The sequence below is a fragment of the Hetaerina americana genome, unplaced genomic scaffold (genome assembly GCF_022747635.1).
Source record: "Hetaerina americana unplaced genomic scaffold, ioHetAmer1.1.p SCAF_7, whole genome shotgun sequence".
Taxonomy (NCBI): Eukaryota; Metazoa; Arthropoda; class Insecta; order Odonata; family Calopterygidae; genus Hetaerina; species Hetaerina americana.
The window spans coordinates 84,043,185-84,115,273 of NW_027287316.1; positions in this window are offsets into that span (position 1 = coordinate 84,043,185).

Below are 72,089 nucleotides of genomic sequence, written 5' to 3' on the forward strand. Positions count from 1 at the left end.
CGGGATTTGCTTACAAATTAGCTGAAGGTGACCTAGCAGTAGTTGATACGGTAAAATACCTAGGTGTCACATTCACAAAAGACTTAACTTGGGGGACTCACATACGTAAAGTCTGCGGTCAAGCATATAAAAGATTGGGATTCATTAGACGCATTGTCGGCAAAAGTGACTCGAAGGTCAAGGAACGTTGTTACCACGCTCTTGTAAGGCCTCATTTAGAATACGCATGCAGCGTGTGGGATCCGAGTGAAAAAGGTCTCATTCGGGAAATTGAGAAGGTTCAACGACGGGCAGCCCGTTTTGTAAAAAAATCCTACGATAAAACGCAAAGCGTCACCGAAATGCTCATGGATTTGGGGTGGGAATCATTGGCTGAGAGACGATTCAATGCAAGATTGAAATTATTAAATAAATTTAGATCCGCATGTTTCAGCACCGAGGTCTCGCAAATTATTCGTACTCCTACATACATTGGTCGCTCGGATCATGCATATAAAATTCGGGAAATAGATGCCAGAACTAGCCGACTCAAGGACTCCTTCTTCCCACGGACAATACGGGATAGCAACTGCAGGGTTATAGATAGCAAAAATTCCACTTGCCTCCCTCAGCGTGTAAAGAATAATTAGTTGTATTTAAATGCATGCTCTTCCACTAACCTCGTGTGTTTTGTTATGATATCCCATTCTTTCCGAATGACCTCATTCGTGTTCTGTTCATCTGTTTTTAAGTTTCCCTTTCAGTCCCTCGTCCCTCTCCGCGGGGGGAAATTCCTGCTACCTGCAACGTTGGGTCGCATTCCCTGCCTTTTAGAGACTCTTTGGGGGTAGAGTGTTTCTTGGTGCATTTTCATGTGGTGTTTCAATTTCTTGCTTGTTGTGTCCTGGCTTGCGTGTTGTAGGATGGCTTTCGTGCTGCATCATGGGGTGGAATTTTTTAGTTGTTTTGCGGTATATGTGTTTGCATGAGTATTGGATGAAGGGATTTTTGCATGAGTGTGTGCGCTGCTGTGGGTGTAATCTTCCGTGTTGTTTTTTTGCATGTGGTGTTTTTCCTTTTTACGGTTGTTGACCTAACACCCCCCGCCACACGCCCTTGCGGCGGCTTGCGGGGTATTATGTAGATGTAGATGAGACGAAAATTGCTGAATTACGTCAGGAGTTGCCATTTAAGAATCTAATTTAACTTAAAATTGAAAGCAAGACTAATATTACGGCCTTTAACTGAAACACAACCATTTCTTTACTATCCATATGGAATGATTACTCATTTTAACAGACTTTATAAAAATGTATTAAACTACATGCATTTTCAGAATCAGCGCACTCGGCAAAACAAAATCACATGCTCACAATAATGTGGTCCAGTTTTGTCTTCATCTGAAATAGATGTTATGAAATCTTTGCGAAAAGATTGTATTACTGCAATTACGAAAGAAAGATTAGCGTTCATATATTCCTGATTGAATCAAACGTGGGATATCGGAGTTTAGCGAGCCACCGACGGAATTAAGGAGATACCCCCTGTGATGCGGAATGGCTGAGAGATTGCCTGAGGTGGAGGAGAAAGGCGAACGCGGGCGGAAATTGGAAGCCCGTCCGTCTCTGAGGAGGAGTCGCCCGCAGGTGGACTCGCCCCTCTCACGCACCCCACCCACCGACCTTTCCTCTCTATCGGAAGGAAGGGAGAGAATGGAAGTTGGTTCCGAGCAACTGGCGACCCTGGTGCTGGCCACACTATTCCCAATTTGCGCCTAATTGACTTGGAAGCATTTCCGGTTCCCTCGTTGGCGATTTTCAGTGTTGGTGTTTGCTTTTGCCGGAGACCATCTCCGTTGATGTTTGGGTCGGTGATTCTTACCCGTAAGGACGGCAACTACATGCTCATGGATTTGGGGTGGGAATCATTAGAAGAGAGACGATTCAATGCAAGATTGAAATTATTAAATAAATTCAGATCCGCATGTTTCAGCACCGAGGTCTCGCAAATTATTCGTACTCCTACATTCATTGGTCGCTTGGATCATGCATATAAAATTCGGGAAATAGATGCCAGAACTAGCCGACTCAAGGACTCCTTCTTCCCACGGACAATACGAGATAGCAACTGCAGGGTTATAGATAGCAAAAATTCCACTTGCCACCCTCAGCGTGTAAAGAATAATTAGTTGTATTTAAATGCATGCTCTTCCACTAACCTTATGTGTTTTGTTATGATATCCCATTCTTTCCGAATGACCTCATTCGTGTTCTGTTCATCTGTTTTTAAGTTTCCCTTTCAGTCCCTCGTCCCTCTCCGCGGAGGAAATTCCTGCTACCTGCAACGTTGGGTCGCATTCCCTGCCTTTTACAGACTCTTTGGGGGGTAGAGTGTTTTGTGGTGCATTTTCATGTGGTGGTTATGTTTCAATTTCTTGCTTGTTGTGTCCTGGCTTCCGTGATGTAGGATGGCTTTCGTGCTGCATCCTGGGGTGCAGTTTTTAGTTGTTTTGCGGTATATGTGTTTGCATGAGTGTTGGATGAAGGGATTTTTGCATGAGTGTGTGCGCTGCTGTGGGCGTAATTTTCCACGTTGTTGTTTTGCATGTGGTATTGTTTCTTTTTACGGTTGGTGACCTAACACCCCCCGCCACACGCCCTTGCGGTGGCTTGCGGGGTATTATGTAGATGTAGATGTACATAGTACTCCTCAAGCTGCCGTAGGGGCGGGTGGCAGGGGGAGTTTAGTCGCCAGCCATTAAAGAGAATAATACCGCATGGAAAACCAACAAATTTATGCCAATCTGCTCCCGTGAAGTCTCATATATTCCGTCCAAAACATTTATAACTTACACGAATGGAAAATCTGCATACATTAAACTCACATACACATTCGCCCACGAATATATCTTATATTAACAGAGAGACGAAGACTATTGCAATTTTACGCTTAATAATTATTTCCACAGTTCCACCAAATCACGCCTGAATCGGTAATTTATAATATACCTTATGTCTACACAACGTTTCATCATGTCCTGTAAATTAAGTTTCTTTACGTACTATTTCTATAGTGATTCTCCTTTCTTACCATTATAATTCCTCATTGTCCGGGAAAAATAAGGAGTATTTGTATCTATTTATACTGGAATCTTACCTTATTTTTATGGCCTGATCTACTTAAATGGTGGGGGGCCATAATGATTCCTTTAGTGTCAATTTTTAACTCGCTTGATCTGAACCTTTTTAAAAGTCTAAGTCTCGCTTGTTCTCCTCGCATCACAAGTGGCTCCCAGCCTGATTTACCTAAAAGGTCTGTCACACTCATCTTGTTACGACAGTTTTTCTCGAATCTAGTGGATATTCTCTGGACCTTATCTAATTCATTTTGCGAAAATCTCTCCCAAGGATCCCAAATACTTGCGGCATATTCCAAATGAGACCTAGCTAGAGCGTAATAGAGTTCTCTTTAACTTTCTCAGTACATTTCCCCACTACCCGTTTAATGAAGCCGAGTTTCTTTAAAGCGGATTCCCGTATATGTGCTCCCCATGAAAGGCGTGGTGTTAGAACTACACCCAAATACTTAACTCGATTGGTCGTAGTTACCACTGAACCCTGTATTTCGTCATTTATATCCTGTTCGCCACTTCCTGTGTTCCAAAATTTCAAAAGTGGAGAGAGACCCAGAATCAAGCGAAATTAGCCTAATCAGCGTATGGCCGGCAAGGAGTCCCTCAAAAGTTTAACATCCCATCCGACGGGCGTTATACTCCACTTGAAGTGTTCTCCACATGGCATCCAAGAGGGGATCGGGAAAAATTTGAAATATTTTGCCACCGCTGGGATTCGAATCACGACCCTCTGGATGCCTGTTTAGTCTCTGCACCGACCCAATCCCCCAATGCTCTCTTTATTCCCTTCAGAAGGCAGATCAAAGGTTTGCTTCACTAACTGGTGCTAGGAGGAAGTGATAGAGGCACCTACATGCGGAATCAGAAAAGCCAACGAAAAAGGATTCAAGTCAGCAAATGATGACGGACGGGGAAAACAATTCCATCCTCTCCTTTGAACGACGATTCGTAATGTATAAATTTAAAGTCAATAAATTGCTAGGTCGAGTACGTTTTTGTGGAAAAACATAAAAAATGCATTAAAACTATGATTTTTTAAGATAATCTACCGGTTTAGGTAGGTTTTTGGGTGGACACAACTACCAAATAAATATTTTATTACTCATAACAAAACACAGAATCCCGCATCCTACTCTACATCAGTATGATACTATGATACATCTATACTAAACTATGATATCTGTGAACAAAAATATTTCTATTCAATTCAATATGGGACCATCGCGTGGTCAGAAAAGATAAAAAAAATACAATATTTATTTGTATTCACCCCTGAAATTCATCCAATGATAGGCGACTTGCAAGCTGTACATTCTATCCCGGATGGGAGAGGGTCTTGAAATGCTTTTTAAGCTTTAAGACTTAAAAAGTAGAGAGAAAATAGAATCGCAAAATTATCTGTGCCTATATAAAACCCCGCAAGCCGCCGCGGGGGCGTGTGTGGGGTGGGTGGGTTGTGTGGGGTGGGTGGTAGGTCACCACCCGTAAAATAATAGAATAAAACCGCATGCGAAACCAACAAACCAACTAAATTACGGGTGGTGTCCTAACACCCCCCGCCACACGCCCTTGCGGCGGCTTGTGGGGTATTAAGTAGATGTAGATAAAGATGAACAAATGCATGCAATTGTACACCCACAGATGCGCACACTTTCCTGCGAAAACTTTTTTATCTTATACGCATGCAAATACATACAGTATACATACTGTTTGTTACATACTGTACGTTACATACATACATACTGTACATACATACTACTGTACATACATACGTACTGTATGTACATACATACTGTATGTTACAGTATACATACTGCAGGGTTATAGATAGCAAAAATTCCACTTGCCACCCTCAGCGTCTAAAAAATAATTAGTTCTACTTAAATGCATGATCTTCCACTAACCTTGTGTGTTTTGTTATAATAACCCATTCTTTCGAAATGACCTCATTAGTGTTCTGTTCATCTGTTTTTAAGTCTCCCTTTCAATCCCTCGTCCCTCTGAATGAGTGTTTTGTGGTGCATGTTCATGTGGTATTGATGTTTCACATTCTTGCTTTGTTGTGTCCTGGCTTCCGTGTTGTAGGATGGCTTTCGTGCTGCATCCTGGGGTGCAGTTTTTTAGTTGTTTTGCGGTATAAGTATGTGTTTGCACGAGTGTTGGATGAAGGGATTTTTGCATGAGTGTGTGCGCTGCTGTGGGTGTAATTTTCCACGTTGTTGTTTTGCGTGTGGTATTGTTCCTTTTTACGGTTGGTGAACTAACACCCCCCGCCACACGCCCTTGCGGCGGCTTGCGGGGTATTTTGTAGATGTAGATGTATGTTATTAACTAAAATGCACATGAACCGAAAAATGTAGAAAAAATCTATCATAGAACTTGCATGTTTTCATGCACGCTGGAGGAAGATTCAATTCGAAACAATGTTTTATTCTCCTAATAAATTGGTTATTTGTTACATGAAAAAAGGGAATGGAAATGAATCACTTCCATTCATACGACAGACAACTCTGATGCAAGAGTTGTTGGTGTCCATCGCATCACAATACTTGGCGGCCGTGGCCCGATGCTCCGGCCTCCGTCCTCGGAGAACGAACGCTCTTTGCATGGTAGGAGTGCCCTCCGAATCCCGGGCGAAGCCTCAGAGGACGTGGGCGATGAATAAAAGAAGCCGAGGTTGTAGATCTGAGTTCTCGTTTGCTGCCGTAGCGATGTTCACCCGACGTCCCAAGCATCTCGATGGAGGAGTTTGGACACTTGGGTGCGATAAAAGGATAAATGAAGACATTTATCATGTTAATATAACGATAAAGTTTGACATTCAACAGCAAAACCAATTGAATTGCATTCACATTTTTAAAATATTTTCTGGAAAAATTGATATCTGCTGTAAAAGACAATTGCAGCACTCGGAAGAGACCGTATTGACACCAAAGGGTTCATCATTTTACGCTCCATGGGAGTCAAATGGACGCATTCATTTCTGCCACACTGACACACAATGGGTCAATGTATTTTAAATACATGCCCCGTATATTTTAACTATTACACTTCCTGGAACCAGTGAATCTCGCTACGATGCGAATGGACTTGAATGAATCTCTCTTGCGACTGTTGTTCAAAATTATAATATTAAACAATAGGTTGTTAACATAGAAACATATATATGAGTTAATTAAAAATAATGAACTGGATCTTAAAAATATTTTTCTTTACCATAATGGCAATGTAGTAATTAATTATGAGGCCGTGGTGGGAAAATAATGGGCGCGTAATAAAAAACGTAAAAATTAATGAATTTCTATAAAAAAGAAAAATGACTCTTCGCTGATGACGCCATTATTAACGGAGAAATAACGAGCCAAAGAAATTATGGAATTTGTGGAATGCGAGGCGGAGGAAAAATTAATTGACCAATCCAAAGTGGAGTTTGTTTCGATATCAGTGAGGTAAATCAGCCTTTTTCTCAACAAACGAGACCGGAACATCGATGCTCGCTGCTTCCGCAGTTCCTCCTGAGAGTGTTCCCGGCCGCCACATTGCCGGGTGGGATCGGACTAGATCCCACCCGGCAAACTCCCGCCGACGGACAGGGGTGGCACAAGGGGATCGATTCCGGCGACTAAAAGGGTGGGCCCGCGTCAACACAAGTATCGAACGATAGCATGGTAAGTTAAGTTTCGGGAAATGTCACGACATCCATTATCTTTTCAATTTTTCAATTATGCGGGACCTCTCTTGTTATGGTGGGGGCCCGTCGTATAGCCGTCGTAGTCTTGGTTCATTTTTATTCCATTTAATATTGTTTAACAAATAACTAATTTATTAAGTGAATAAACCTTTGTTTTGAATTAAGTCTTCCTACAGCATATGCTAGTTTTACGCTGCACGCGATCCAATTCGGTAATTAATCCAACTTCATGAGGATTCCATGTAATACTTGCCACATATACTATATAAGAGGACTAACCCACCAGAGATAACATTTCTCTTTGACTTTTTCATCACATTTACCAAGTACTCTTCTGATAAATCCTAAATTTTTTTTAGTTTGCCCACATATTCCCCGTACGTGTTTCGCCCAGGAGACATCGTGAGTGAGGCTAACGCCAAGGTATTCAATGCAACAATTTCAGAGCGTAAAAATCATTCGCCTTGACTGGGACTCGAACCCAGATACCTCAATATCCGGTCAAGTGCTTTAGCCACTTAAGCTACCGAGGCGTCCTCTTAAACTCTGAAATTTTGGGGCTTTTAAAGGAACTAGATGTTAATTAGCGGATGACTCCATTAAAAGTTACTGTTGCGGCATCTCCCGCAGTGTTTCTTTAGAATTTGTCAAAGTGAAAACACCATAAGTGTTTAAAGTTGGCTTTAACCTCGTGGACTGTGGCGCCTCGCGCACGACTACGAATGCCTGTGACATTGTATGTACGGTATTTCGTCATAACATCTAGTTCCTTTAAAAGCCCCAAAATTTCAGAGTTTAAGAGGACGCCTCGGTAGCTTAAGTGGCTAAAGCACTCGACCGGATATTGAGGGATCTGGGTTCGAGTCCCAGTCAAGGCGAATGATTTTTACGCTCTGAAATTGTTGCATTGAAATGCACATTAGCGGATGACTCCGTTAAAAGTTACTGTTGCGGCATCTCCCGCAGTTTTTTTGGAATTTGCCAAGGTATTCAATTGAGTCAGCCACACATTACTCAACGACCCATTCATCCCTCACCCAGTTTCATTCCCCCACTCAGTATTTCAATTTTTTATCAAATAGTTAATAAAATGTTAATGTTTAAAAATTTTCAACGAGAACTTTTAAGCATTGAAGGCTATATTCTGAATAAATATTACCCTCAATGTAATGTAGATGACTGAAGCAGTTTTGATTTTTATGAAAATCTTTTATTCTGTTAAAAATACCGCTGAAAAAATTTCATTTTTTTCTTTTATGGTATTAGATATCAATTCCTGACTTGTGCTTATTGGCCATCAATTCGTGCACAGTAGTCGTACTCGGAGGGGGACTCCATTTCCACCCCACCCCCGACCCCGAGGTGAGGTGGGCATGAGGACGGACGTGATTACCTATCGGGGAATCACTCTCCCCTATCAATACTCTATTTTATCTCCCAACCTCACGTGATGGGAATAATTAAGCATAAAAATAATTTCTTCTTAACAATTTGGTACTATTGTCATCCATATCCTGAAGTTTTTTCTTTGGTTTGATTGCAATTTTGGCAGTCTGACCATTTGACCACGGATTACGCCGCCGTCACTCTTCCGAGTGCCGAGTTCACGCCCCTACTCCCCCACCAATGGGGGTTCTAAGCGTGGTTTAATGGGCCGGCTTGCCCCGTTCCGTTTTTGCAAAATGGAATGGCCAAATCATCGTAAATAGCGACCAATTTGCTGGATCCAAATGGCATGTTGAAACATTTACTCTTCTATTTAGAAGTAATTCAATCCTTAGTTCAACCTATAACGAAGAGACTCGATTTAATGATTTATTTAATCATTTTTCGATTTATATTGGAGAATGTTTGACAGGGAATTCGACGTTTTTGCTGCGATGAAAAACGTTCCATAATCATTTCCCATCTCGAAATGGCAACTGGTGTTGGCTGGAGCTCTGTGCAGTGTCGTGGAATATTTGCTCATTAGCATTCAAACGTGCGATATCTTTGATTTATGCGTACCGGAATGAACCAATCCAACCAATCTCAGTGACCTCCAGGGCCTCCATGGCCCCTAAAGTTCTCGTACAGGTACGTATCCATAAAATTTCGAGGCATTTGAGGTCAAACCTGAGATGGATTCCAGCAAAGCCTCGCAGAATGTTTTGTGAACTGCAAACATGTTATTTTTACGCAACGCTTTCAGATGACCTCAATGTTATACAACGCCGGTGGACCCCATGACAATTAGAATTAAACTTAAAAAAGTGCGTGGTCATAAATGCTTGGAAAAAGAGCAAATCCCTCCCGAACGTCTACTGCATTGGGAATACCGAAATGGAACGTGTAGACTCAATGAAATAGTTGAGCATTGCCCTCACTCACGATCTCTCCTGGGTGAAACACATACGGGGAATTTGTGGACAAGCTAACAAAAAATGATGATTTATTAGAAGAGTATTAAGTGAATGTGATGAAAAGATCCAAGAGAAATGTTATCTGTCGCTGGTTAGGCCTCATTCAGAATATGCTGCAAGTATATGGGATCCTCACGAAGCTGGATTGATTGCCGAATAGGATCGCGTGCAGTCCATAGGAGCTAGATTTGTAAAACGCTGTTATGATAAACTTAGTGGCGTATCCAAAATATTAGAGGAAATAGGCTAGGGAATCACTCACGGAGCGAAGGTTAAATCACATAAAAAATATCAAACATAAATTGGAAGGACGTCTCTATAGCAATCATGTAGAAAATGTATTATTACTCCCATCGTGCTATGGTAGGAGAGATCATGTCATTAAAATTAGACAGATTAAGTGTAGAACAGATGGATATAAGAGGTAATTTTTTACACGAACGATAGGGGATCATAACAACATTTTTTCAAGAAGTTTTCTCGGGTTTCCCACCGGGTCAGGTTGCAGTACACCGACGTTTCGATAGCTGAGTCTGCCATCGTCTTCAGGGTGAACTGCCATCGTCTTCACCCTGAAGACGATGGCAGAGTCAGCTATCGAAACGTCGGTGTACTGCAACCTGACCCCGTGGGAAACCCTAGAGAACTTCTTGAATACCATGCACCGGGAAAACCTGAAATCGTTCATAACAACATTGTTCGACCGCGAGTAGGGTCATGTTCGGGTAAAATTATTCTGGTGTGCATTCACCCCCTGCCACACACCCTGGTGGTGACTTTGAGGGTTTTTATAAATAAAATAAATATAAATTGATCGCAAGCGCCATACTAATCAACCGCCAATAGTGCCTGAATTCCACGCAAGAAGGGAAAACAACATTTAATTCTTTTCTCGTCATTATGAGAGAAAGAAAATTTTTAACCAGTTAAACATTATGTAATCGCTCTTTTTGTTCATCTCAAGGAAAACATTTAAATATTCAACATTCCTTCTTGTAATGCAAAGATTCGACCATCAATTGGTAACCCCTATGTCTAAATCTAACATATTTTCCTAAAAATCTTCTCAATGCTCAGTTTTCTCGTACGTTAAAAATATTTTTGATTATAATCCTCGATAAGTAAAAGTGTGAATAGTCACATATTTTTAAATTATTAGTATATTCTTTGTTTCTTTCACAATGATGATCAGCGTGGGAAGCCGTGAAGGGAAATTCCTGGATTTAGCATTTGATCAAAACGGACTCAAAGAGAGTCAGTGAGCTCCGAGAGAACAGTTCAATGAGTCTTTTCAAAGAGCAGACAGCTTAATCGCTTTCTCGTTCTCGGAAACGATGGATTTACCCCATTGCATCGAAATCCTTTTGGTCCGTTTATAATATTAGTTTCAAGAATTACTCGCTCTACCGAAGGAATTAGACAGCAGTAAATCCGACTATGGGATCACACAAAATTCTCGTCATGCACCGTGTTATATGACTGGGGTTTTCCCAGAATTTCGAGAGTTATGAAGTTGAAAAAAACATCCCGATGGATCTCTCCCGAGCTGGGGGATGTTTACTTTGTTCCCGACGCGGTCTCTCTTTGCCTCTCTCCATTGAGAGAGATAGATAGATGATGATCGTTGCTGTTGTTCTCAACGGCGGTCCTCGCGGAGGGGGCGGGGGCGGGAGGGGAGTGGGACCGTGCGGCCCCCGGGGACCGGACAGCTACATGCGCGGATTTCTGCTCGACTGGTCCCAAGGCGTTTTATATCGATTGCCGACGCTGGCACCTTTGGTGCCCGCGGCGCGGAGGGGGCCTTCCCGGGGGAAGGAGGGCCGTCGGAGACCCTTCCACCGGTGGCCACCTCACCTTCGCTAGACTTATTCGCGACGTGCTCTTCCCCGGACAAGAGAAGGTGGGATGATGACGAAAGGAATGGGACGGCGATTGTTTCCGCGCCGAGTGCCTTGTGATATTCTTCGCCAGACCCCGCCCCCGTCCTAACTCTTCCGCACGAGCGTGTCTCCCTTCATCCGCGGGGGGAATGCGGGGGTGGGGGCGGGCGGGCGTCTCGCCAATCCGCTTTCTCTCTCCTCCCCCGAGATAAGGAAGATGCCTTCCTAAAGCCCTTTCGCACCCTTGTCCAGCTGTAGTCTATTTTCACACGGTCCGGCGGCGTTGCAATACGACTCCCATCTTTCCCTGCATGAGAAGTTACATCAGAATAAAAAAAATAAGATTTGCTCCTTGAAATGAACGTGGGACAAGGATATATCCTTTACGACGAAGAGTTTCTGGACTGGCCGAAATAAATATCTTCCTCGGAGTTATCTGGTAGGCAATTTTTCCAAGAAAACTTTCATGTAATTGCATGCCCAGAGAGATTTCGAGTATGAGCCCATTGGCTGAAACTACAAGTCCTCTATCAAGTCTAATTTTATTTTTATTTTACTTTATTTATATATAACCTAGGAATACAACGGATTATTTTAATAATTTACCCTTATACAACCCGCTGGTTGCTCTTATCATTTTTGAATGAACGGACAGTTGGCTTATTTCTGTCCTTCTGCTGCCGGTTTTCCCTTGCAAGAGTTTCGTGGGATGAGGACCGCGGAAGCCTTGCCTCCCCCGCTGCCGGGCACGACACACGGCCTATTGGGCCGAGCCCCGTAGTTGCCAGGACACAAAATCTCTGTTTTGTCCATCATTTAAATCTTGGGAATGATAATTCAGGTGGTTACCGGTTGCCTTCCTAAATAGTGTTTTTAACGTGACACCATCAGTTACTGGCCGCCCCACTGGGGTCAGACGCCATTGCAGCCGCCTCACTGAGGAACAGACGCTGCGTGGACTACCTTTCGTCTGGCTCCTAACCTTCGACCTATCTGGCATGGGTAACCCTACCAGGAGCAACTATTATTACTCCTAATTATTACTCAAAGAAACTAAACGCAGTTATGATTAATAAAAATTATACCTCTGTTTACTTTTCGCATTCTTCAAGCTACTGCTTGAGATTTTATTTGAATAGTTTTGACGGGAAAAAACTGGTTATATAAGCATACTCACATACTTCAAGTATTTTTCTTTCCATAGGACTGCAAGATAGTTCCATGAAGGCATTAAAAGGTTTAAATTTAATCACATAACTTGGGAGCAATGTGGCCCATAAACCTCGTCTTAATGACCAATTCTTTTAGTTTTTCTCATTTTCCTCTTTCGTCCTGCTGCTGATGATTCCACAAAAACGAACCATAAAACAAAGCCCTCTGTCGTTTTTGCTCTCTACTTTTGTATTCCATGGGCGAGAGGACTTCAAATCCCACACTGTTCCATTCAGAACAGCGTTTCGGCGCTCTCAAGGCCTAATGAACTGGCGGTGTGTTTATTTCGCCGAGAAAGGGATTATGGGGGCGCCTTTGACATTCCTCCTTCGGGCCTCTCCTTCCCCCGCCCCGCTAATCTTGTCATACGCCCCTGGTTAGCGGGCAGGGGTAATTTTTTGCCCGTCTCTGCTTCTTCCAGATTCCTACGGGCTTTTCAAAGAGCATTCGTGTCCAGTTTTTTCCCTTCCAAGATGCCTGCTCAGAGCTTTAACAGCAGGCAATGGTAATCTCCACGATAAAAAACTTTATTTCAATAGTTTAACGTGCCCGATGCGTTTTGCAATTGTTATATTACGTGAGAAAATGATAGAGGGCAAGTGAATGGAAATGTTTCTACAAAGAAGGTATTTTATTTTGAGGTCGTTCTTTATGCAAACATATTGCGAAAACCATTTCTTCTTTGGCTACTCTTTGTCTTGGCGCTTTGCCATTGGTCACTCTAAATGAAAGCCCAGGAGAAAAGGTTTGTTAAGCAGAATGTTTTTCCCCAGTATTTCCTCGTTGGTTAGCGTCCATGCCGTACGCGGTAAAATAATGGTAAAACTTTTAAGGTTAGAATAAATGTAAATAGGCATAACTAATTGGTCAGATTAGCATAATTTTTTTTAATTCCAAGAAACTGCGGACGATGCCGCAACAGTAACTTTTGACGGAGTCATCCGCTAACGTGCATTACAATGCAAATATTTCAGCTTGAAAATCATTCGCCAATATCATCCCGGTCAAGGCGAATGATTTCTACCCTATGAAGTTATTGGATTGTATTAATTGTTTAGCTATAAACTCGGATGATAAAATACTGGCATTATTATTGACATCGAAATAAATACAGGTGCAATCCTTTATCACTACAAAATACTAGTGACGAAATGCGAATTTTGATTAGTTGGAATTTTTTATCGTTTTATTTAGTAGACTGTGAACCACATCTAGGGTGCGTGGCAGGGGGTGATTACAAATACATAAGTAGGTAGGATGATTAGGTAAGAAGGAAGTGGAGCAGGAAAGGTAACAGGGGCTGAGGGAGGAGCCTGGAATAAAGAAGAATGGAGGGCTGCGGGAAATTTATCTTTGGACTGAAATACTGATGATGATCAATCTCGTGATATTAGCGGCGTAATTCAGCAAGCCGCGGTGTACTAGACCTGTTTCTTGAAGAATATCAAGTAAACTATCCCGATCTGAAATTTATTTACATCTAAAGTTAATCGGCAATAGGTTACTGGAATGTAGTCCCAGGAAAATGAAACCAATATTATGAAAAAAAAGGAATCTGCTGTTTCAATAAAATGTTATAATCGGACAAAACATTTACAGTGGCGCGGACAATTATCGTTTCTGTCGCATCACAATTTAGTTACTCTCATCGATCAAGAGGGAACCTGAAAATCACTCACATGCAAAAGTAAATCACTTCCAAGTGAAATCACTTTTGACGAAATGACAAATATATAAGTTGAACATAAAACTTCCAAAATAAGACGGCTATAAAATAAAAATATTCCGAATTAAATCGATATCGATATAAAAAATTTATTCGATCCTTATTTTCGCAATAAGCATGAAGCATTGCTTCGTTATGCACGTGGGCCCGAATTATTGGTGTTTCTGGAAGACATATCAAAATGAGTGATTCGACGAAATATGAATCAAATACTGATTTTTCCAAAATATTCGCCAAAATCTGCGATTTTTCCTGTAGAATGAAATTTTTGGAGTTTTCCAGGTCAGGGAACATCATGCAGAAGGCCTCTAGTTAGGACAAGCGATGATCTTTCCATCTAGGCAACACTGAGGTTCATACAGGGTCACACCCAAAAGTGGTAGGACTGATTTTTTTACAAGAATTTTATTGACGATATACTTACATCGACTTAATAATCTTCAAAGTATGCTCCTTGAGCTGCTACACACTTAGTATAACGTTGCTCCCATTCCCCGTACGCCCGCTGGAAATTTTCTTTGGGGATGCTGTTGATGACCCACGTCAAAACCTCTTGAACGGCCTTTATCGAGTCAAAAAGTCGTCCCTTGAGCTGTCTTTTCATCAGGGGGAAGAAGAAGAAGTCCGGTGGTGCCAGATCGGGAGAACAGGGCGGTTGCGGCAACGTGGCAACGCCGTATTTGGCCAGGAGCTGTCTGATGACGAGCGCGCCATGGCACGGAGCGTTGTCATGATGAAGCACCCAGCAGTTTGCGATGGCCAAATCCTGTGAAATAATGCGTTGGACGTTGGATGCAGACAGACCCAACTGGTCTGCAATTTCTTCACTGGTTAAGCGTCGGTCTGTGTTCAGCAGTGTCCTCACTCTGTCCACATTCGTGTCGGTTCTTGCCGTCGACGGCCGTCCGGAGCGATGGTCGTCTTCAACGAGCCCCCTACCCTCTTTAAACAACTTGTGCCACCCAAACACTGTGGAACGGCTTAAGGCAGTGTCCCCATAAGCCTAATTGATCATATCGAGGGTCTCAGTTTCCGTCTTCCCGAGTTTCGCAAAATATTTCACGGAATAACGTTGCTCTAAATTCAGATTCATTTTGTTTTTCGACGCGGACAAAAAACTTGCTTCACTAAAAACGGTGTCCTCACTCAACGACAGCCCGCAGGTGACTGAGGTTAGTGTCGGTCTGTTGCTAAGAGCCCCTCCACCTTACTCTGCCAGGCAGACCCCCCTCCACCGCTCCGTTCGCGCCAGAGAAAATCAGTCCTACCTCTTTTGGGTGCGTTCCTGTAATTACGACTGCCTTCGAAATGCTCTAGTCTAATGGCAGGGATGTTTTGGTCTGATGCAATCCACTCCATAAGGTTTTCCCTCGGTCGTGTAAAAGGTCTGGAGTGACCTCATCCGCCGAAGTGACTGAAAACCAATCACGATTACTATTTATGTACTGGTTCCCTCAATCGCGGCAAAACAGTTGCCCTTCGAAAAAACTCGCGAATTTCTCCTTGATTCTTTACCGTTCCAAATTCAGTGTTCCCAAGGATTTGGAAACCTTGGAAAATTCAAAAGAAATTCATTTACACGTGGGTACGCGTGAAGAACTACGGGCGACGCGGAATAACATCGCGACTGCCAAAATGAAATTGCATTTGAACATCTCTAATGGTACACAAATTCGATACAACTTAAACATTTCCGATTTCGCGTCGTTGTGTAAGTACATGCATTCAATATACGCACAAATACTCAATATTAATGACTAAAGAGTGGGTTTTAAAAATTTTCAAACTTTGCGGTTCGTGTTTTGGCATGATTCGATGTGATGAATGAGCCGATTCACCAGAGGTCATTGCATTTGCAACCAGGTGTCGCCATCCGGGGCCGTGGTAGTCCGGTGGGTAGAGTGCTGGTCACCTGATCAGATTCGATTCCGCGTGACGTCTCTCGCCACCCTCAGCATCATTCGAATATGAATGTAAATTTCCTGGGTGGCATGTCTACCTGGGAAACCACCATAGGGGGCACTGGGAAAGGGGCACCATAGGGGGCACTCTCTCCCTCATGGCATAGCGTGTACATTTCACACAGCGTGTAAGACTTACTGGGTGAGCTCTAGCCTCACATGTTATGCTAACTATAGGGTGAACTACAGCGATTTTTCGCGACACACTTACATCATCGTCTTGAAGAACAATCTGAGCCTTCATTTTACGATTGTATTTTTTGGTATTTTTTTGTAACATGTAAAACACCACTAGGGTGTGTGGCAGGGGGTGAGTGAACACAAGACTAATTTTGACCCGAATATTTCCACCCCTACCGCTATGGGACAATGTTAATTTGATCCCTTTTCGTTCGTGAGAAAAATGACATGTTAAATCTTTTCTACACTTAATCTCTCTATTTATGTGATGTCGACTACCGTAGAACGATGTGGGTTATGATACTTATTTGAAATTCTAGAAATTCAGCAAAAACGTAAAATAGTTTTATAGGAACTAAAATATTTGGCGAGAATCGTTTGACTGCCGGTTGAAATGCAATTTGGTGTACAATCCACGTCTACATCTACATCTACATAACATCCCGCAAGCAGCCGCAAGGGCGCGTGGCGGGGGGTGTTAGGTCACCAACCGTAAAAAGGAACAATACCACACGCAAAACAACAACATGGAAAATTACACCCACAGCAGCGCACACACTCATGCAAAAATTCCTTCATCCAACACTCATGCAAACATATATGCCATAAATCAGCAAACAACTGCACCCCAGGATGCAGCACGAAAGCCATCCATATTTCTGTCATGAATGTGCTGCCATCCCGCCGAACCACGCATTAAGGTATGCAATTCAGCTATTCCGATTGTCCATCTGCTGCCGTGGTTGGTAAATTGTGGCGCACGGACAGGTTCCGGAAATGACGCCTTATCCCTTCAGCCTACTCCTCTGGGTTACAATACTGCCAATAACTTCTACCACTTCGTCGTGTGCCCTTTCAAAGCCCATGAGACCACTTAAAATTGTTTTTTTTAATTCATCTACATCTACTTTATAACCCGCAAGCCGCCGCAAGGGGGTGTGGCGGGGGGTGTTAGGACACCACCCGTAATTTAGAAAAGAAAAAAAACCGCATGCAAAAAAACCACAAAATCATGCATCCACAAAAAAACATGGTATACATTCATGTCACTCCCCACACACATGCAAACACTCAAACTACCAACTAACATACACATGCACCTGAAAGTATACCTAACATCATTGCAATGTTTAATTTTGTTCCGACTTTTAAATTCAATGTTTTTAATATTTCTAAAGTGACTTCGGTTTCTTACTATTATGATTCCTGATTGTTCGGGGAAAGAATGAGTATTTGTACCTATCTGTCCTGGAATCTATCTCCCTTAGTTTATCTTTGTGGTCTGATCTACCTATAGTACAGTGTGGGGCCATTATAATTCCTTCAGTGTCATAGTTAAACTCGTTTGTTCTGAACCTTTCCAAAAGTCTAAGTCTCGCTTGTTCTCTCCTCACTTCAAGTGGTTCCCAGTCTAAATCCACTAAGGGACCTGTCACACTTGTGTTCTTATAATAACAATTTTTAACGAATCTAGCGACATACATAGTGATATACATGTCCTCTTCCATCCTTAATTAAAAGTTTGGATACACCAAGAGTAGAGTGTTGAATGTAGTGACTACGTCACTTTAACATGGACCTCCTAATTCTCTGAAAACAAGGCAAACTGTAAAAAAAAAACTGGAAGGAAGTTTCCAAGAGTTAGGAAATAATGATCCTCTGCTACAGTTCCGAGAATCTTGGAGTGGCATTGAAAGTCACACTGCGTGTACACTCCAATGTAATGTATGTACTATAATTTACTCGGGTTAACATTCAAGTTAAATAAATTGTAATTGGACATAAAGATAGGTGGGTAATTAAATAATTCCTTATAAAATTCTATAGATGACTAGTAGATTCGGAAATGGTTTTTCCATCATTACATTCTTTATAGATATTGCAACGGTTGAGTGAAGTTAAAATATCACTTCCGATCATTCTAGTTGAATATAATTTGGCTATTAAAATGATATTTAGATGGCCAGACCCCTGGTCTTTTTGAGTAAAACGTCATTCAACCGAAGTAACATGTCGATGGAGTTTAGAGAATATGTAGGTATATTTGGCAAAGAAAATTCTGGTAGTTTTGCTAACTTTCTCTAAAATACTCCCCTTTCCAGACTTATGTCAAAATTGTTTCCACCGTCATGATTCCCTTTCGGTTACACGGCTGTTCCGCTCTCGGTATTCACCGCTCTGCCTCTGCTTATCGCAATACCGTCTCGTACTCCTTTGATCTCGATTCTCCATCACGGACCCTGAGCACATCACACGAATGACTTTCATCTCCAACTCTAAAGTTCCTTCAAAGGTCGAGATATTTTACCAGGGGCGATTATTTTTGATATTTTTCTATTCTCCTTCCCACAACACGAAACCTCGTGAAGTTAAGAGCGATATTTAATGCCCAAGTGCCCATTAGGGGATCGGGATGGTGCGGTGGCTAACGTACCGAGGGGGCCCGGGTTCAAATCCTGGAGACAAGAAATATTTTTCAGCGGTATCCCTACTTGATTTGATTTGTGGAGAGCAATTTGGGCGACTACGACGTCCGTCAGATGGGACGTTAAACTGCCGATCCCTTGGCGCCTTTCGACTAGAGTAGGTTAAAGCTGACGCTGGGTATCTCTCCACCCTTCTTTCTGTCCCATTCATATTTAATGGTGCAAATGACCTCGGCTGTCGGTCGCCTCCCCTAAATACTACTACTACCAAGTCACCTTTCAATTGAACCCGCATTTTGAGAATGACGCTGGACTCAGCGTTCCGTCGCGGCGAGAAGGTTGAAACTTGAACGCGACCCCCGCGTCAGATGTGCACGATCCCCACCCAACGACTCGTGGTGCTTGCCAACAGGTTTTGTGCTTCACTGGAGACCGTGCAACTTGCGAGTCCGTGGGACCGCACAAGGAGTTGCTGCGTTGTCGCAACAGCACCAAACAGGGAGCAGCGGCTAAACACTTAATTTCCATCCTTACAACACGATGGACAGGGCATTCGGGGACACGGTCGAGCTGAGAGGTCTCCGGTCTCCTCTGGTCTCGCCTTTTTTGCAGATAAGGCCTACGCAAATGGCTCAAGCACGCTTCCGAGGTGACCGATGACCCAGCGAGTACCCCATTTTCTGTTAAGTCAAAATTTATTAACACCTGGTTCCACATTCGACAGCTTCACGTGTCTTAACCATGCATAAAATTACTTTCCCGCTCCATCTTATGCTGTCTAATGTCTCTGCGATTGCGTTCGAGTTTGTAGAATCATTAAGAAAGGCAATTTGATTTTGTAATTTTTATGCTTGTACAGGGTGAAGCAGAATCGATTCCCTGATTTGACGGGCCACAAAAAAAATCGAAAATCAATAAACATAACTCGCGATAATTCAAAATTCGCAATACTTTTTGGACATGCCACATCTTTCGCATTAAATCCCTTTTTTAGATGCTATGCTTAGAAATACTCGTATTTTTATAGCTGACCATTGAAATCATCCATTTGTTATTACAGCTGAGGAAGTTCATAACTTAGTTAGGGCAAGTACCAGTTAACAGCAAGATAATATTAGCATTGCACTTTTGCGTACGGTTGTTCTTCAAAGATGAAGAACACCCGTACGTTTCAGATATGGCTGTTCTTCAAAGATGAAGAACAGCCATATCTGAAAAATAGATCCATATCTGTTTCTCAGAGATAAATAACTTAAATAAAGATTGAAAATTAAAGATGGCAGCAGTATATGCAATGGAGGCTGTTAGTATAAAAATTGCCTTCGTGAGTCATTACTTTCAGGCCAAAAACGAATTGAATCCAAAATTAATGGCACTCATTGAATATTGTCTTAATGAGGAATTTCATGGCCAATTAAAACAATTATGTTGCTTAAAATTTAATTTTTGCATCTGAAACTGCTGACAATGACCCTAAATGCACCCCCCGCCAAACGCCCTTGCGGCGGCTTGCGGGGTGTTAAATAGATGTAGATGTAAATTTTCCCTAAATATATTCAGGAACTAATCGTGTTGAGAAATGGGCTGAAAAATGAGCAATCACACTTTTACATTTGGATTTTACGGCCTCCTCGAGGCTGGATCTATTATTTTTTTTTCAACTCATTTCGCATGATAAATGAATTTGGCAAAGCTCGCACAATAATCCTAAGCGCCCTAAGTCCGCTTCAATTGTGAAATATTACATTAGTTAAATTCTACCGAAACATAAAAACTAATACCATTTCATAAGAAATTCAGAATATTTCAATTTTAGGTTGCTATCAAATGACTCATATCACGATTTCTTAAATTTAATACTGAAAAGTAGCGATTTCATACATTATCCAGCGTCAGAAACAAAGCGATTACAAATTAATGGCAGAGAACATATTGTGTTGGTAAGAAACTGACGTAATGGGCATGTTGTAAAATAAGGAAGATACTCTTCGATATGTGTTCCTTTTCCTTGTCGTTTTGCGGACTGCGGGATCGCAAAAGTTCAGTCAGAGGAAGAAATAAAAATTTCTTTCAAGATTCAATTTAATTACTCTTTCGCAAGAAAACATCAATCCCTGTCTTAATTAATTTCACGAACCAGTCAAAGATTCATAACATCACTTAAGACGTATTTCTACACAGGATCTATTAATTTGCACTACGTTCTCCTTCCTTGCCTTCGTCCACCGTGGTTTGGTCAAGTCTCGCAGCAGTCCCTCCCTCGCCCTCGTTCCTCCGCACCTTTCATTTCCTCCATACCTCCAAAAGACACCTCTCTCTCTCTCTCTCTCTCCCACGCCGTTCTCCACGGTCCACCACCCTTAGCTCCCGCGCGGACGGACTCTCGACTCTAATTGTTTCTTTCTCCTTTGGCACCTTTCTCAGAACGGCTCAGGGTCAAGGGTTTACTTCCGTCCGTCCGTCTTCGATTGCCAGGGCACCAATTAGGATTGAACTTGGTATTATTATATTTTAATCTACACATATCTTCTTAGTCCGTATTTTCACAAACCTACATTTTTTTATTGCATATTTTTCTCATCAGGGGCCTTTCACCTTTTATTTCGGCACGAGTATTGGCATTTCCAGTCTTGGCCCTTGCTTTTTCGCCTCTTCCTTAGCTCAAGAAAGAAGTGTCTTCGATGCCTGGATAGTTTCACCCTGCTCCCATGTTTATCTCCGCCTCCGGTGTTGTTGGACAATCGTTCCCGCTGCTAGTGTACCGGAACTCAATTAGTGTTTTTCTCCGGCCGTTCGCCTCCCAAACCCCCCTCTTCCCCCTTCCACGCCTCCCAGCCGCCGGGTAACTTCGCGAGTTGGGGTTTTGGGTCTGTCTACTTTTCTCTCACTGCAGCCTCCGTTGCCTCGTAAAACTTCCTTTATTTGCCGCGCGACGGCGAATGGACCCGCACAGATGAGGATTCCGTGGACTCGCCTTTTAAACTGATTATCGGAATCCGGTCGTTGTACCCGCGCCACGATTCCACGCGCCCATAATTGGACGACGACAATATTTATCTTCCCGGAAGAATGTTGGCGCATTAAGAGGATAGTTAACTGTTGATCAACCACATGTGAGCAATTACTCTGAGTGCGCGAGCAGCCATCGCATCACTACGAGAAATAAGTTCAGCGTTTCATTCTGCCGCACGAATTACATCTCATTATTTTTACACCGTCGTACGTAGGGTCCTGGCAGTGGTAATCAATCCCCGCATTTTCGTTTCCAGCACATTTGTTGGTTCGTCATGGCATCGTTAGTTAGCTAAACTTATGAAATCGTCTTAACAGCCAAGAACAGCTCTATTTCCATGTTAACGACACCTGAATCAATACTAATGTTTCTATTTGGGCTAAAACGATTTTCCATTTCAAATGCGTAATATCATTATTGAGTTATGATTCCTATAATTATATACTGCCTTCTGCATGTTTCCAAAAGTAAATTATTACATTTCTATAATATGTCAAATATAAAGACGATTCTAGCTTTGTGAAACATCTGCGAAATAGAAAAAGGCAGATGAACAAAAATATTTTTTTTGTATTTAAATAAGACTGCTTGTTCTGAATAGCATGTGTGCCTGCCCTGTTTTAACGTATTTTCTAGCCATTTACTATGTGTAGGCACAGGACTAAATGCTAGCCATGTTATACTCGTAATATATGTAGGCATATTGTATGATCGTTGTTCGGTCGCCCCCTTTCCACGCGGTTTTTGGTGGATCGCTGGTTTGCAGGAGCACGAGGAAATAGAGGGAATTAATGCAGAATAGTTGGCGGGCTACCACCCACTGCCACATGCCCTTGAGATGACTTGCGGGGTTTTATGTAAATGTAGCAGTGCTCTACTGTTCAGAGCAATCTCAATAGTAGAACAATCTTATTCTGATTGAGTAGGAGATGATTATTACGAATATTATACGAAACCTTGGATGAGTATTATGCACTTAAAAGTACAATTATTTTTCCCCCGAGTACGAAAGGAATGGAGTAGGCTTTGATAAATCCCCTGTGGCTGGCCTGAATGGTGAAAATCCACACCTTGTGCTATGTAAAGAAAGATGATTTTAGTATGTAATACCACGTTTGTGTATTTTATTATGCCCATGTAAACACTTCCGTTCAGTCGCGAATCGCGAAACAGGACGGATTCAAACCATGATTGGCACATCGCAAATTTTATTTAATAGTATTTTGCTGAATGACAATTTTAGGGAAGGCAGGGACCTGGACAAGGGGTCGAATGAAGAACATGCTGACAAAGCTGAAATTGAGGGTTTAGAAGACATTCGAAGGAACGTTATGACATATACCACCAACTGCATCTGAAAATAATGATTCGCGGTTTATAATATCATTATTGGATTGAATAATAATCCAGTTCGATGGAATTTATTTATTCAGGATACCTCGGCTTACTTATAACAGGAAACGTCCAGGTCGACTGAATGCGGGAGAATCACTGCATTGCGGTAGTTCAAGGGATTTCTTAGACCGAATTAATCCCGAAAAGAATTGACCACTTCAACTGGTGGCAACTTTTTCAATCACCACCTTGCACCGCCTCCCATAAATTTTCAACTGAATATTCTTTTTAACTCCTTCCTGTTAAGTGTAAAAATCGAATACGTGTAAAATTTATTTTAAAAAGTTGACAAATTTTCCCAAGAAACTGCGGGAGATGCCGCGACGGTAACTTTAAACGGAGTCATCCGCTAAATTTGAATTACAATGCAGCAATTTCAGAGTTAAAAAATCATTCGCTTTTACCGGGAGTTGAACCCAGATCCCTCGATGCCCGGCTGAGTGATTTAGCGACCAGTTAAGCTACCGAGACGTCATCTTACACTAAAAAATTTTTACTAATCAACTAACCAACAAATTTTCAACAACCATCTTGTAGATCAAAAGTATTAATAAAAAGCAATAAACATATATTTATACTGAGAACGTGGTAGTCTAGGGTTCGATTCTGGGTGACGCCTCTGGGCAATCTCAGCTTCTCTCAAGCTGCGTGGAAATTTGGGCACCAGGTCTACCTGGGAAACCAAAGGCAGCACAGGGAAAGGCACTGCCCCTCATAAATACCCTGATGAGTGTATTTCGTGAGCCGTTGCGCTTACTATTGGGTGAACTCTAACGCCACCTACCAAACCGGTTCATCACTGTGGTTTATATGAAAACAATATTTAAAAAATGCGACACGCTATTCTAACTGCCGGCCATGACCTGGATGCCCGATGACTGTGCCGAAGCGGGGAATTGCCTTAAACACTTCGAAAGTCGCCGCGTGAACACTACAAGTTTAAATTGCTTCAAAAATATGTATTGAAATAATTTTCTCACTGAAGGTTTCTTTGGGGGAGAGAGGGAGGGTCACTAATTGGTCGGTGTTCATTTCACTGGGGTCAAAAGAGTGTTCTCAATCCGTTACATTCTCTAGAAAGCTCTGCATCCATTCCACACAATTCACTATCTTGTGCTGACTAATCTGTGTGCGTGGTGGATAATAATATTCACATATCGTCGCCCGCCTTCGTTTTCCTGCGGTGCATGAGCGACCCGTTAGATCGCGCATGTCTTTCCGCGAAGTGAATTTGGAACCCTGATTGGGAGGATTTGGATTTGGTGGGCGCGCCCTATCCTCGGGTCCTTGCCACCCCGAACTCCGCCCCTTTCCTCCCCTCGCCCTTGATCTGCGTTTTCGACCCAGAGCTCGTCTCGTGCCAAATATGTTTTTTATTCGTAAATATGAATGATGTTTTCAAGGATTATGTCATATTATCTTCGCGTATCTATTTGGTGAATGCATTGTAAATGGTAGTCTGCTGCTTGCTCTTGATATTCTGCCTTTCTATATCTGTCGTCATAAGGTCCTAAAAATATTACAGAACACTGCAATAAGCAATTCTTTAACTCCAAATATTTACTGCCTTCCTTCATTCCGTCCACCGTGACTAATCTATTCTTCCTCTCCTTCGCTTAGCCCACATTCTCGTCCCCATGCCACAGACGTCAACAGCCAGTCCAAACGCCCTCCATCATCCACGAAATACCCGGAAAGGTGCCACATGGGCGCGTGCCGGGGGGGGGGTGTTAGGCCACCACCCGTAAAAGAGGATAAAACCACATGCACAATCAGCATATTTATTCCAACCTACGAGTTATATCCCACAAATACGTGTACTGGGGCAATCTGGCGGCCATGACGCGGACTGTAGCCCCGCCCACTAGCGGCGCTAGTTGCCTGAAACCCAATGAGCCGTCTGTGCTTGGCGGATCGTCGAGCTGTGCGCATGGTGCCAGTTATGTCAGTTTCTGTGGTCCTTGTTTTTACTGTTTGTAGAATGTGAAAATTGACCAAAACACGGCGCAAGGAATCAACATCAAGTTTTTGGGTGAAGTGCGGTGAAAGTTATCAAGAAATTACCGAAATGTCGACAGCTGTTTTCGGTGATAACGCTCTGAAGAAAATATCAGTTTTCAAGTGGATTAAATCAAACCAAAAAATCAAGAAAAAGCCGATCGAAAATCAAAGTCATGCTCCTGGTTTTCTTTGATGTCGAAGGTGTTGTCCATCATGAATTCCTTCCTGAAGGACAAACAGTGTAAATGCTGAGTGTTCTACCTTACAGTTCTCAAGCGTTTGAGAGATCGCGTGCGTCGTGTGCGACCGAATTTGACTATTGAAGGCGATGGATGGATCCTTCTTAACCATTACAATTCAGCGTTGATTGCTCACCAGTTTCTAGTAAAAAATTCAATCAATATCCTTGATCATCCTTATTCGCCAAATCTCGCCCCCTGCGACTTTTTCCTGTTCCCAAAATGAAAAAATGTGACAAGGGAACATGGCTGGGAAGATGTGGACAGAATACAGCGAGAAACGAATAGAAAACTAAAAAGCCTAACTGCCTAAAGTACTTCCAAGGGTGCTTTAAACAAGATGGAAAAGAAGATGGATTAAATGCATAGCAACGAGTGGAGAGTACTTTGAAGGGGACAAAATCGATGTAGACTAAATTTGGCTAAATTAAGTTTTTATGGCCTCAGTTCGCGTATTTATTGGACAGACCTCGTATACTCACAGAGGTGCATATATTAATGCAAAAACCTTTTTAACATACAAGCATGCAAATGCATATACTATCAACTAACAAACACATGCACCTAAGAATGTAGTAAATATTTATCCAATAACGTGCCAGCTAGACTGGAGGGTGAAATTCCAAAACCACATGGACGTGCAATAGTCTACTCCCCCAAGGACACAGAGGGAGGGAATGCGACAGAAGGCCGCGGGCAGCGGGAGGGTCCCCCACTCTACTTGACATCCACTCCACTTGCCTCCAAATACCTCTATTGTATTCGAAGTAACCCTATGACTCAAAGAGCTAGTTTCCGAGCCGTGAAAAGAATTCATCCAGCCTATGTTTTCATTAATTTTTCACTGCATATTTACTTTGGGACATATCTTTAACTAAAAAACATTTGCTATTGCTTCTTTGTCAAAAGCTGAGGGATGAAAACTTTGATGTTTCAGAGATGGTATAATAGTGTTTGTGAACAGTTTGATCTTCAGTCCAGAAGGTGATATAAACATCGTATTAAAACCGGTCGTGAATAAAATATAATTTGTGGAAAGCTGCCTTCTTCCATCTGCAAAATAAGGAAGAAGTTGGAGAAAGCGACCCCTCAAGCTCACTTCTTTAGCTAAGCTAATTATTCCATTAGTGCCCTCGTCACTTCGCCCACCTTCATCTAAAGCCATCCCTAAACCGGTCAACGGTTCTACCTGCCGTGATTCCAGCCTCCTGAACGTTTCAAGTGTTATCTCAGCCTTTCTGCTTCTTGAGGTCTTCATCATCCTCCTTTCCTCATCATTGAATCTCTTTTCAAGCCCATCACTATCACCTTGTAAGTCAATCAGCATTGATTGTGGCAACCATGAGTTGCACGTGTTTTGCGTCGATTGCTTACCGATCTTTTCCGTAATATATGGTCTGCTATTATTTACTAACGGGATCGTTAAATCTTTCGGATTAAGTCAGTACATTTATTAGTATGCAGTAAATATTCGGGGAATATGTGGACGAGGCAAAATAAATTAGGATTTTTCAGAAGAGTACTGAGTAAGTGTGATGAAGAGGTCAAAGAGAAATGTTATATTTCGCTGATTAGACCTCAGTTAGAATATGCCGCTAGTATATAACGGGATCCTCACGAAGTTGGATTGAGTGCCGAATTGGATGGCGTGCAGCGCAGAGGAGCTAGGTTTGTCAAACGTAGTTTTTATAAACTTAGTAGCGTATCCAAAGTATTACAGGTGCTAGGGTAAGAATCACTCGCGTAGCGAAGGTGAAATTACAGATTGAATCTCTTGCATAAATCGGAAGGACTTCTCTTTAGCAGTGATGTTGAAAATGTATTATTACCCCCATCGTACTGAGGTAGCAGAGATCATGTCAATAAAATTAGAGAGATTTAGTGTGGATCATATGGATTTAAGATGTTGCATTTTCCATGAACGATAGGGGATCATAATAACATTTTTCGACCGCGGTAGGGGTCATATTCGGGTAAAAATTAGCCTGTTGTGTATTCACCCCACCACACCCCAGTGGTAGTGGGTAATAAAAGGAAAAAAAGTGAACTCAATTCGTAAACCTCCATTCATTAGGCGCGCGGATTACGTAGAGGGATTCCTGGGAACGGTGGCAGCGAGGGCCGTTTGTGTTTGTTACGGCGACTGGGAGGCGAGACGCCCGGGAGAGGGGTCTCGCTCGCTCCGATGAACCCTTTGGGTGGGGACCCTGTCTCGGGGAAGAGGGAAAAAGAAAACACTCATCGAACTTCTCCCGAACACGGCTTTAATCCATCCATTTGATCCGTCCATTCCCTCCTTCCCTCCCCCCCCCCTTCCGCTTAGCAAGCCGTGTTTGAAACTTTCAAACACACGGACGGGGTGAGTTCTCCCTGGCCGATCCCTCTTCCGCCCGGCCCTCCGCGGCAGTGGAGGGCGCCATTAGCCGCGGGGATGGACGGCTCGTCGGTCTTCCGCTCCCATCGACGTCGCCCGTGTTTGCACTCCTCGTAAAAGGTTAACGCAAACTCCATCTCCGGGTGCTCCCACGAAGAGGGCCCGCGAGTCCCAGCCGCGTCGGCACCACCGTGCTAATTGCCTCCCCCACTCCTCCCTTCTAAAGGAATCGCTTCATTCCTTTTCTCTCCGATTCAGTACATTTTAATAGATCCCTTCAAATATGGAGTCGAAGCCATTCTCCAACAGTTGAGTCACGGTTGAAAGGCGTGACACAGCGTGATGGTGAGGCATCTCTGGCCCCTAAATGGACCTGCACTCCCACGAATTCTTAAAATCAACTATCGACTCCACCGTTTCTTCCAAACGTCATTTAAAAAAAAGACCAGAGCAGCCAACAGGGAGTCGCTGCTTTTTAACAGCTCACTTTTAAAGAGGCCCCTCTCATAATACCAAGCCCGATGCATCCCAAATTCACACCTTAGCAGGTTGGTAAGGGGTACCAGTTCCTTATTCTCTCTGGCAACTGTGGTTTCCGCTAGGTCTGCTACGCAATTTGTCACTGGGACCATGGCGGGAGGCGTCATGATCCCAGACTTTTCGTGTATTGTGGGAATTTAATCTTGTATACGCCTATTTTCGACAGAGTGCACCTATTATTTCCTTAGGTGTTCCTCCTTTTATTGCAGTCGCGAATAGTGCGCGGAAAAAACGAATACTCGAATCTATCAGTTCGACAATCTAACTCTATAATTTTGTAGCAATTGTCGGCCTTGCCAATGTAATTAGGGGGCCTAATTATATTTCCAATGTCGGATGCTAAATTACACGCTTAATATCTTTGTAATAAGTTTGATCTTTCCCTGAGTTTTCGCATATCTGAAGGTTCCCACCCCAGATTCCGTATTAAATGTGTGAGGCTTTGTGTCCTTTGATATAACACATAACTCAGGGTCATCACCCGAGATCAAACCCGGACCCTGTGGCCAATAGCCCACCGGTCTAACCTTTAGGTATCCGCGACTCCACCCCACCCCAATCACTTGGCAGTCACTTCTCGGAAACTGAGCACAATTACCTTATTAGAACTTCAGCCGAAGAATCAACAGACTACCGTGCGAGAACAATACAGTTCGTGGCGAAAAAATCCTAGCAATTTATATTAACTTCGCTTCGTATTAACAAGGACCGCCATTAAAGGAAAAATCTTTTTAAATACGTAAATTAATCTTCGTTATAACTAGTGCAGTAATAATATTTTAGCGTCAAAACCCGAAGGAAAATATGCCTTTCGCAAAATTCAGTGCTCTTTTGAGCTTTAATTAATTAATTTATTTTAGAATTACGTTGCAATTAGGCAATTGTCCTGGTGGCAACGGTCAAGTTTGGTCAATGATCACTCTTACAACGAAAATTACATACACACACGCTCTAGAAAAACTGATATTCTTACATACAGTGACACTTCCACATCACATACAAAATGCTGTTCACTTCACATGCAAACAATATTTTAATAACTACAATGAAGTTTATTACCCAGTGGCTGCTTTACATTTATACTTAAAACTTCTAAAATTGGACGGAAAGGGCTCAAACAAACCTCCAGGCAGCTGGTTCCAATCATTAATAGTTCTATTTAAAAAAGAGTATTTTTTCTTATTTGTTTTCTGCGTTCTTATTTTTATTTTGAAACTATGGTCGTTTTTTCCCTTAAAGTTAGGCTTTTCTATCCCTTGCCATAAATCTTCCCACGCTTCGTCCTTCTTAACAATTCTATACATCGCGCCTAACCTACTCCTTTTTCTTCAATATTTCAAACTCTCCCCTTTCAGTATATCCAAAACATTTCTGTGACACTATTTGTTCTTTTGTACTTTCCGAGTACATATCTTGCTGCCTTTCTTTGAACTTTTTCTATCTTTTTAATATGTCCCATCTCATATGGATCCCATACTCTGGTCGAGTATTGTTGGATAGGGATAACCAGTACCTTATATGCTTTTTCTTTTGTGGCTACGCTACCTCCATTTAAATTTCTTATTACCCAATGCAATAGCCTTCCGTGTCAAATTATCTACTTAGACCCCCCATCCAAGATCCCTAGTTAAGTAAATACCCAAATATTTGCATTGACTATGCATGGGATTCTTTCTCCAAAGAATGTAAATTTCCTTTTCTGTATTCTTTTTATTTGAAAAATTTATATGCTTACCCTTACTTACATTAATGCCCATATTATTATTTGTAACCCAGTCACCCAGGCGATCAATGTCATTTTGTAGTATTACGCGGTCATTTACATGCTCTAACCGTCTGTATATAATGCAGTCATCAGCAAAGAGTCTTATTTGGGAATGTATATTGATTGGTAGATCGTTTACGATTCACAGAGTATTGTATTAGCCTGCAATTTTCTGTATTTCTTCTAAATGTAGTGTGTGTCGCATTCAATGTTAATTCAATCTCACCCGCCCAGATACACACACACACGATATCGTATTGTATCTTTCACTCCCTTTGCTTTGTGGGTGCGCGTATTCGAAATAAAGGTCCGGAATGTTCATTGACTGCCCAGACGGGCAAGTACGGATAAACCGTCCTGGTGAGTGAAGTCTCGCCTTTACCGGTCACTGTAGTGCATGACAAATGCATGGCATTGAAAGTAATAAACATGGCTGAAGTATAAGTGTGGTTTGCGAGAAAGAAAAATTTAAAACTAAGAATAAAACATGAAATCTTAGCCTAACGAGAAATAAAAGCCGACAGGGAAGGGCTTTCATACAAACAAGTACAAATAAGAACGTCAGTAAGAGTACTAAATGCCCTGAGTTTAGGTTACAAAAGGACAGTTATTCCTTTTTACTATTTTTTCCCAAAAACACTATTCTTTTACATATATTACGTCTATATCGCAATCACATATTGGTCCTTCAATACGTCCTAAGAAAACCAATTTATGACGCTAGTAGTAGTAAATTAATTTGTTTTTCTATTTTTCATTGAGACTTATCGAACGAATGATGTCTTGTTTCTGATACTTTTAAAAACCCTCGTCTCTCCGATCACATTCAGCCGTCGTGGATGCCTCGGACATGCATCAGTCCCCTCTCATAAATGGCTACCCTTCAGGGAACCCACTCTCGTTCCCGCTGCCGACATGACCAAAAAAGCTTAGCACACTCTCGCGAGCGCATACAGCCCACATTTTGTCATATTCACACTCATCGCCACTGCCCGCCCCTCCGGGTTCAACCCCTAAATAGTCTCATCTAATCAACAGTCACAGATTTAATACACAAAGTTTGTATAAAAAGTATCGGCAAAAGATTTTTCCACACGTGGATTGCGTGAAGTGCTGAATTCAGACTGTCGGTTAAGTGCGCGCATAATATCAGTATTGTCATTGCTACAATATGAAAGTGCACACACCAACATTGATGAAAATTTGGGGATGCGAAAGATCTAAAGCGCTCAACTCGTCCTCCCGAAGATCTTTGGACGGACGACCAAAAGAGCAGAGTCGAGTGTCTGCTTGCGAAGACCTTGTGCGACGGGAATGAATGGCTCTCCTATCCATCCCCACCCCCTCTTAATGCCATCTCTCAAAAGTGTGATTCTCACGGGCCAGTGGACTTAATATTAGGTGAGCTGAGATTAGGAGGAGTAATTTTTTCTATCGGGCCAAACTTCATTTTCAATGCTGTGGCGATATTTCAGCACGACATAAAGGCGGTGTGATTGGAAAGAACTAGAATCAAAATAAACTTCCTTCTTCGGAGAGACTAGTGCAACAGTAATAGGCATACGACATGAATAGTGCGTTGAAATTTGTTAAAATCGTAAGAACGTATGCACAGCTGAAGAATTTTTTCGCTGGTCAATTAATCTACATTTGAGCTTAGCAATAATTCCCTTTGAGTTGACACCTTCCCTCAAATTAATGAGAATATTGGGATTTTTTCCACCGCCTGCACAAATTATACTAACATCCGTCCTAATTAAGTTGAAATTGAAATAAAATTTCCTTCCGTGTTTTGACGCATTAAATTGGCGTGGTCGTGGGTGGGCGGAAATGCAAGCCGACACCGCGTGTTGAACGTGGAGTCCGCTGCTAACTCGCGCGGTGCCTGTAGCCCGCTTCCCCTTCTCACTGCACCGCCAACCTCCCTCCCGGCACCCTCGAGAGATCGCGTTGGCAACCGTAATGGGAAGAGTCGCTCTGATGCCGCCGTCTCATCGGCGTGAAGGCTCTCTGAGGAGTTGAATTCACGATCATTGCTAAAGTTTCGGGTTCGGTTACAGAACTTCCGCTCTGCACAAAGCGTGCCTTTAGTCCTGATCGTTACGAAGGAACGCTAAGGAGAAACCGATGGGAAACCTTGTTTGCTCAACTCATGAAGGAAAATTGGGCTTGCCTAAATAGCTCAGAAACGTCAGAGAACTTTATCGGCGTAACAGCACCAAATAGCTCACTGCCCTCGACAAAATGTATTACCGTGGAGGACTCGTATTTTGTGAAAAAAATAACGAGGATGAGGAAAAATAAGTCGGTGGGACCGGATATTATCTCAATTGATATTCTAAAACTGTGAACGATCTGATATCTCTGCTTCCGCCGTTCCAATTTGGGCCACAATTACAGATTGGTGAGCGACACTTGGATGAACTACACGTTCGTCAGTGGCCAACCTTTTGAGATGACGATGATGGTGATATTGAACGCATTAGACGAATAATATTCCGAAGCTTAACTCGATCATTATTCATTCGCAGTGAAAACCTACTGAATGGCTGTGCGATAATCTGTGCGTGGAAATGAATAATGGAGCTGTCTTAAAGAAGCTCAATATGGAAATGGGCCTAAGACAGCATTGACAAGATCGTTAAACGATGACGTTAAAAAGCCATTACGTCGGAGAACTTAAGCCTCGATGAATGCCTCGATGCGGTGTAAGGCTCCAAGAAAATTGCCTCCGAGACTATAAATTCAAAGCAATGATTTAGCCCTATCAGACTGTTTTTCTCTTTCCCTCGCATTCAAATGATTTCCTCCGATTTTTCATTTCGTTGCCATCATCAATATTGGTAACCCACCAATTGCAGATGGGTGTTGGCTAGTCTCACAACTAGCATTAGTGTATATTGCTCGCCAAATACATCTCTACAGGATACCCGGCCAGCCGCCATGAGGGCGTGTGGCGGGGGGTGTCCTTGGCCACCAACCGTAAAACATAATAAAACCACATTCAAAACCAAATCATGTTACTTCTACACAAATATTAGATCGATCATGTACTCGATATATATAATAATTACACGAAAGAAAGTACTTACATGTAAAAATATTCAATAACAGGGTACGTATATTTAAATCACACTGTAGATCTGTTAGAAAGATGTGTCTAGTAAATAAAAAGAATAACATGCAGGATATCGACATAATATATACGCACAATACCAATTCTAATTATCTCCTACGCGATTGACGTCGTATCTACAGTTATCTTGATCTATAATGGTATGAGGAAAAAACGGCACTTTAAATTTATTCGTTCTACATTAAATCTCCCTGATTTTACGTTGGTGATCTGTTCTTCCAAATTATTTTGTGTGCATGTAATATGTCTTCAACATCCTCACATAAGTAAGACGCCTCAAAGTTACGCAGTAATTTTAATCTGTATTTAAGCCTACGGTCAACTAGCGGCTAACATCAAGCCTGCAATAACCTTGCTTATACTTGTTTATGTTTGTTTTGCTACCTTGCTCATAACAACTTTTCACAAATCGAGCTGCTCTACGTTGCACTTCATCTAGTTCCAAAATTAAGCCTTAAAGCGTACTCAAGGTGGTGTCAAACTAACCTAACTTCATGGATAAACAGTCGTTTTTGCGTGTAATAATTTGATTCTTCAGCGTTTCAAAATCCCACCGGGCTTGACACTACAAATAATTTTGTATGACGATACAACCATAATCGGTATGGCGACTATAGCGATTCCACGGTCTACCACATATTGCGTTTGGTGTTCTCCTTGCGAGCGATGTTACAATAATATTTCATTGCGTCATTGGCAAATTAATTCATTCTCGACCCGCGGGATAACAATTCGTTCTTTTATTTTAAAAGGATGTAGGTTGATTCTTTGGAGAGGTTTTAGACGCTATCATCCCTTCTCCAGGCAACGAAAGCCGAAAGGGTTCTTCAATGGTGACCTCAATTGATACCACAATGCTCAGAGAATCAGTCAAAATGCTAAAGGTTTTTGACGCAGCCAGAACAATGTTCTAGAGTGTAATTGCCCACAGTTGTGCATCAAGAAAAGTAAATGAAGGAGCAAATAAAATTCAGGGAGTAATTTTGGATTATTCAATGTGGCCATTTCATTGAACAAAGCCAAGACAGCTGAAAGGAATAATGTTGGAGTGTGTAAATAACTCCGATATTAGAACTTGTGTCATGCCACGGAGGTAGTCCTAATTCTGGTTGGACTAAAATAAAGGGAGGATAAAAGGATGAGGAGATAAAGAGACACATCAGCCACGAAAAAATTCTCTTGTCTTTGCTAACAAAAGACAATCCAATATCCTACTCTACATCAATTCCCTCCTCTTCTCTGAGTACTTCCTTCCTCCGTTCAACCTATCCAAAATTCCTATATTGTTCCTGCCCTTTCCTCGTTTGCCTAACATTCTCCCCTCTATTACAGTCTTCAACATCCAACTGCCAGTCAATACGCCCTTCATCCACTTTTCCTGCCTCCATAGGATTTCTCCCAACAAACCACTCCATCGCCCACCATACCAAACTTCCTCATTTGTTTTCTTCTCGGTCCATTTCACATTCTCCATTCTTCTCCACACCCACTTTTCAAAAGCCTCCAGTCTACGTCTATCCTCCTGCTTCAATGAACACGTTTCCGCGCAGTACATAGCTACGCTCCATATCAAAGTTTTTACGAGTCTTTTCTGAACATCCTTACTCAAAGTCCCAGTCATCAACTCCCTCCTCCTTGTGAAAGCCTCTTTGCCAAGCGCAATTCTTCTCCTTACGTCCCTACTACTTTGACCGTTTTGGTCCAAAACACTTCAGAGATACGTAAACTGTTCTACCTGCTCTAGTTTTTGCCCTCCTATTTTAATGTTAAGCTTAGCCTTTTTCTTTCTAGAAAATCGCATAACCTTTGTTATATTAATATTGATTCTCATCCCATACCTGTCGCACTGAATTTCCAATTCACTAAGCAATGCTTGCAGCCCCTTGGCTTGGTCATCAGCGGACCTAATTGATTTTACGAATTCCCCGCCCACCTTCATTCCTACCTCCAGTTCTTCCTATGCCTCTTTGATCATTTCCTCTGCATACAGGTTGAACAGCAACGGTGATAATTGGCAACCCTGCATTACACCCCTTCCTAACACTGCCCATCCTGACTCCCCGTTTCCCACCCGCACCTGAGCAGTCTGAGACATGTACAGGTTGCGGATTAGCCTCCTTTCCCTCCAATCTATTCCTATTTTCTGCAATATACTCATTAGTTTTTCCCAATTCACTCTATCAAACGCTTTTTCGAAATATACGAAACAGGCAAATACTTCCTCATTGTATTGCAGATACCTCCTGGTTGTGTCCTATATTCCTCTCGATTAATTGTCTCATTACTGCAATAGCATCACGCGTACCTCTCCCCTTCCTAAACCCAAACTGATCATCCCCTAAGTAATCATTTGCCCTACTCTCTATCCTTTTGTTTATGATCCTGAGAACAAATTTAGCTGCGTGGGATATCAAACTAATTGTCTTGTAGTCCTCACATGATGTAGCTTTTACCTTTTTCGGAATGGGAACTAAAACTGGTCTCACAAAGTCTTCCGGCCAGATTCCTTCCTCATAAATACTACGAATCAGCCCATATAGCCTCTTCCTCCCACATTTTCCTAAGCATTTTAAAAGTTCCACGGGGATGTTATCTACCCCCACGGCCTTATTTAGTTTCATCTCCCGTAGTGCCCTTTCTATCTCATCGTCTAGTATGCCTGGACCTAACCTCTCTTCCTCTACGTCATATTCTTTTTCAATGTCTAACATTGTTGGTCTAAGTTCTTTACTATACAGTTTTTCCATATACTTCTTCCATCTCTCTTGGATCTTTCCTTCGTCATCTATCACCTTACCCGCCTTATCTCTAACTGTTAGCATAGATCTCCCTTTCTTACTTCCCGATAAAGATTTAACTTTGCTGTACAGCGCACCGATTTCACTCTTCCTCTGTAGACTTTCCATATCCTCGCACTGTGTTTCCACCATGCTTCTTTTGCTTTATTTGTTGCCCGCCTCAATTTATTGTTAAATTCTTTGAACTTCATTTTGCCTAATTCTGTATTTACATTCATCCATTTTCGCCGCTCATCCATCTGTGTAATCATCTCATCCGTGATCCATGGTTTCCTAGTCCTTTCAGCGTTAACGGTTCCAATAGTGTCGTTTGCGGCTTTAGACAGCCCTTTCTTGATACTTTCCCATTTTCTTCCATAGTACTTAGCTCTTTACCATCCTCCATGATTTCCTCTACCACCTGTTTGTATTCCTTCTTTTTCAATCCATTTAATGCTTTTACATTCCATTTTCTAACCCGCCGCCCTGCCTTATCTTTTTGAAACGGACGCTACATTTCATAACCACTAAATTGCGGTCAGAGTCCGCATCCGCTCCTGGGGAGCTGTGGGAATTTATCACACTGTTCCTAAACCTGTGTCTAACCAGGATATAATCTAGCTGATACCTTTCTGAGTCACCTGGGATTTCCGATGTATACCTGCGTCTTTTGTGGTGTCTAAACCAAGTGTTGGATATGACAAACCCCAGTATCCTGCAGAACTCAACGGCTTTCTCCCCGCGGTCATCCCTAGTGCCTAAACCGTAGTCCCCCACCTCACCACCACCTCTTCCTTCGCCTACCGTCGCATGCCATTCCCCGATCACTGCAGGTACATTCCCAGGGGAACACTGCAGGTACACACGCGATTATGTCCACTAAGTGATTGTATATGCTATTGACCTCTTCTTCCTTGTGGTTGCTCGGTGGCATGTATACCCGAATAATAACCAAGTTCGTCGGTTCTGCTTTTATCTCTATTAGTAATAATATATCCGTTACCGTCTCTATGTTGACTACGCTTCTTCCTACCTCTTTATTCAATACTATGGCAACCCGTCGTTGGCTCTCGTCTCCGTCGCTGTATATTATTCTATAATTATCACTCCAGTAATCCCCACTATCCTTCCATCTCACCTCGCGTAGACCTGAAATATCTATATTTCCTCTTTCCATCTCTCGCTTGATATTCTCCAATTTCGCTGTCCTATTCATGATCCTAACATTCCACGTTTGTATTCTAACAAATTTGGTCTTCCTTTTCTGCGTCTTCTGTCCTGCTGCTGCCGGTTTTCCCTTGCAAGTGGGATGACGACTGCGGAGGCCTTGCCTTCCCCGCTGCTGGGCACGACACACGGCCGATTGGGCCGAGCCCCGTAGTTGCTACGACTCAAAATCTCTGATTTGTCCATAATTAAATATTGGGAATGAAAATTGAGGTGGTTTCCCGTTGCCTTCCTCAATAGTTTTTTTAACGTGACACCATCACTTACTGGCCGCCCCACTGGGGTCAGACGCCATTGCAGCCGCCTCACTGAGGAACAGACGCTGCGTGGACTACCTTTCGTCTGGCTCCTAACCTTCGACCTATCTGGCATGGGTGACTCAGGAGCAATAATTATTACTCCCGCCAGCATAGCACTAGGGGTCATCGGAACGCACAAGCCTTTCCACCACGTCAAGGTTTTAGTCCGGGGAGGGGATATTATATATATGTATATATATATATATATATATATATATATATATATATATATATATATATATATATGAAATATCTTCGAAATGGAACGCTCTTCGGCGACACACAAATATATAAAAACACAGATGTAGATTTTTAGAATATAGAGACACAAAGAAAGGACACTCACAATTTGTTATTTTACGTTTCGACAGCACGGCTGTCGTCTTCAGAATGGCGTTCTCGGGGAAGAGCGGAGAGGATGTGCGGGGGAGAGGTGGGGGAAGGATAGGTAAAGGGACCAATAGGAAATGAACAAGGGGGTGGGGGGGAGTAGTAGTATGTAGGCAGCCAATTGATGCATTCAGTGGGCTTGGTTCAGCCCGGGCGGTTTGAATGATTGGGCCACCCAGATATGCGCCATCTCGCGGGTTCTCACCTCTATTATACTCTATGCCCTGCCTTCTACGTGGGCGAATGCACGACCGCACTTTCCCTCCGCATGAATAACCACCGATATTCCACCAAATCTCCCAGCTTTCTTAATTATCCCATCCCTACTCACACCGCTTCCCACAACCAATCTTTTGACGACTGCTTCTCTGTTTCGGTGATTGAAATCCTTCCCAAATCTGCGAGTATAATAGAGGTGAGAACCCGCGAGATGGCGCATATATATATAACTTTTTGAAAGTCTCAAGGACGTGAATAATAATGTATAACACTTAGCACTAGTGGACAGAACTCTGTCCCTCTCTTCCTTGATAAAGATGGTCACGACCACCGAAAATTCGTAAAATAGTGAGTCTCTTTTTTGCGTGTTTCTGTGATTTTGTCTGTGTCCACTAGTGCTAAGTGTTATACATTATATATATATATATATATATATATATATACAAATATATAAAAACACAGATGTAGATTTTTAGAATATAGAGACACAAAGAAAGGACACTCACAATTTGTTATTTTACGTTTCGACAGCACGGCTGTCGTCTTTAGAATGGCGTTCTCAGGGAAGAGCGGAGAGGATGTGCGGGGGAGAGGTGGGGGAAGGATAGGTAAAGGGACCAATAGGAAATGAACAAGGGGGTGGGGGGGAGTAGTAGTATGTAGGCAGCCAATTGATGCATTCAGTGGGCTTATATATATATACATATATACATACATATATATATATATATATATATATATATATATATATATATATATATATGATTTATATAGTGAAGTACAACAGTATACAGAAACGATATTCTTACTGTCTGTGCTGGGTAAGAATATAATCCAGGTTCTGCTCTAGTGGATCAAGTGTGGAATAGAGTAGCGAGGTGCTTCTTACTCCCTTTGGAGTAAATCGCTTGGGGAGGTCTAGCTTCGCGTTAATTTAACTTGGGAATGGATTTATTACCTAGCTGTGTCAAGGGGATGACATGATAACTCCTACAACAGCCTATCTTTGGAGTTCAAATTACATTGCAACCCCATCTCTTTTAAATTTTTGAAATAATAGGATAAAGGCGAGTGGTTTACTACTGTTCAAAGATTTCAAGCTTATATGTAATTGACGCTTTCTTAAATGAAGCCTCTGTGAAATCGCAGGGCATTCCTTCCACGCACATTTTTTTCCTCAATATTACGCCTGTAATAGTTCATCCTGCAGCTTAAGTTTGAACAATGCGGCAGAAATGCGGATAGATTATTTGAAAATAAACGGTATGCATCAATCATACGTCCAGCTGACTCCTTGAAATTAGTGAATACATGAAAAATATATTTTTGGTTTAAAGTAATGTGTGATGTATTTATATGGTTTATCAGTAGTTTGGACGCAATCCGCCCATTTGGTGTGTTTATATGATCCTATCGAATATGTGTCTTATTTCACGATAGAATTGATTATTTTTTTCATCATCGCAAAATATGATTTAAATCATATCATAAATGATTATGTATTAAAACTACATAGAGTGAGTGCATCTTTCGTTCGCATATTTAAGCACGTCTCACTTTTGGACTCTGCAAATTCCAATCAAACGGGGTCCAATAGGAATGATAAATTAAAAATTAGCAATTTTCCCACTAAATAAAATTTGTTACGTCCGGTTTCAATGTAACTACATCATCATCAGGCTTGATGATGATGTAGTTACGTTGAAATTGATCGCAATTAATTTTATTTAGTGGAAAATTGCCAATTTTTAATTCATCATGATATTCCACCATATCACGCCTGAAACGTCTCTTTTTACTTGGAATAATAAAGACTACTTGCTTTTTCCTAAAAATTCAATAATGCGGTAATTTTGGAAAAGATTACCGGGTGCTAGTTTAGTGCCTGTTGGGAATCTATTTAAATAAGACCTTCAATTTGAAAGTCCTGAGATTTCCATCTTGAGCAGTCGATCTCTTCATAAATTGCTGGTGCCGGCAAGTCAGGCCGTAACCCACTTGCAGCGAGGCGACCCTCGGAGTTGACCCTGTTCACTATAGGGGGAGGGGGGCATGGAAGGAGTGGACGATGGACAGAGTGGACAACATCCTTTCCCTTCCTCTGCTCCCCGCCACAATCCCCTCCGTGCACCCTGCGGCCCCGGCCACTCACCTTCCGCCTCACGCCGGGAACCATCGATCCGAATTCGCTGGAGATCAATTATTTTCAAACGTTTCATCCCGATCTCCATGCAACCGATTCATCTGATCTGCATGCGTTTAAGCTCATCGTTACTTCTAAATCTACATCCACACAATACCCCGCAAGCCGTCGCAAGGGCGTGTGGCAGGGGGTGGTAGGTCCCCAGCCATTCTACATGTACGTATTCCCTCTATTTCCTCATGCACCTGGCGCCCCGCGAGTCGATCAGAACCGCGTGTAAAAGGGGGCGACCGAACACCATTCAAGCAACGCGCCCACTCATATTACGAGTATTACATGGTTAGCAGCTATTTCTATTCCCTCACAAAGAGGACAAGAAGAAAATCATTAAAAGAGCGGAGGCACGCATGCAATTCGGACACTAATTACCGGTTAGTATTCCACACATTCCCGACTGACAATTCACAATGACTTTATCTCCATTCACCTTCACCACACCCGGCATTAGGGCTCACACAGCGGACACGTCAGACTTGGAGATAGTTTGTGGGAGTTGCTTTACATAAGTATCTTATCTTTGTAATAATTTTGACCGAGCCCTGAGTCTTCGTGCATCTTTCAAGTTTTCGACCCCAGATTTTGTAATACTCGTAAGTACTTGTGGATGCGGGACAAAGTTGCGATTCTCACATATTGTTTAGGTCGAGCTGCAATTAAAGAAAACACTCAGAGAAACTGGTCCGAGTTCAACATCATAATTATTTAAGCAGGTTTACACTTATAAAATCCTCAAAATTCCTGGAACTTCCAGTTACGTAAATTGCCGTAGCTCGGATGCCGTGTACAGCATCGAGACGACATTTTTCATGTCTCTCGGAATTCTTTTGCTTCGACACGGACGAATGTCAAATTTATAGTGAAATTTCGAAATGAGAATTTGAAATGTTTTGCATAAATTTCCGTATCTGGATAACTTGTATACTGCGGGAAACTATAGATGAAGTGAGTTGTAGAAATAGCAATAAATAATGTATTCTTCTACTTCTTCCATTTAATACCCCGCAAGCCGCCACAAGGGCGTGTGGCGGGGGGTGTTAGGACACCACCCGTAATTAAGAAAAGGAAATCGCATTCAAAGGCCACAAATTCAAACAATTCACAAAAAAATCATGGCATGCATCATTCAAAAACCCTTACATCCCACACACACACATGCAAACACTCAAACTACATACACATGCAACCAAAAATATACCTGATATCTTTGCAATGTTTACTTTTGTTTCGACACATAAATTAAATGTTTTTAATGCTTCTAAAATGGCTTCGGTATTGATTAATGACATAGCATCTATCGGACCTTTCATCCCTGAGCTTGGTTTTGTTTTCGTTGAAGACCCTAGAACCTCAAATTCTCTCAATGGAAACATTTTACTGTGTCTTATGTAACTTGTTTCCTTTCGCAGGTTTTTTTGGCCAGAATTACCTGTCATAAAGTGATAAAGATATATGAAAATATTTGGGTAGTTCTAAAACTGTCTTTACATATTTGATGGGTTCCATTTGATCACTTGAAGTGCGCTAATTGCGGCAGTGACTGTAACTATTATTTAGCTTTTGTTCTTGGCTCGGAGGAGACCACACCCCTCTGGAATGACGCTGTTTTAATGCTTTCGCCCATTCTCCCCTCATTTCTTGAATCTCACGATAGTTATGCCAGAATAATTCATCGTCCTTCCACAAACGACATGATATCATTCACTTCTTGTGCTTTTTTATTTCATTTAGCTTGTCATAGCTGAAATACCAACATATGTTTACTTTATTTCCCCGCATTTTACGACTAGTTTATTATGGAGAGTTTGACTATGATCATGAGTTTCGCCATACTTGACTACCGAGCCCTTTATGTGCGTGTATTCAGTGCGTTCGCTGATTAATGATGCCCTACATACCACTCACTACATGTAGATTACTTTCCTACCTTGAATTCACACCAAGCAATTCGGATTCATATTTGAATGCAAATGCCTTGTTAAATGAATTTATTTCTCACGTAGCTACATTACAATGGCCATACGCACGTGGCAATTGAGCGAACGACTGCAGCGCCACTCGATTCGCATTTCGTGGGCGTGGAGTCTGGCATCCCATCGCGACGAGAAGTGGAGTGAATAATCCTTTGGCAAGGTCGTCCTATGCAGAGGGTTGCAAGAGTTCACGGGTTCGCCGTTTCCCCTGCCATTTAATCAACTAGTTCACGTTAGAACGAGAATCGCTGGGCTGATCCCTCGGAATATCACAATGCTACGAACAAGTTTCAAAGGTTTTCACTGTCAAAAGTCCTCCGAGAAATGCCTCTTCCATATCTCGCCTGGATTTCGATTACCATTACTCTAAAAGTTGGGTCTTTTACCGCGGATACTTGCGAGTTAATCGATTTTTAAACTTTTTACGTGAAAACGTATTCAGTCGTCAAATTTTCTCCACTCACGATCACAATTTGTCTTTTCATAGTCGCACTACCGTCGAGGCTATCGAAGAAAACCGTACGTATCGATAGAAATCAGTATTATTCTTCCTCCTGTCGTAGAAGAGGCGAAAAAGATGAGTTGGGGCATTTGTTGGGTCTTTGAGAGTCACGGACGTGGAGAATGATGGGAAGAATGAATTCGAAAGAAAAACTAGGGGAGCAGTGAGCAATGGTGCCCAGAGAAATTCAGAGGAGGTTGGCGAAGTGGAGGCGGGAGAATGAATGCCAATGGAGTGCTGAGGTCCGAGTGAGAGAAGGGGAATTGCTGGGCATGAGAGGTCACGTAGAAGAGACGATGGTGACTTTGGATCGGAGGGAGGGCGTCATTCATTCAAGGCGCTCACTAACCCATCCGAAGTTAGATTTTGCATTGTCCCTAAAAACTATTTACGTGTACGTCTCAGAAAATGTGCCTTGTGTAGTCAAAAATCGGTAATGTCAAATTAGCTTAAGGGCTTTTGATGCAATATGGATTCAGTAAAATACTACGTCTCTTGGCTTGAAGACTACTGTAGGAAAAACGAAGGTCACTTCGATTTAAGTGTAATATTTTCCGTCTAACTTATACGCACTATAATTCATCTTTTAAGGGAGTAAGCCATTATTCAGAAGACGCAAATCCTAGAAATACGCTCGTAGACTAAATAAATCATAGACTTGACATGGATACGTCTATTCGCCTCGCGACCGTCAACTATCCTTTCTGTGACTCCTCGTGTCTCGATTCGATTTTCGTCCTTTTGTCGTTTCTTTTTGTCGTTTCTTTTTGTCGCTCCTTCCCCCCTCTCCCTCCTCCCACCGATTCCCCATTTTGTAGACTATCCGCCACCCCCCCCCACCTCACCCCCTTCCCCTACCCTTGAATTCCCGCGAGATCGCAATACGGCGCCTGCACACAGATGCTGACCTACCGTGCCAATTACCTGCAAGAATGGGCCTCGTGCTGCGGGGGCACCACGGGGGAAGACGTTAGGAGGGGGGAGGAGGTGGTGCTGGTGGGAGGGGGGCCGCTGCACCAGTTCTCCCGCCCTTCTCAAAGGCCTCGTGTGTGCGTGCGTGTGAAGGGAGAATTTCCGAGCGACTAGGCGTCCCGTTTCACGATTCCGTCGCGTCCTCCCTCCCGCCCACCCACCCCCTCCTCCCTCGCTCCCTTGAAAATAATTCCCATAAGAGGCTTTGTCCTTGGTCGCAACGCGCGTTGCAAGTGAAGATTGTCGAAAAGGAAACAGGAAGGTGATCAAAGGGCATCTGTTGCCGAGGGAAGGTGGACGAGTCGGAAAATGATTTGTTTGATGGACCGTTTCCTTTGCCCGGGCCGGAAGGGCCAATGCAGTGCCCCCTTTTCCCAGAAGCCCTCGGATAAACAAAGCATATTTATTGCAGCACTGAAGAAAAGAGATGAGTGTAAAAAAATAAAATGTTAAAAGTTTTTGTTCAAAAGTTTAAATAATTTGGAATAAAGCTTAATCCTAAATAAGCTTCATCCAATCGTTTATAAAAAGATAAATCTGAAACTTCAGCGTTCTCATTAGTTTTTTCTGCTACTGTTTTTTTCTCAAATGACCAATTTTGAAACTTTGAAGTTTTCCCCATACACAATGTCGCCACTCCGCTAACAATTGGCGGTCACTTATTGCACGCTTACTATCTCAAGTTCCATTCCATATAATTCATATCACAACTCCATGAGCATATCTCTCCACCACACCCCCCGCCACACGCCCTTGCGGCGGCTTGCGGGGTATTTTGTAGATGTAGATGAGACGTGCATTGGAATTCATTTTCATCCGTGTGAGGTGTGAACTTGATAGAAATATCATTAGAAAGAAAGTTGAATGAAATTTTTTGCTCGTCGTATTTGGTGATCAAATCAGATATTCATCTACATCTACATCTGCTTAATACCCCGCAAGCCGCCGCAAGGGCGTGTGGCGGGGGGTGTTAAGACACCACCCGTAATTTAGAAAAGAAAAAGAAAAAAAAACCGCATGCAATAACCACAAAATCATATATCCACAAAAAAAACATGGCATGCATACATGCATGAACACTTATATTGCGACTATGAATGCAAAATATTCCAAAGTGTCCTTAAACTGAGCGCGGCGTAAAGCGAACGGTAACTACGGTCGTATGAATATAATTGGAAGAGTCAACCCCTGCCGTACTCTTATAAATGAGCAAAGGATAGGTGAGGGAGGATATATGCAGTGAATCAATCAAAATTATAAAAATAACTGAAAATAAAATTAATAATAAAATATTATGTTACATATAATAATAAATGATTATTTTATTATTTTTGTTATTTTTATAATTTTTATTGATTCACTGCATATATCTTCCCTCACCCATCCTTTGCCCATTTACGAGGGTGCGGCTGGGGTTGACTCTTGCCATTATAAATTGAGCGCTATCCGACATGCGTCGTCCTAGGAACGCAACGCATTGTTAAGGATGGCGTGGGGGAAAAGGGGAACCATTGTTTGTGTTTTTGCTTTCAATAGTACTGCTATCCTTGTCTGTCTCTCTTCCTCTCCGCCATATGTTAATCTATACACATAGATACAGTAATCCCTGTTATTTTTACATCTCACTTGGATTGGGGTGAGAGTGCAAGAAGGTTAGTCCGCTGAAAAATGTTAATTGTTCACGTTAAGATTGACGACGTGAAGAGATTTCATTGGAAAAATCGACACAAAGTCGATCTCAATTTCTTTATTCAATGCCCAGGTTCATAATAAATCGGTGTCGAGAGTTCCGAACGGTGAAGACATTTGAATTAACATGACGGCAGATCTTCACCCCTAACGATTACAAATCATGGACCCTGATTTCCTGATGAGATTGTTTAAGAATGGAATGTAAAATACAGGAAGGAGCATGGGGAGGTCAAAATTGAAGAATTTGCAATATGTTTTTAGATTCTGTATCCGACCATTTGGCTCTCCTCCAATCAAAACCGTTTAGAAGTTTGAAATATACTTGTAAGATATCCGTTCATCTTTGCCACAGCCAATGGGGAGTGGTTAATCTAGGCTTTAACTATTTTGGGCCGAGGGTTTGTTGCCCGGAAGCACCTTTACGGCAGACCGCATCGCGTTCGAGGGGAAGGACGTCCTTTATCTCCAAACGGTGTCATTCCCCGTGAACCTTCCATCATGCAGAATTGCTACCAAGATCTATGCCTTTGCATTGCTGGACCACTGCGTCAATCCGCATTCGGAGAATAACGTGTACAACTGTCAAATATTGGAAGTCAGGTATGGTTTCAGTGAAACTTATTTCGATTCATGATTTCATCTCGCCAAAGGAATCCCCCCTGTTGCATTCAGCTTTCGGTGCACAGACGTTCCAGTGAATCCGCCACCCCTGAATCCGGTTCGATCGATGCTCCACATTCATGGATCCCCGAGAGGCCCTGGCACGATTAATGCACGCCCCTGAACGCTCACGAGCGCCCCGCGACACGGAGTCATTTGCATCCTTGCGTGTCTAAGACGATAACGGTGCAGCGGCCCTCCTTCCGTGCGTTGTCTATCTTTTTCCCTCCTAACTTCCTCGGAGACGGAATTCAGGGCCTCCCGACGAGCGGCGTACTATGCTACGAGGAGATCTCCCTGGCATGGAATCCGAGAGACAACTGTTGCTTCGGTGGAGGCGAGGTGTCTACGTGAAGTGTCCAATATGGTTCCGGGAGAGCAGTTCCCCTTTAACAGACTCAAGAAGTCTTATAAAAGTGAGTTCATGGGACGGAATATAATCCCTTGCTTCCAAGGATTGACACGCGCGGTGAATCACCTTGGATAAAATCATGAGATATATTGCTTGTGTTTAAACTATTAGGACCGAAACTTCTCCGCCGAAATTTCGCAGGTTTCTTTTGTCGATGTTACCTTTTTTCCTGCTAAACTTGCTATACTTTAACGACATAACTTGCTTTCTGCTACATCCGAACAACCTCGGCCAATAAAGCGGAGGATTAACTAGCCGTGGATAAATCGATTCGAATATTGATGAACAAGCAAGTCCTTGGAGAGGGTGCGATGCGTTGGCAGGCGATTAGTTCCAGGGGCCTTCCACCCCTGGGACCTCCACGCCCTGGGCCCTCCACCCCCTGGACCCGCTTTGCATCATGGGCCAATCGAATTCGTGCCTGGCGATGCGAGGGTAGTCTTCGGCTGGGATGTGCGCATTAACCGACCGATTAAAATCACAATGCTCTCTCACCAAATAATAATATTAAGTGCTAAATTTATTACATCTGTGAGACCGTTGAACTGAAATAGTTTGCATTTTTATAAGACTTTAGTTTTGGATGCAGTGTTTAGATTGACAGTGTCTGCCGTACTTCAGTGTCCATTGGAAATATGAGCCTTTCATTTCGGTCACAACGATTCTTCAGGAAAAGAGCAGCTTTCGCTTGTCGTGTTAGTGCGAGTTAGTTATAAGAGAAGGCAGACGACAGCAGGGGTCATTTCTGATTTGCGAGTAATTGGATGAAGATAGGACTCTCAGGAATTGGGAGAATAATGGGCGTAGGGAAACCCGGCGTCGACATTTCCCGAATCTATGAACAAAAGTGCCTAAGGGACTTCGCATTATTTATTCTAGCGTGAATACTTTAACTTCCCATCCTGACGGACGGCGCACTCCGTGGTCTCCACGAGACACCCAAATAAAAAACGAATTTAACTTGAATATTCTCTCATTCAATTACAATAACCAAATTGTAAAAGATGAAAAAATAAATACGTAAATTATTTTCATTAAATCACTTTTCTTTTGTTTTGCCGCTGTAATCACACGGAGAGCGTCATTCACATTGTTTCTAAGTCATCGTTGCCTGTCAAAGTGATCGCCAAATCAGCGGCATTGTTTTCTGTTGACATTGTCGATCTTAGGTGTTTGTTTTTTGATCAATTTTGACCGGAACTTCTACGTTTCCTAGAGGGTGCGGTATCGCGTGTCGTGACATAAAGAAATGGTCGTTTTGCTGACGTATTATCAGAAATTATTAAAGCATCGCCATTCTCTTATGCTTAATGTGTTTAAAAAACGATTTGCTCTTAAAATTTCACGAAAACATTAAACATTAAAGTAATAGCTATGTAAACTTTGAGTACTTCATCATTACTAGCTTCAAAGATTCTATATTATCTTCAAGTTAATGCTTAACTTCTCAGTAACAGGTTATACCTACCTTCTAAGACGGGGAAAGGTGGCCCTCTCACCCCTCCCATCATAGACTGTGGAGGGTGTCACTGAGTACCTACTTTTGTACATTCATGAGGTCTTTCATTTTCAAGGAAAGTAATTGACGCGTTGAATGAGCCACTCCTGCTCCAATGGGATTAGCCGTTCGAAAATACGTAGTTGAAGGGAAGAACATTTGATTTGCATTGGCTACTCAGATATGCCACTGTTTAATTTTTTATAGTTGTTCGATTCCAATCATCCGAGCGATGAATTAAATTCATTCCACAGGCCTCCCATTTGTGAGCACTGGATAAATCCACAATGGGTAAAAATGTCGCGCGCAGCGAGCCGTGATGCTGTTATTCGAAATAACATTCTATCTACGGAATATTTTTCTATATCGCAAACTTGGTTCGGAGCATATTGGCACAGGCGACACGGGGCCACAGCGGCAATCATAAGCCCAAGGTCAAGTGGATATTTTTTTTAAAAAGACCCGAATCAGCTCATATGCCGAATCTCGAGACCTGATATCAAGTAATAAAAGAAACACTCGTGGTTTATTGAATCCCCAAGTAGCTTATTGTCTGGCCACACTCCCGTCCTCGCTAATCCGGCCCATTCTACGGGAAGATTTCCACGGGGAAATGCCGTAACAATTTCACAATGAATAATGCCCTTGATGAAGCGCGGACATGAGGCTTAGCCTCGGCGTTGTTCCCTTGATGAAAAGCACGTAATACGATTTGAAAGATACGTAGGAGATACCCTCACGGATTCATCCTTATTTTTTAGAAAATTTCAATCATTTGTTTACACGACTCTTCAGCTGTTGAGATATTATTATATGAGCTGTAATGGAAGGGTCAAGAAGCTTTGTCATTTCACATTAGTTAGGCCCCACCTTGAGTATGCTGAAAGTGTATGGGGTCCTCGTGAAGTAGGTTAAATTTCGGAACTAGATCGAGTGCTACGCAGGGCAGCTAGGTTTTGGAAAAGTTGTTATGAACAAGGCAGCACCATTGGAAGAATTAGGATGTGAGGCACTAATTGACCGTGGGCTTAGATACAGGTTAAAGTTACTACTTAAATTTGAGGCAGGTTACTTATCTGAGGACGTTAAAGACATATTACAGGCCCGTTAGATCAGATCACCGACGTAAAATCAGGGAGTTCTATCGTAAATCGGATTGATTTAAAATGCCGTTTTTTCCTCGTACCATTTGAGATAAAAATAGATACGAGAGAAATCGTGTATGAGGTATTCAGAACTGGTAGTTTATATATTTGTCGATATTCTGCATATCTGTATGTTATTCTTTCTATCTTGTAGGGCCATCTTTCTAACACTACTACTGCATGATTTGAATATACGTTTCCTGTTAAATTAAAATTTGAATAGTGTTGCATGCAATTACTTCTTTTCGTGTAATTAATAAATTTCGAGTGCATGATCAAACCAATAATTGTGTAGAGTTAATATGATTGCGATTGTGTATTAATGCATGGCTGTTGACCTAACACTCCCCGCCGCACGCCCTTACGGCGGCTTGCGGGGCATTGTGTAGATGTAGATGCGTCGATTCATTGAGGAAAGTTGCATTTGCACGAATGAGAAATATTTATTCCTTTATTAATTTTTAAAAATTCGAATGCGTGTCGGAGAGAAATATCTTTCAATTTACCTTTTAGGGATATTAAATGATTCCCACGGAATGGGACGATAAGTGAAAAATCATTGAGATAATAATGGTAGAGGCTGTATTTGGAGCGTAGAGCATGAAATCCGTTTTTTATTTGAGGCAAGGCGATGCTTTTGAGGCGTGGGTGTGTACGAGAGAATGGAGGGAAAGAGTTGAACGGAGGGCGGGGTGTTTAATATTGGAGAGGAGAGAATGTTGCTGGGGAATCGCAAAAGAACACGAGACGGAGGAGGAAGTATTGAGCGGGAGAGTGGGGTCTCTGTGAAAGTCAGAGAGGGGAGGACGAGGTTGGGTGGCCGAGGGAGAAAATGGAGCGGGATACGTTTTCTAGAAACCATGGATGAAGGAAAGAATTTGAGATGACTGAAAATGGAAATTATGCGTTTGGCTAGCGAAAGAAAGTTCATGAGGCACTTGAGAGATAGCGCAGTCATTAGGTTCGCCCATAACCAGCCTTTATCAGGTATATGGGACACTTTGAACGACCAAATGAAGTAATTCTCTAATATCCGAAAACATCTTAAGTTAACCATGACGTTAATCGAAATTTTGATTAGAAAACCGGGCTAATTTACACTTCACGTTGGATATTGATTTATTTTGGTGCACCGGTAGTAATTAATGGGCCATCAAATTTTATAATAACGCACATTTATTCCTAAAATAGTGAAACATTTGTTAGCGGAAGATCTAAAGAAAAACTTGTCATTTATATTTTTCGCGCAGCGTAAAACCCCAAGTTGGAACTATCTCTTTTCGCGTAACCATTGGTAATGAAGCGACGATTGTTGAATCGACTGTCGTCAGCATGCATACATCATTCAGCTACATTTACCCAATCAAGCCTGCGCAATGGCGTGTGGCGGGGGTGTCAGGGCACTATCCATTCATGCACAAATATGAGTTAATATGTGCACGTTCGTATATTTGCTCAGATACAAGAAGCACTTCAATAAATACACACACCACACACATATGCTGAAATATATCCACCAATAGTTGGTGTGTTTGACTGAACCACTACATTTTGACCTTCATCTAAAAGTATTCTGGCACTTTGTTTTCACCGGAGTTACCGATTTTTGAATGCCTTCATGTAAACGATTATCTCCTCATTGAACTGGCTTTATCGCATTGAATTCAGGATTTCATTTAACGTCTTCTCATTTACAGATTTTCCCTCTATTTTTTAAAAATCCATTCACTTTAAGTCGAGCTAAGCATATTAGTTTCATATCTAGTTCCTCTGCTTTGCCTTATATTTAATTGGGAAATCGAACCTGGCTTGTAATGGATGCTGTGGGAATAGTTTCCGTGAAGACAGAATTGAAAAATAGCATCGATCCACCCCATACTATATTTGCCCAGTTGACCTTGAATAAACCGATAACCCTTTCATTATCTTCTCCTCTGACTTGCGTCTAAAAGAAAATGATGAAGAAGAATGTTTAATTTGAGATGAACAGAGATTTTTTAAGTAATTGTTTTGTGCGTTTATGAACAATCTCATATTATATTAGTTTAATAATTTCTAATGAAAAATAGGATTGGGGAAATGATGCAATGTCTCTTGATAACTCTTCGGCCCTATTTCTATTTCACTTGGGCTTCTTGGTGGGGAGGAGAAGGCGAGGGGAGATGCTTAAACGCGGAGAGGCGGCGAGGAGGCGGTGGACCGACCGTCGAGGAAAGCAAACTGGGTCTTCGTATTAGCGGGCCTTCCATTATCCGATGATGGTGGGCTACCGCTGCTCTCGAGCAACTGGAAGCCCCGTTCGGGTTACACCTTCGCCTCAGACGTCCTTAGTATGCAAATATAATCGCCAGAATCGGGATTAGATCCTGCTTCCGTCACGCGTCCCTCGTCGCATCCGCCCCTGATTACCAATTCTCCGCGCCAACTCCCTTCCCCGAAGGAATGACCGCGCATCGATTGCTCGCCAAGTCTCACCGATACTAAATCAAGCCCATCCGACCCATTGACTTCGCTCGTGGATGTCATCCTTACGTTATTATTCCGGCGGCTTTGTCGACCGGGCTTTTATCCTCGAGTCAATGATCAATGGGTCGGAATATTTGCGAGAGAATTTTGCTTTTCCAACGATGCAATTTCTGCTTCCACCGTGACTATTATGGTTTCCGGGAACCCTGCTTCAGATGCTGATTTGAAGAGGCCAAAGACGCGTCGCTTGAAACCTTTCGCGAGTCCGAATAATTCTCCAAATTCTGCTCCAGGTAAAATCTTTCAGAAGAATCTTGAACGTTGAAACTGACGTCATGAGCGCGGCATCACTTAGAACTGCTTGGATGTCTCATTTCCAAACAAAAGTCCTTGTTCGGAACCCCGACCCAAAATGTTGAAGTACAATATGTTTTTTGGGTTCTAATAGATTGGTTACCCGCTTAGCTTATGTTTATAGAACCACCAAGATTAAAAACTATGCCGGCCCAATATATGAAAAATGTTTGATCATTATTTTATTTATAAATGCGTTGAGGTTTCCATGTCTCTAGTACTACCTTTGAGTAATCGACCTTCCCCTTTGAGGATAAGAATGAGGCAATGCTAGAATTCCAAAGGGTAAAAATCATTCGCCTTTGATGAATTCGTCAATACCCCTGGTGAGTAGAAAATGTTGGCTCTGATCTCGTGGACTGTGGCGCATCGCATCGCGCACGACTACGGATGCCTGCCCCTAAATCTGGGTATGTAATTGGACGCCTCGGTAGCTTAACTGGCTAAAGAACTTGGCCGGACATTGAGGGATCCGGGTTCGAATTCCTGTCAAGGCGAATGATTTTTAAACTCTGAAATTGTTGAATTGAAATGCAAGTTTGGCGGATGTCTCCGTTTAAAGTTACTGTCTTATATTTTGATATATTAGTACCCTGCAAGCCACCGCTAGGGTGTGTGGCGGGGGGCGAATACACACCAGACTAATTTTGACCCGAATGACCCTACCAAGGTCGGACAATGTAATAATCGCGGTTTCTCCCGCAGTTTCATTGGCTTCGATAACTATAGAGTTAAATAGACAAAAACATAAAGTTTAAGGGAAATTCACGGAAAGCAAATGATCAGGAATTCAATTCTTATTCATTCTCTCCTCTTTCAAGAACCTTTTGCCATGACAACCAGCACCACAAATTATCGAGGCGAAGGAATTCTTAATCAGCGCAATCAAGGGGTGTTGCGCCCATCCCTTCTGTGTTGTTATTTGTCGTCCAGCCACATGTACGTTTGAGATGATGACAGAGCACAATATCAGTATCAATGTCCTCTTCCAGAGTAAGCGAAACAGGAGGCGGAAGGAAGGCTTCCAGTGGGGAAACTAAACGAGAAGTACTGACAGGTGTTTACAGGTCACCACAAATATTCCCCACTGTATTCATCCAAGGTTTTCTGCCAATTAAGGGTTGGTTTCGAACGTCCCAAAGGTCTATTATTACCTCCGCGTCTCGAGGGCATTCTTTCGCCTCCCCTTCGTCATTTCCTTAGACCTACCCTCATGCTTCCGAGAAAACCTCTTCCCACCCCAACTACCTATCACCCTCGCTTCTAAACTACTTCCCACTCCACCTCCCAATACTTCCTCCGCCCGCTTCTTCCACTTTCCTCGGATTTCCATCGCAGAAACTTCCTATCTTCGTACGCCATCTTTAACTCCATCCTTTGTCTCCCTCTCTCTCTCCAAATTATCTCCTTCTTTCTCTTCCGCATGCTTGTCTCAGAAACCTCTGCGCTTAATGTTACCTAAAAGTAAAAAAGGCCGATATCTATAGCATGTGGGCGTAAAAAGAGATCGCCTGTAATGGCGATGTTAACTTATACTCGTAATTTAAATTTGTAAATATTTCCCCCCCTCGTTTTACGCTCTCGATCCTCGTTTTTTAATTTCAACTGTGAATAGTTTTTCATTTTACGCAATTGCATTTTCCCAACTGTGCCCCTTCCACTCGGACATTTCCGTGCCGTCGCATTAGTGCGTATCACCGACTGGTAGGTCACTCGTCTGGCGCTGCGTGGAGGAGCACGACCAGCTTTGCCTTGGTGTATCACGCGTTCCACTGATTACGGTTGATCCCGGGGTCGATGCGTTCCAAAAATAATTTTCCTGCGCGCAGCCTTTATTCGACTCGGGGTATGAACCCTGCGCCGTCACGCAACGAGGGCCCTCGGCTCGGTCTCCCAGGTAGGCGATAAGGACTCTTAAAGGTCATGAGTTTGAACCCATATGCAGGCACTCACCCCCTCAACTCCCAAAGAGATACCCAGCAAATGACCTCTAAGACACCAACCACCATTTACTAAATTAACCAGTAAGGAACGTTCGATTGCCACCGGCGCGGATGAAGTGGTCTGCTATTCCCTGGGATATATTCGGAACGGTTTCTTGGAGAGAGAGAAATCCACTGTTGAGGCACACTGCACGGCATTCGGGACCGCTGCACCCGACGCCGCATCGGACGCGGCTCCGGTGTTCTGCCGGGCGAGGTTCCGAAAGCAGCGGCGAGGGCCATCCGCGGGGTTGTGGAGGGGGGCGTCGTTTAATTCGATCGAATGGCTTAATCGCCTTGAGCCCAGTCCTCCCGAGGTGCGAGTCGGAACGAATCACCCCGTCTGATCGAGGGGGCAGAGTTAAAACTTCCCTCGTGCGAAATCAAGGCACTGCGGTGGCCATAACGAACTCCCCTCCCCCGTTTCTCTCCCGAGGAACGGTGTGGATATAGCCCATCCAACCTTAGCCTTCATTCCCGCTTCCCTAAAACACCCTTCGGTAACCTGGGATTTAATTGAATGGGTCAAAACAGGGAGAAGTTTGCCTTTCTCATTCGCGCCCCTTCCGAATCGGTCCGGGTGCAGAGTGGAGGGAGCGGGGGTTGGGTGTGGGGGTGGTTCCACCCTCCACAAATGCGGCCCGTCCTCACGTCGGCCAGTACTTCGTTCGCCCCACGGACGACCAAAAGGGAGTGGGGATTATTGGTTTGGGGGCGCTTGTGGGGCGGGGGGAGGAAAGGCCAGTCGGTGCCCTGGGAGGCGGAAAGCTGGGATGTATTGGAATTCCTCGCCCCCGAGCGCAGGGGAAGGAAATGACAATGATGTCGACGGAATTCGGTCAGAGGAAAGGCCGTCTAAATGATTTGGCGAATGGGCGTGTTGATTCTCGATTCCCTATTGAAACTAGGCTGGACAAAAAAGGTATGGTCAAGAAGAACCCGTAATCAGAACAGCTGGATTTAGCGCTTCTTTTAAGTCAGAGCAAAGTTACTATATTAATTCTGTACCTGCGCTAGTGTCAATGGCATCATATATTTAATTCATTTCAACAAAAGAAATCCGTGGATATTCACGTAAACATGAACTAACATTGAAAATTAATTTATAATAATAAAACAGTCGTAATGAAAGGTTATTAATTACTTACGAGTTTCCTCTGAATAAATGCGATATTGCAACAAAATATTAGGGCATTGATGTAAATTTAAAGCTAAATTTTTGTCAGCCGTTCGTGTATATTTGCGAACTCACCCTCTTATTTATTGGTTCATCTGAATATACAATCAGTAAATAATATTCGGTTTCTTATCCCCTGCATGAATACAGAAAGATACATAATGCTCTTCAAGAATTTTTAAAAGAAGTTTTTCAGCGCACTACTCCTTATAAAAATACTTGATCGAGAAATGAAAACCTCACATTCACAGTCAGGATTTCAGGAAGGCTCTAAAGGGCATTCAAGTTCTAAATGCGTGTTATAATATGTTAAAATATGCACGAAATACCAGTTCAGACCAGACCAGTTCTTTTACCTGTGGCCCCTCTGGTTTCCAGAAAGGTCTGCTACCCGAGAAATCATACTGCTGGGGTGAAGCTTGAGGGTTTTCAGAGGCGCGCCCAGGAGTTTATTTATATTTATTTATTAATGTACCCACTACCAAGCACAATACACACCTGAAATCGAACCTGGGCCCACCCATTCTATGCTCTACCCTTCGGACTACCACTCCCCATTTGTAAATAGCTAAGTTTAATTCTTATTCTGGGAAAATTATGAAATATATTTACTATATCATGTATGGACTCAAAAGAACGAATAAATAATATAAATAAAGGAGAAAATATTGGTTTTGAACTTCGTTATTCAAGTCATATAATTTTTCCTTCGATTCCTAAAGTATGAAATGATATAATTATCCAAAGACTTTAAAAGGTTGTTACATTTTAATTTACGGTCGTCTTATTTGCTTTATTAATTTAATTATGCCATTAGTACAGAGCTTTCTCATCATTAGGTGGTGGTGCTAATTTGTGTCTGCTTTGAGTCCGGAAGCAATACATTCTCGTTAATTATCGAAATACAATATCTCCATTATTTATACCTTCGGCTGGAATTTTTTGATTCAGAATTCTCAGAAATGTATTAATGCTAAAGTTATTTTCATGATATTTTCTGTCAGAGTGAATTAATCAACTTGTTATATTTATTCAATTCTGCCAAGCCTATCGAATTGCTGGGAAACTCTGGGAGTTTAAGGTTTTTTCATGGGGTTTTAATTGAAAAAGTTTACAAGAACGTGGAAGAAACATGCCGTAGCATCAAAAATGGCTTCAAAAATTACCTTCAATTAAATCCAACACTTATTAAAACTTTCTCAATGGCTTTCAAGCTGAGCACACGGTGCTCTGACTAATTTTCCCAGTAATCCTTCCGTTTGAAGCTTCGACAAATAAGGAGCGCATGTTTTCACTCCAAGTTTTTTTTCAATATTTGTCCTCATCAGCTCTCGCCCTTTTTCGGCGATAAGAAGTTGGCTTGTTAGAGCACGCAATTGGCGATTTATTTCACGCCTTGAATCGAAACTTTCAATTAAACAATAGCTTAAAGAGGATAGCTAGAGGGAGAGAGAGAGAGAGAGATTTGGGTTGGGTTCGCCGATCGCATGACCCTCGGCTGTGGAATAGGAGATGTTCCCTCCAATTAAGTGGAACACCCGCTACACGACCGGGCGCGCGATGCCTCCTTGGCGGGTTGGCACCCCGTTCCCCCTGACCTCTCACCAAGAACATCTGGCCTGTTCTCTAACTTTCAAAGGGTTGGTTCCGAGAGACGGTTACCCCGCAAATTATATTCCGGCGGAAGATCCTTACAATTAGCCCAGCCACGTGTTTGAATCGTAGAGCACGTATTATCTGAACTGCGTAACCCTTCCGCCCGGAACTACATTAAGGAACCCGTAGGTTTACCAGAAAAGTGAGGGTAGAGCTCACTTGACACTACAACAAGTGCTACAAGGACTGTCACAAAAGTAGTAGGACTGAGTCGATAAAAAAATATTGCCGGAATTGACACGTTCACTCAACATTTTTCGAAGTAGCCCCCTTTTGCGTCAACACACCGCTGCCAGCGGATTTCCCACGCATCGTACACCTTCTGGAAGGCGGCTCCCTGAATGCTGCCAGGCTCCCTAGCCACGACCTGTTGTAACGCTTCCACCGAGCCGTGGTGAAGTCCTTTCAGCACATATTTGAGGCGGGGGAAGATAATGAAGTCTGGTGGGGCAGCGTAAGGGCTGTAGTGTGGCCGATACATGGTCGATAAGCTCTTGATAGATCCGCGTGCGAGTCTCCTTTTGTTCGTCCGAGAGCACTCGCGGCACCAACTTCGCACACACCTTTATCATGTCCATGTTTTCGGTCACAAGTCGATGCACATCACTTTGAGCGATGCCAAGTTCATCATAAACCATGCGAACACTTAACCTACGACCCCCGCCCAACGAAGCCTTCACTCTTGCAAGATTCTAGTCACTTTTTGAGGTCCAAGGGCGTCCGGCACGTTCATGAATATTTTACTGAGCCTTGACGTTGTGTCCTTGTTTACACTCGTTCCATTGGCGCACACATCACGTCTCCTGAGCATCTGATTCGACACTGGCACGGTGAAGTGATTGCACTCGTATTATCCTCCGACCAACTTCCAGTTCAACGGAAATCTTTCGAGCAAGCAGATGGAATTCCCATGGGGTCCTCTTTTTCATCTTCCACAGTTGATTTTTTCGTGAAGTAATTCGAAGAAAAAGCCATGAACTCAGTTTCGCTGCGACCGGAGACCAGAAACCGCAGGGAGACAAGTAGAGGTCAACTACTAGGGCTTGCTTGCCCTATGTCTCTTCGGTTTCTAGGTTTATGTTAAGAATTTCGGGCAGACTTAACGTTGAGAAGATTTATGTATCGCCGGTTCAACTCAAAGATCAACTCGTGACAGTTTTGGAGCCAATGGGCCTCAAGACGCCAGGCGTTTAAATGTGGGAATGCGGATAACCTTCCGTCGGAGAAACAGGACGCACCATCGAGAGAGGGTTGAAGGGTTATAAGCGCAATTTGCGGCTGGGACAGCGACAAAAATTGGCAACAGCCATTTCATCTGATTTGACGATACCAGGTTACTTACCCACTCACTAGACTACATCGGGTCGCCTAGTGAAAGAATCAAATTCAACCAATCAATACTCACAGCGTCCAGAGAATAATCAGTTCTACTCAAACGCACGTACTTTCACTTATCCCGCGCCTTTTGTTGTCAAATCCCTTTCCCGCATGACCGCATGGGATTGCCATTTAATGAATGTAGTGCTCGTTATACGGAATTGCTTGCCCTGCCTGCTTCGTTTGTTTCCAAGCTTCCCCTCCCATCACACTTCTCCCTCTGTGGGGTCACGCCTCCGTTGCCTGCCTGCTGCGGTGGGCCACAGTCCACCACACCTCTGCCTTTTGGGGGCGGAGACAATGAGTAGCATGTCTCAGAAGACCCGGGCGGCATTTCTTCACTCAATACGCCGGGAAAACACCAGGTCCCACTTGAATAGCGGAATGTCCTGAAAGGATTTGTGCCAGCAATGCAAAAGGTTTATATTAAATCAGAATGGAAGAGTTGCTGTATTTGAGTTGTTGTATCTGCAAGAAGAGTATATGTATGGTAATTCTCCTAATGTAATAATATTTTTTTAAATATCTTCGATAAACTCCATCTTCCTCACTACATCGCCCGGGCGCCCACCAAAGCATGCTTCAAATTATATTTATCCTCTCTTTCTTGTGACGACCATATGTATATAGATTCTTTGATCATTTCACTATTGCCCTCGACATTAATGAATTTTATGGCAGTTATTTAAACCCAGAGACTTTCAGAAACGTTTTGATGCCAAGAAATACAACCGTTATAGGCATTCATACCCGTAATATGCGTTCAATACCTCACGAAGTTGGATTAATTGCCGAATCGGATTGCGTGCAGCGTAGAAGAGCTAGATTTGTAAAACGTTGTTATGATAAATTGAGTAGCGCATCCAAAATGTTCGAGTTGGGAATCACTCACGGAGAGAAGTCTACATTACAGATTAAATCTCTTGTATGAATATGTTGTAAATGTACTCGTATCACTACCCCCATCGTACCACGGCAGAATACTAATATCATGTCAATAAAATTAGAGAAATTAAGTTCAAAACGGTTGGAATCAAGATGTCATTTTCCGCGATTGTTCCACACTTAATCTTCCTCTTTTTATTGGCACGATCTCTCTTACGATAGTGCGACGGGGGTAATTATGCCTTTTCAACATCACTGCTAAAGAAACGCCCTCCCAATTTATCCAAGATATTGAATATGTAATTCAAACTTATTTGTATATGTACCCGGCAAGCCGCCGCTAGGGTGGCTAGGGGTGAATGCACGCCGGAATTATTTTTACCAGAACATGACCCTTCTGCATTCGAACAATGTTATTATGATCCCCTATCATTCGTGGAGAAAATGAAATCTTAAATGCATCTGCTCTAAACTTAATCTCTCTCATTTTTATGGGCATGATCTGTTCTAGCGTGGTGCGATGGGGGTCGTTATACATTTTCAACATCACTGCTAAAGAGACGCCCTTCCAATTTATGCAAGAGTATCAATCTGTAATTTGACCTTCGCTCCGTGAGTGATTCCCAGACTACCTAGCTGCTCTAGTATTTTGGATAAGCTGCTAAGTTTGTCATGGCAACGTTTTACAAATCTGACTCCTCTGCGCTGCAAGTGCTCCAATTCGGCGATCAATCCAACTTCGTGAGGATCCCTTACCGTGCAGGACATTGTAAATCAGGCCTAACCAATGACAGGTAACACTTCTCTTTGCCCTTATCACACAGGAGGGATCGTGAGGGCGGGTAACGCCTTACTTTATTTTATATAAGTCTACACATTCCATTTCCGCGTTCCCGATGCAGAAGACGCTCGGGAGGGAATTAGTCTGTTTCCAAAAATTTATGACGACGCACTCTTTTAAATGTAATTCGAATTTCAAAGTGTCGCACCTGCGTTGCTTAGCAATAAGGTAATCTGACAAAGCTGCTGTGTCCTCAGGATTACGGATTTTATTTGCCAAGGATGCCGTGGTCGGAAAATATTATAAAGGACTCATTATTAATAAGAAGACGATCCTCGTGGAGTATGTAAAAAACCGTAATGTCGAGGAAATATTATCGGTATTGTAGTAATTTGCCGAAGTTTACAAAACAGAGTCGCAGAACACCATCCGTCGCCTTATTCAAATCACGGGCGCAGATATAAGTATTGGGACAGAAAGCTGGTTATCCACCGATATTGTGGGCGGTGAAATTTTCCCAAGTTCCTTTTCCATTTACAGAAATGGCAGAACAAATACAATCAGGGTCGGTGTCTTTATTGCAGTTAAAAATTCTTGCGTCAGCAGGGCTGAAGTAATGCCGAGTAATGGTTTGGAAAGCGTTTGATGCTCAATTAAAAGTCCTCAATCTAAAAGAATTTATCTATGCGCACTGTACCAGTCAAAAGAGGCAATTCAATACTAGACTTAGATCAGCAAATCAAAGGTTTCTCATCTCAACACAATGACCGCGACGTCAGAGTCGGTAGAGATTTCGATAATCCTTGTATTGACTGGAGCACAAATAGTTTTAAAACGGGCGGTAAAGACAAGGACACCTCCGAATCGCCATTGAATTATTTTACGTTGAACTCGTTGAATCAACTTGTCACTTCACCAACTGGGGGCGATGATATTCTTGATTTGTTAGCTGCGAATATTCCCGAAAAAGTCTTGACTATAGTAACTATAAAAGGAATTGATGACCACAGTAAATGCTAAATTTCGCTTTATGAGGTCCGAAATAAGAAGCCCAAAAGGAAAATTGACTTGCTGAAAGCAGGGGACTTATAATGGCCTAAACTGCGTGCTACCGAATCATTTTGGAAGTTTTAAGAAAGATAGTAATCACAGAAATTTTGGGGATACGTGGAATCACTTCCTTGAGATCACGCGCTCAGCAGTCAACAAGTTCATTCCCAGTTAAGTTATAAAAGATAAAACGGAACCTAAATGGTACAAGGCGGATGTTAGGAAAGCAATACGGCATCAAAAGCTATGTCACGCTAAGATGAACAATATTAGGTATGTTATATCTAGCGGCAAAAAGTATAAGATCACATATGATTACAAATTTTTGAAAATGCATGGTTACCCCCGTCGTACTACGGTAGGAGAGATCATGTCAATAAAGTTAGAGAGATCAAGTGTAGAACAGATTTAGATTTAAGATGTCACTTTTTCCACAAACGATAACGGTATCGGAATAACATTGTCAGACAGCGGTAGGGGTAAAAATATTCGGGTCAAAATTAGTCCGGCGTGTATTCGCTCCCTGTCATAAACTCTAGCGGTGGCTTGCAGGATACACAAATAAATTTAAAAAAATCATAAATAACATCACCGTTTTCGATTATTGCCGCAACAACAATTGAGTCTTGTTGGAGTGCTTGCATGCTGGACTAGTTACCCCTTTGCGCCCACGGTAATGCAATTGTAATTATATCCATTCGAAGGAATTGATCGTGCTGCGCGTTTGTAAGTAATTCTTGGGAAAATCGACACGTTCGCTGGATGTAAAGTGCGCGGTGTGACCAGTTTCCAGAATGCGAGAAACAGAGAGCAAACTGAAATATACAGTCGAATTCGCGATTCCTATGAGAGACATGCGAACGTAACTGCAGAGACAATGGGAAAGGTAGAGTCAAATGGCATTAACAACCGGCTGCTTTGATAATTCCCGTTGTTTTTAATTGTTGCGCTCACTTTCTGGATATCCTCCGCATTAATTAAACTTGTTCTTCCACAGGTTTACTTGTTGGTGGGCGATTGCTGGGATTAGTGGTGCTACAGTCCTATCCGCACACTCTATTCCTCATAGCGACACCACTGACCTAGGCGCTGGCTGTTGGAATAAATTGGAATTGTTCCCACGAGCGCTCAAAATTTCACTGCGACACTCCCGGTCCATTAACCCCCTTACATCAATTTATCAACCAAGAGTGAAAACGAGGTAAAATCTAAATATAATATTATTGGATGATTTTTCTCATAGATAACTCTTTTGAACGAAAGCAGCGGGAGAGAGTGGATCTCAAATTTGGAGACTTCCAGGGTAAATTCCTATTTTCGGGAATTCTCTTCGAATTCGGGAGACTCCGTGACTTCGGGATCTTCGGGGACGCATCCTCGGGATTTGAGGATTTGATGGACGGCAGTGAAAAGAAACCAGTCGAAATCAGAAGCAAAATATTTTAAAATATGGAAAGCTCGATTAACGTAATATCCTGAAAATACGAAACCAATATGCATCTAACGTTGTCTTGCATATCGAGTATCATTCTCAGAGGGAGGTGAAAGAGAGAAGACCTCAGAAGGTTTCTTCATTCCGAAAGAGAAACGAGGTCGCTCAGCAAATATGGACGGGCGCCAAGGAACTCGCCTCGAGTGTTTCGACCCGGAGTCCATCGAGCACGCTTCACCTCGGAAGCGTACACTCCCGCAGGTTATTTAAATAAATAATTCTCACTTTTGCTATTTACAAACTCGCCCTGAAATAATATTCCTCGAAAGCCAACAGTTCCAGTCGAATGAAATAGCTTGTATCTCTGGTGAATGAAATCTGCGGGACGGTTTTAATGTTTATTTTCAAGAAGAAATGCATTTGGAGGAATTAGTAAGTCAAAGTGATTTAGTGATGGCTGGAGATTAATTTTCAGTTCATCGCTTCGATGAAAGTGTGTAAAGAGCTGCCATTTTCGTGTTTACTTGGGTGTAACGATAACTACGTATGCCGTATGGAAACATCGGTGACATTTGTGCAATGGCTAATAAAAAGTTAGTATTCATAAAAAGGATACTTTTAAGTTGCAATGAAAGGGTCAAGGAGCTTTGTTGTCGTACTTCAGTTTGGCCCCACCTTGAGTATCCTGCAAGTGTATGGCATCCTCACGAGGTAGGTTAAATTTCGGAACTAGATCGAGTGCTACGCAGGGTAGCTAGGTTTGCAAAAAGCTATTACGAACAAGGCGGCAGTGTCACGACACTGTCGGAAGGATTAGGATGGGAGCCACTAGCTAACCGTAGGCTTAAATACAGGTTAAAATTACTGCATACATATCAGGAAGGCTACTTATCTGAAGGTGTTAAAGACATATTACAAACCCCGGCTTACTATGGTAGATCATATTACCGGCGAAGTATCAGAGAGATTCATTGTAGATCGGAAAGATTAAAAATGTCGTATTTCCTCGAATAATTAGATCTAGTTATTTGAGGAATTAGGAAGGGAGCCACTAGTTCACCGATGGCTTAAATACAGGTTAAATTTACTTCGTAAATTTGAGGCAGCTTACTTATCTGAGGATGTTGAAGGCATATTACAGGCACCCAAAATAATATGGTAGAACAGATCATCAACGTAAAATCAGGGAGATTTAATGTAGAACGAATAAATATGAAATGTCGTTTTTTTCCTCGTACCATTAGAGATCCTAAGAGACATTACATCAGTCGCGTAAAAGAAAGTTAGAACTGACAGTTCATCTATTTTTAAATATTCTTCATGTTATTTTTTTATTGGATAGGCCCATATTTTTAACAGTTGTACTGCATGGTTTGAATATACGTAACCTTTTATTGAATATTGTTCATACAAATACTTTCTTTCGTGTGGTTAAAGTTAATCGTAATAAGTTTTTAGATGTAATATGATTTGGTTTTGCTGGTGGTTTTTTTCTGTTTTACGGGTGGTGACCTACCAACCCCCGCCACACGCCCCCGCGGCGACTTGCGGAGTTTTATGCAGATATACGAGGCCTATAAAAATAACCTCTATATTTATTTTCAACTCATGCAAGATATTCACCCATTACATTTAAAACTTGCCTGCTGGGAAAACAAATTTTGGATTAGGTATGCTTAATTCGAAAAACCTCTAAACTGAAGAAATAATATAATCCTCGGGGTTTGAATTGTAGCGAAAAAGTAATTTTTAATCAGTTTGATTGATATTTAAATATTTCTTTTAATCAATTTCCAACCCTTCCTGCGCAGTATTTCCGAGCATCACCTTTGATACTCTCCTCCCTTCAGTTGCATTGAAGAGGGAAATTACCTCGTGTGTTCACTCGCTTCATAACTGGTTGTGAATTTTGTCTTTAACTTTTTTGTTACCAGTTAACTTCCAAGTTATGGAAAAAAGTTTTCTAGATTCGGTGCATTTGAAATGCGCTTTTCATGTTTCTTGTCATAAGCAGACGTGTTTTCCCAGCTTTGGCCGAAGTTGTTCTTTCAATCAAACCTGGCCAACATGCGCGCAGCTATCACTGCGTGGGATTTAACCCAAAACACATTCCATTTCATGGTCAAAGAATCGACCAGTCTAGATTCCGATAAACTTTGAGTGCAATGGCAGTATGTTCCTCGTTATTACCTTGGATTGATTCGCAAATTGTCAGGGTGGTGCAGCCGAAAGAGCATCATTAACCTGTCTTTGACCAACGGAAGGTGCTTCTTTGCAGAGTGTCCAATACGAAAATTCGTAGCAATTACTTCGAAGGCACTGTAATAGTCAGGGTTTAGGATTCATTGTGAATGATGGGACATTTTCTGTTTTTCCGAATCATCAAGGGCAGCCATGGCTTCAGAAAACGTTACTTTTTCCTTGGTATTAATTATTTTTAAGCTCGTATCGCGAGAGAGAATGTTTATAGATTCTCATAGATCCGTCGGTGCGTTTAATTAAGACGATGGTGCTGCGTGGACCTACGATTCATTGCATTTTAATCACTTCAATTAATTTAAAAGGATCGTCACTCTTGAACTTTCGTAAAAATAGTTCCCCCCCCACCTGCGTCAGTCCACGTTAATGGGTTTGGTTTGCTGGTTCATGTGTGATTGCAGGAGTGTTGGGTGAAGGGATTTTTGCATGAGTGTCTGCGCTGCTGTGGGTGTGGTTCTCCATGTTGTTTTTGCATGTGGTATTGTTATCTTTTACGGGTGGTGGCAGAACAACCCCCGCCATACGCCCTTGCGGCGGCTTGCGGGGTACTGTGTAGATGTAGATGAAGTGGCTGACCGTTCAGATGGTTTAATGTAGTTATGATGGCAACACTGGCGCTGGTTCAATGCACGAATCCATTCGGCGATGATTCAACCCTTTTTTGGAACTCTGTCGGAGCATTTGGGAAACTGTGTTCGTATGTCGATAGCATGTGCATGAAGATATTTCCATTAACTCTTAACGCTAACTGTAAATATTTCGCAAATTTGCACACCCAAGAATCGTTTCTTTCATGTGGTAACCTTATTCTAGGTCGCTACTGCAAAAAATGATCGTTAAAATAAGAAGCCGCAGAGGGATCTTTCTACTCATTGATTTCACACTGTCTTAACTATTTTTAACCTTGACGCTCTTCAGTTGGCAATGAGACATCCACCACAAAGTATTCGAATCTTAATCAAAAGACCGCTCCTTATGTGATCGTGTTGAAAATTAGGAAATAGCGCCCCAAATCCTCGGCTGCGCATTCCGTTTCAAGCGAAGCACCACTTCCCTTAACGAAGGAGCCGCTGTGGTCATAGCCGCAAGTCCTGACAAGTTAATGCCAACCAAGCAATCCTGCAAACTGGGCATCTGGAAATCGAACTGTAATATTCCTTCTACATAAGGGTGAACAAATTTGGATGGAGGAAAACTAGTTTTATTCGTTTAGATTATAATTGAAATCTTTTATTACGTGGCCATTTTTTGCTAACTTTGATAAAGTATTTTATGCTGCGCAAAAAAATTAATGTATATACCTCTGAAAATTTATTACCCACTTCTCTCCGAGTTAAATAACTTTAATTACTTATAAGTTAACCAATAGTCAAAATATTTTTTTAATTTTCTACACAATTCAATGACCCCACTAGTTTCGACTATGACACAATCTTCATAATGCTTGTGTTATAGTGTATCTGTGAAACCTGGCGTTGCAATTTGTTGAAACCTGGCGTTACAACGCACTTTTAAATGCTATAGAAGATGTTTTCAACCGAGTCAGACTTAATTTTTTCATGAGATTCAGCGGAATACTACGATTTATTTTTCATTTCCTGGTATTCCGCCAGATCTACACGCTCGCCATTGATATTTGAAACATTAAATTTGTTCCAGCAGTTCAAAATACTATTTATTCAATCAAAGGCTTTGATTTGTATTTAATCCTGGCCGATCGCAAGAGCGACCAATGCAAGGCCGCAATCAAATTAGTTCATTCAATCGATGGAACCGGACAGCCAAAGTAGTTATCCACGTTCCCTGATGAGTAATATCTTCTATGAATAACCAGATATTCTTCTCTTATTATTATCATCTAGGCCAATATCATTCCCTTAGTCAGTTCTGCATAACTGCCTACGTGCCGACTACTAAGCATATACTCTTCCTTCCTTCCTTCATCCCGCTCATCGGACGTTCTCCATTCTTACGCAGCAGCGACACCCTCTCCTGGTGATGGCATCCTTAAATCAATATTAAGGGCATGGGTGCGCCATTTGTTCATTACGTTTGTACCCACTTTATTTCTAGACTGAGTAATGACAGAACATTCGACTCCCGTGGGAGGCGCGTTGCTTTCATCGAGTGCATTATTTTTTCGTCGCACCGTTCCTAGTGATGTTGCAGTTTTCTCGGAAGTGAATAAATTGCCTCGTGTCTCTGGGGATGCTGCGATAGCGCATGATAACTCGGAGATTAGATTTTCTCGGAGGGAATAGATAATCCACGGAAATCCGGGACTCAAATTAGTTCTTTGCCAAGGGTCTCCTAAACCCTCATTCCGTCATATTGAAAGGCAAGGCACGTCATGTTAAATGTGAGATCCTTTAGAACCCTTTTTTTAGGTTGTGGAAAGTCTGACGCGTCGGATTTATCTGTGTCTTAATTAATGGCGCCCGCTCTTCATGGAGAGAGTTACTAAGAGCGGACGTTGGTCGTTTTATGAAAAAACGTCTACAAATTAGACTCTCTTGGCTCCGACTTGTCATCCCCATGGACAACTTCAAAGCCTACCATTCCGCTCTCTTTCGGTCCCGCGTTAAAAAAAATTGGTTTTTTCCCAACTGTCCTCAGTACTTTCATTCTACGTCTCACAAGGACAATGCAGGGCAATTGGACTTGGTTAAAAATTGGCAATCACGTTCTCCTGATATAGTGTGCCACGTTCAATTAAAATATTTATGATGTAATTCGGTGGTTGCAACGTGTGCGGAGATATTTCATGTATATATTAATTGGGCCGATCCTTTTGGTTCAGTGGTAGACTTACCAGCTCCTTGGAGGATAATGAAGAAAAGAGTGATTAAAAATGTAGCATGATGAACGAATTTGACCCACAAATGGCCACACCTTATGGAAATACACTAAAATGTACACTTGCATGTGTATAAATGTATATTTTTTCACTGTTCTGTATAATTCGCCCTGCGCTCAGAATCTACCATCACGTGTGGTAGCCCTGGCAGTTGAAGCGCTGCTAGATTTTCATGCGCAAGATTGGTACGAGTAGTGGTAATAGTTATTATTGGGGGAGGCGACCGGACACTGAGGTCATTTGCACCACTGGGTATTCGAACCCGGGCCCTCTGGATGAGGAGCAATTACGTTAGCCACCGCACCATTCCGATCCCCTCATTGGTTCCAATCTAGTGTACCGCACGTGCGGTGTTTTTTGGCTTTACATCTAATTTTGCGTAATTGTTGTTGAATGCTCAGTTTTTTTAACTTGAGCATAAGTTTGATTGAGTCTCAAGCCCAACAGATGAGTAACTCAAGGTGTCACTATACTATGGAATCAATGAGAAAATAATTAATTGGATTAGAGACTTCTTGTCAAATCGCAAACAAATAGTAGTCATAGATGGGTTGTGCTCAACGGATAGATATGTAACTTCGGGCGTCCCCCAGGTAAGTGTAATAGGGCCTCTTCTCTTCTTAATATACATTAATGACTTAAGCACACACGTTGGTAGCAATCTGAGGTTATTTGCTGACGACACGGTGGTATACAGGAAAATAAGGAGCCAACTAGATCGCGAGCTACTCTCTAGGGACTTAAGCAATATCTCGGAATGGTGCAATAAATGGGGATTAACACTTAATATAGATAAATGCGCAATTTTGTAATTTTGGAACAAAGGAATAAACAAAGGAATGGAACAGGAATGGAACAGGATATAAACTACAAAATAGAGGGTTCAGTATTGACTACGGCCAATCAAGTTAAATATTTGGGGGTTGTTCTAACACCGCGCCTTTCATGGGGAGCACATATCAGGACAATATGCTGATCAGCTTTAAAGAAACTTGGCTTCATAAAACGGGTGGTGGGGAAATGTAATGAAAAAGTTAAAGAGAGGTGTTATTTTGCTCTAGTTAGACCTCATTTGGAATATGCCGCAAGTATTTGGGATCCGTGGGAGAAAATTTGGCAAAAAGAATTAGATAAAGTCCAGAGAAAATCCGCTAGATTCGTTAAAAATTGTTATGATAAGAACACAAGTGTGACAGGTCTCTTAGGGGATTTAGGCTGGGAACCACTTGAAGTGCGGAGAGAGCAAGCGAGGCTTAGACTTTTAGAAAGGTTCAGAACGAACGAGTTTAACTATGTAACATATAGGGAATTATAATGGCCCAAAATTACTTAGGTAGATCAGACCACAAAGATAACCTAAGGGAGATAGATTCCAGGACAGATAGATACAAATACTCCTTCTTTCCCCGAACAATCAGAAATCATAATAGTAAGAAACCGAAGTCACTTCAGAAATATTGAAAACATTGAATTTACAAGTCGGAGCAAAGTTAAACACTGCAAAGCTGTTAGGTATACTTTCAGGTGCATGTGTATGTTACTTGGCAGTTTGAGTGTTTGCATGTGTGTGGGGTGTAAGTGTTCATGCATGAATGTAAGCCATGTTTTTTTTTATATATGATTTTGTGGTTATTGCATGCGGTTTTTTTTCTTTTTCTTTTTTAAATTACGGGTGGTGTCCTAACACCCCCCGCCACACGCCCTTGCGGCGGCTTGCGGGGTATTAAGTAGATGTTGATGTAGATGTCACCTAATTTCCCTATTGTTCTCTTCTCCATGGATATCGTTTCCATTATTTAATTTCGTACGTTGCCAGAAGTGTTGCTCATTTGCGTCACTGTTTGTGTTACTAGAGTGATGGCACAAGGAGAGCAAAAAGAAATCGCCGGGATCAAATCGATCCCTGCCCCCTCCTGCTTAGGGACCGCAATTTCTTGTTCATCGCCATTGACTCAGCCGTTCAGTTAATCCTAAGTTTAAAAATTCCAAGGTTTGATTACAGGCTTGATTATGCTTGGTTCTATATAATTATTCTTCAGATTTACATTGCTAAGTCCATGTGCAAATCCACCTAACTTAACGCTGGGCAACGGGGACTGCCTACACACCCATCAGGAAATACTATGAGTGCTCGGCTAAGAATTGCGTTTCATACTTGGGAGCCGGCTAGCACTTACTCTGCCAGCTGCCAAGTGGGCCTGTCGCCGGGAACCTTCAGTCAATTGAATCACTATCTATTAATGTATCTTATATTACGCATAATTCTAGTATCGGATTATGATAGATAAAAAGATTTCCTGATATGCGACACACAAGTAGTAAATCTATTGCTCTGCATTCCTCTTAATAGTGGCTGTGTGATCTTGCTAATTAATGCAATTAGGTACTTTAATTAATCGCAATATTTAACCATCTTCTTAGCTTCATTGTGTTAATTGTACCTTAATTTAACACAAAGAAATAATATTAAAATAGAACAGGTGAAATAGATATCATATTTTAAGCTTTTAGGAAATGTGGTGACTCTAAAAAGGAAGATGGGCACTCGTTTTCTGTTGTTCCTCGTACTCGCTGCTCATACCGAGGTATTCTCTAAGAAAGAGACGCGCGGTAACGCCTTTCTGGGAAAAATAAACTTGCACCCTCCCTTCTATACCCTGTAGGGTAGTCGTAGGCGCAAGGGTTTGAATAGAATACGCTGGAGTCGCGCCTACTATGAGTCGGAACTTGCATTAGGAAACCGCGTAACGCATATCTGCGGAACTGCATTTAGGAAACTAGGTTTCTTGAAATTAGTAGCGGGGAGTGATATCAAGGGAGACGGTTTTTCGCCTTGGTTATAAATAATCTTGAGTACGCGCTGAGAAAATGGGAAGGGCCTATATAAATATATATATATATATATATATATATATATATATATATATATATATATATATATATATATTCTTTGGTCCCACGGATGCGTAACTTTATCCTCTTTTATTTCCTCTCTCAACTCCTCCTCCTCAGTATCATTCACTTCTTCTATATCCGACTCGAATATTACCTTCCTAGATATCGATATTCACCTCCAAAACAATACGTTTCACACTTCAGTCCACATTAAACCAACCAATAAGCAACAATATCTTCATTTCGACAGCTGCCATCCTCCTCACACAAAGCGTTCCATCCCATTCTCACTCTCTATCCGTGGCTTCCGTCTCTGCAACAACACCCCCTCCCAACAGACATACTTGGACCAGCTGTATGAATCCCTCAGAAAATGTGGGTACCCTGAAAAACTGCTAAATAGTAAAATCCTCAAACCGTCAACCCAATACACTCCCCTCCCCAAACCAAACCGCCCAAAATGCCCTAATCTTATCACCACTTTCTTCCCCGGAACACACAAAATTAAACATCTAATCCGTGACCTCTTCCCAATTATCAATAACACTCAGTCCACATCACTTTTATTCCCACACTGTCCCTCTGTTTCGTTTAAACGCCCGTCGAACCTGCGAGACATCTTTAAGTCCACAAATCCAACTTCAAGCACCCCCGTCTCTCCCCCGCCCCTATCCGCACCATGCAACCGCCCACGCTGCAAATGCTGTCATCTTTTAAGACCCTCCCCCTCACTCAGTACCAACTCCCAACCACTCGCCACCTGTACCTCAAAAAATATTATATATCGCCTCTCCTGTAACTTCTGCCCTGCCTTCTACGTGGGCGAATGCACGACCGCACTTTCCCTCCGCATGAATAACCACCGATATTCCACCAAATCTCCCAGCTTTCTTAATTATCCCATCCCTACTCACACCGCTTCCCGCAACCAATCTTTTGACGACTGCTTCTCTGTTTCGGTGATTGAAATCCTTCCCAAATCTGCGAGTATAATAGAGGTGAGAACCCGCGAGATGGCGCATATCTGGGTGGCCCAATCATTCAAACCGCCCGGGCTGAACCAAGCCCACTGAATGCATCAATTGGCTGCCTACATATCCCCCCCACCCCCTTGTTCATTTCCTATTGGTCCCTTTACCTCTCCTTCCCCCACCTCTCCCCCGCACATCCTCTCCGCTCTTCCCCGAGAACGCCATTCTGAAGACGACAGCCGTGCTGTCGAAACGTAAAATAACAAATTGTGAGTGTCCTTTCTTTGTGTCTCTATATTCTAAAAATCTACATCTGTGTTTTTATATATTTGTGCGTCGCCGAAGAGCGTTCCATTTCGAAGATATTTTATATATATATATATATATGCATAGCTCGCGTCCGGTCGGCATATATATATATAAATATATATATATATGATATTATATATATATATATATATATATGCATAGCTCGCGTCCGGTCGGCGCGGAGAGACAGCGGAAGAGCGGATTCGCGGAACTGTTTAAGTAGAGAAAAATCAAAATAAGCCAAATCGTGAAAAAAAATAAATAGTGGATACGAATAAAGGGTTGGGCTGTAACATTGAGGATTATGATTCAAGCGCAGCAGTGAGAAATGTATTTTTTCATTTTATTCCATCGGTTTTTTATGTTAATCGTTGGGATCAATTGCTGGCCTTCTTAGTACTTTGATTCCGTGAGAGAGGACAGTTGACTATTGCGCACCATGGTGTATCGACTGAAACAGTGCAGATATTGGTGGAATGGTAAAATTTGACGATTAAATCGATAAGAATGAAAAGCAATGTTTTAATTAACAATTTCAAACAATACTTCTCCCTTAATTTTACTTCTGATATACGTTCCGAAACAGTCAAAAGCTAAAAAATGCTCATGTTATACAAAA